Here is a 72,089-nt window from a genome sequence, read left to right on the forward strand (position 1 = left end):
GGAATCCCGGCCTAGGACCGGATCAGAATGTGGAATCCCGGCCTAGGACCGGATCAGAATGTGGAATCCCGGCCTAGGTCCGGATCAGAATGTGGAACCCCAGCCGAGGACCGGATCAGAATGTGTATCCCCGGCCTAAACCGGATCAGAATGTGGAACCCCGGCCTAAAACCGGATCAGAATGTGGAATCCCGGCCTAGGACCGGATCAGAATGGGAACCCCGGCCTAGGACCGGATCAGAATGTGGAATCCCGGCCTAGGACCGGATCAGAATGTGGAACCCCGGCCTAGGACCGGATCAGAATGTGGAACCCCGGCCTAAGACCGGATCAGAATGTGGAACCCCGGCCTAGGACCGGATCAGAATGTGGAATCCCGGCCTAGGACCGGATCAGAATGTGGAATCCCGGCCTAGGACCGGATCAGAATGTGGAATCCCGGCCTAGGACCGGATCAGAATGTGGAACCCCGGCCTAGGACCGGATCAGAATGTGGAATCCCGGCCTAGGACCGGATCAGAATGTGGAACCCCGGCCTAGGACCGGATCAGAATGTGGAATCCCGGCCTAGGACCGGATCAGAATGTGGAACCCCGGCCTAGGACCGGATCAGAATGTGGAATCCCGGCCTAGGACCGGATCAGCATGTGGAACCCCGGCCTAGGACCGGATCAGAATGTGGAATCCCGGCCTAGGGCCGGATCAGAATGTGGAATCCCGGCCTTGGACCGGATGAGAATGTGGAATCCCGGCCTAGGACCGGATCAGAATGTGGAACCCCGGCCTAGGACCGGATCAGAATGTGGAACCCCGGCCTAAAACCGGATCAGAATGTGGAACCCCGGCCTAAAACCGGATCAGAATGTGGAACCCCGGCCTAAAACCGGATCAGAATGTGGAACCCCGGCCTAAAACCGGATCAGAATGTGGAACCCCGGCCTAAAACCGGATCAGAATGTGGAACCCCGGCCTAAAACCGGATCAGAATGTGGAACCCCGGCCTAAAACCGGATCAGAATTTTGAACCCCGGCCTAGGACCGGATCAGAATGTGGAACCCCGGCCTAGGACCGGATCAGAATGTGGAACCCCCGGCCTAGGACCGGATCAGAATGTGGAACCCGGCCTAGGACCGGATCAGAATGTGGAACCCCGGCCTAACACCGGATCAGAATGTGGAACCCCGGCCTAAGACCGGTTCAGAATTTTGAACCCCGGCCTAGGACCGGATCAGAATGTGAAACCCCGGCCTAGGACCGGATCAGAATGTGGAACCCCGGCCTAGGACCGGATCAGAATGTGGAACCCGGCCTAGGACCGGATCAGAATGTGGAACCCCGGCCTAGGACCGGATCAGAATGTGGAACCCCGGCCTAAAACCGGATCAGAATGTGGAACCCCGGCCTAAAACCGGATCAGAATGTGGAACCCCGGCCTAGGACCGGATCAGAATGTGGAACCCCGGCCTAAAACCGGATCAGAATGTGGAACCCCGGCCTAAAACCGGATCAGAATGTGGAACCCCGGCCTAAAACCGGATCAGAATGTGGAATCCCGGCCTAGGACCGGATCAGAATGTGGAATCCCGGCCTAGGACCGGATCAGAATGTGGAATCCCGGCCTAGGACCGGATCAGAATGTGGAACCCCGGCCTAAAACCGGATCAGAATGTGGAATCCCGGCCTAGGACCGGATCAGAATGTGGAACCCCGGCCTAAAACCGGATCAGAATGTGGAACCCCGGCCTAAAACCGGATCAGAATTTTGAACCCCGGCCTAGGACCGGATCAGAATGTGGAACCCCGGCCTAGGACCGGATCAGAATGTGGAACCCCGGCCTAGGACCGGATCAGAATGTGGAATCCCGGCCTAGGACCGGATCAGAATGTGGAACCCCGGCCTAAAACCGGATCAGAATGTGGAACCCCGGCCTAGGACCGGATCAGAATGTGGAACCCCGGCCTAAAACCGGATCAGAATGTGGAACCCCGGCCTAAAACCGGATCAGAATGTGGAACCCCGGCCTAAAACCGGATCAGAATGTGGAACCCCGGCCTAAGACCGGATCAGAATGTCGAACCCCGGCCTAAAACCGGATCAGAATGTGGAATCCCGGCCTAGGACCGGATCAGAATGTGGAACCCCGCCTAAAACCGGATCAGAATGTGGGACCCCGGCCTAAAACCGGATCAGAATGTGGAACCCCAGCCTAGGACCGGATCAGAATGTGGAACCCCGGCCTAGGACCTGATCAGAATGTGGAACCCCGGCCTAGGACCGGATCAGAATGTGGAACCCCGGCCTAGGACCGGATCAGAATGTGGAATCCCGGCCTAGGACCGGATCAGAATGTGGAACCCGGCCTAGGACCGGATCAGAATGTGGAACTCCGGCCTAAAACCGGGATCAGAATGTGGAACCCGGCCTAGGACCGGATCAGAATGTGGAACCCCGGCTAGGACCGGATCAGAATGTGGAATCCCGGCCTGGACCGGATCAGAATGTGGAACCCCGGCCTAGGACCGGATCAGAATGTGGAACCCCGCCTAGGACCGGATCAGAATTTGGAACCCCGCCTAGGACCGGATCAGAATGTCTGGCCTAGGACCGGATCAGAATGTGGAACCCCGGCCTAGGACCGGATCAGAATGTGGAACCCGGCCTAAGACCGGATCAGAATGTGGAACCCCGGCCTAAAACCGGATCAGAATGTGGAACCCCGGCCTAAATGATCACAATGTGGAACCCCGGCCTAGGACCGGATCAGAATGTGGGACCCCGGCCTAAAACCGGATCAGAATGTGGAACCCCGGCCTAAAACCGGATCAGAATGTGGAACCCCGGCCTAAAACCGGATCAGAATGTGGAATCCCGGCCTAAAACCGGATCAGAATGTGGAATCCCGGCCTAGGACCGGATCAGAATGTGGAATCCCGGCCTAGGACCGGATCAGAATGCTGGAACCCCCCTAAAACCGGATCAGAATGTGGAACCCCGGCCTAGGACCGGATCAGAATGTGGAATCCCGGCCTAGGACCGGATCAGAATGTGGAACCCCGGCCTAAAACCGGATCAGAATGTGGAACCCCGGCCTAAAACCGGATCAGAAAACCCGGCCTAGGACCGGATCAGAATGTGGAACCCCGGCCTAGGACCGGATCAGAATGTGGAACCCCGGCCTAGGACCGGATCAGAATGTGGAATCCCGGCCTAGGACCGGATCAGAATGTGGAACCCCGGCCTAAAACCGGATCAGAATGTGGAACCCCGGCCTAGGACCGGATCAGAATGTGGAACCCCGGCCTAAAACCGGATCAGAATGTGGAACCCCGGCCTAAAACCGGATCAGAATGTGGAACCCCGGCCTAAAACCGGATCAGAATGTGGAACCCCGGCCTAAGACCGGATCAGAATGTGGAACCCCGGCCTAAAACCGGATCAGAATGTGGAATCCCGGCCTAGGACCGGATCAGAATGTGGAACCCCGGCCTAAAACCGGATCAGAATGTGGAACCCCGGCCTAAAACCGGATCAGAATGTGGAACCCCAGCCTAGGACCGGATCAGAATGTGGAACCCCAGCCTAGGACCTGATCAGAATGTGGAACCCCGGCCTAGGACCGGATCAGAATGTGGAACCCCAGCCTAGGACCGGATCAGAATGTGGAATCCCGGCCTAGGACCGGATCAGAATGTGGAACCCCGGCCTAGGACCGGATCAGAATGTGGAACCCCGGCCTAAAACGGGATCAGAATGTGGAACCCCGGCCTAGGACCGGATCAGAATGTGGAACCCCGGCTTAGGACCGGATCAGAATGTGGAATCCCGGCCTAGGACCGGATCAGAATGTGGAACCCCGGCCTAGGACCGGATCAGAATGGGAACCCCGGCCTAGGACCGGATCAGAATTTGGAACCCCGGCCTAGGACCGGATCAGAACTGAACCCCGGCCTAAAACCGGATCAGAATGTGGAATCCCGGCCTAGGACCGGATCAGAATGTGGAACCCCGGCCTAAAACCGGATCAGAATGTGGAACCCCAGCCTAAAACCGGATCAGAATGTGGAACCCCAGCCTAGGACCGGATCAGAATGTGGAACCCCAGCCTAGGACCTGATCAGAATGTGGAACCCCGGCCTAGGGCCGGATCAGAATGTGGAACCCCAGCCTAGGACCGGATCAGAATGTGGAATCCCGGCCTAGGACCGGATCAGAATGTGGAACCCCGGCCTAGGACCGGATCAGAATGTGGAACCCCGGCCTAAAACCGGATCAGAATGTGGAACCCCGGCCTAGGACCGGATCAGAATGTGGAACCCCGGCCTAGGACCGGATCAGAATGTGGAACCCCGGCCTAGGACCGGATCAGAATGTGGAACCCCGCCTAGGACCGGATCAGAATGTGGAACCCCGGCCTAGGACCGGATCAGAATGTGGAACCCCGACCTAGGACCGGATCAGAATGTTTTAAAAGTGCCATCATATCTAATAGTCAGGTTCAGTTTCAGGAAAAGCCTTGTTAAGGCTGATGGTAAGAGGAGGATTTGTAGCTGCTTCTGTTGGGGGGATTTACATCATTCTGGAAACCATCTATATGCTCCTCCCACTGACATAGTAAACAAACTATATGCTCCTCCCACTGACATAGTAAACAAACAATATGCTCCTCCCACTGACATAGTAAACAAACTGTATGCTCCTCCCACTGACATAGTAAACAAACTATATACTCCTCCCACTGACATAGAAAACAAACTATATGCTCCTCCCACTGACATAGAAAACAAACTATATGCTCCTCCCACTGACATAGAAAACAAACTATATGCTCCTCCCACTGACATAGAAAACAAACTATATGCTCCTCCCACTGACATAGAAAACAAACTATATGCTCCTCCCACTGACATAGAAAACAAACTATATGCTCCTCCCACTGACATAGAAAACAAACTACATGCTCCTCTCTCTCTCTCTCTCTCTCTCTCTCTCTCTCTCTCTCTCTCTCTCTCTCTCTCTCTCTCTCTCTCTCTCTCTCTCGCTAGCTAGCAGAGGGAAAAGCGTCGAGAGTTTATGTTCATCTTGGTGACCCCTATGAGTCTCAGCGGGGTGGAGAGTCCGAACCCGGGTGTGACGGGGGAGTCAAAGAGCAGGTCACTCAACTCATCTCTCTCCTCCAGCCCGTAGGTGGCATCGTTGAGCATGCGGCGGTGCTGGTGACACGTCTGCTCGATCTTCACTTTGTTGATGTCGCTATGGAGACGCATCAGCTGATGGGCCAACTGCTGGTCCTGGAGAGGCATTTCATTCTGGAGGGGGGTAGAGATTTAGGGATTGATTCAAAACTGACCGTAGAGGATCTGCATTGTAATGCTAATGACATTTAACGTTCATTTCCGATTGAGCCGACAGATGCAAAAGTTTACGGTCTCTGTGAACGTAGAAACATTACCTTGAAAAGGTGTGATCGGATTGAATAGTTTGTTTCTAATGTTGACAGTAGATGTTAATGCCAGTGTGTTGGTAATATGGTCACCGCAACAGCCCTAGGTATAGTCTGGCCTTAACAACAGAGGGTGTAGTCTGGCCTTAACCACAGAGGGTGTAGTCTGGCCTTAACAACAGAGGGTGTAGTCTGGCCTTAACAATAGAGGGTGTAGTCTGGCCTTAACCACAGAGGGTGTAGTCTGGCCTTAACAACAGAGGGTGTAGTCTGGCCTTAACAACAGAGGGTGTAGTCTGGCCTTAACAACAGAGGGTGTAGTCTGGCCTTAACAACAGAGGGTGTAGTCTGGCCTTAACAATAAAGGGTGTAGTCTGGCCTTAACAACAGAGGGTGTAGTCTGGCCTTAACAACAGAGGGTGTAGTCTGGCCTTAACAACAGGGGGTGTAGTCTGGCCTTAACAACAGGGGTGTAGTCTGGCCTTAACAACAGAGGGTGTATTCTGGCCTTAACCACAGAGGGTGTAGTCTGGCCTTAACAACAGAGGGTGTAGTCTGGCCTTAACAACAGAGGGTGTAGTCTGGCCTTAACAACAGAGGGTGTAGTCTGGCCTTAACAACAGAGGGTGTAGTCTGGTCTTAACAACAGAGGGTGTAGTCTGGTCTTAACAACAGAGGGTGTAGTCTGGCCTTAACAACAGAGGGTGTAGTCTGGCCTTAACCACAGAGGGTGTAGACTGGCCTTAACAACAGAGGGTGTAGTCTGGCCTTAACCACAGAGGGTGTAGTCTGGCCTTAACAACAGAGGGTGTAGTCTGGCCTTAACCACAGAGGGTGTAGTCTGGCCTTAACAACAGAGGGTGTAGTCTGGCCTTAACAATAGAGGGTGTAGTCTGGCCTTGACCACCAAGGGTGTAGTCTGGCCTTAACAACAGAGGGTGTAGTCTGGCCTTAACAATAGAGGGTGTAGTCTGGCCTTAACAACAGAGGGTGTAGTCTGGCCTTAACAATAGAGGGTGTAGTCTGGCCTTAACAATAGAGGGTGTAGTCTGGCCTTAACAATAGAGGGTGTAGTCTGGCCTTAACAATAGAGGGTGTAGTCTGGCCTTAACAACAGGGTGTAGTCTGGCCTTAACAACAGAGGGTGTAGACTGGCCTTAACAACAGAGGGTGTAGTCTGGCCTTAACAATAGAGGGTGTAGTCTGGCCTTAACCACAGAGGGTGTAGACTGGCCTTAACAACAGAGGGTGTAGTCTGGCCTTAACCACAGAGGGTGTAGACTGGCCTTAACAACAGAGGGTGTAGTCTGGCCTTAACAATAGAGGGTGTAGTCTGGCCTTAACAATGAGAGGGTGTAGTCTGGCCTTAACAACAGAGGGTGTAGTCTGGCCTTAACAACAGAGGGTGTAGACTGGCCTTAACAACATAGGGTGTAGTCTGGCCTTGACCACCAAGGGTGTAGTCTGGCCTTAACAACATAGGGTGTAGTCTGGCCTTAACAACAGAGGGTGTAGTCTGGCCTTAATAACAGAGGGTGTAGTCTGGCCTTGACCACCAAGGGTGTAGTCTGGTCTTAACAACAGAGGGTGTAGTCTGGTCTTAACAACAGAGGGTGTAGTCTGGTCTTAACAACAGAGGGTGTAGTCTGGTCATAACAGAGAAGTCTGGTCTTAACATTGAGGGTGTAGTCTGGCCTTAACAACAGAGGAGTGTAGTCTGGTCTTAACAATAGAGGGTGTAGTCTGGTCTTAACAACAGAGGGTGTAGACTGGTCTTGACAGGAAGGGTGTAGTCTGGCCTTGACCACCAAGGAAGCCCTTCCCAACAGAGGGTGTAGACTGGTCTTAACAGAGAGGGTGTAGTCTGGCCTTGACCACCAAGGGTGTAGTCTGGCCTTGACCACCAAGGGTGTAGTCTGGTCTTAACAGGAAGGGTGTAGTCTGGCCTTGACCACCAAGGGTGTAGACTGGCCTTAACAACAGAGGGGAAGCCCCTCTGGCCTTGACCACCAAGGGTGTAGTCTGGTCTTAACAGGAGAGGGTGTCCCTCTGGCCTTGACAACAGGAAGCCCCTCTCCCGGCATTGACAGGAAGGGTCTCCCTGGCCTTGACAGGAGAGGGTGTAGTCTGGCCTTGACCAGGAAGCCCTGTCCCTGGTCTTAACAGGAGAGGGTGTCTCTGGCCTTGACAACAGAGGGTGTAGTCTGGCCTTGACCACCAAGGACAGACTGGCCCTAACAACAGAGGGTGTAGTCTGGCCTTGACCACCAAGGGTGTAGTCCCTCTTAACATTGACAGGAAGACCATCTGCCTAACATTGATGCGAACAAACTCTAATAGGGTCACCAAACACTTTCCCAAATTCCCAACTTTTCCAGAAATCCTGGTTGGAGGATTCTGGATTTCATGCTGCTTATTACATCCTGATATTGATCTTGATATTGATCTTGATATTGATCTTGGGTATTCTACAATCAGGATTTCTGGAAAACCTTGGAATTTTGGGAAAGTGTGACTCGATTTTTAAACTCTCATTGACAGGAAGCCCTCTCCCTAGCATTGACAGGAAGCCCCTCTCCCTAGCATTGACAGGAAGCCCCTCTCCCTAGCATTGACAGGAAGCCCCTCTCCCTAGCATTGACAGGAAGCTCCTCTCCCTAGCATTGACAGGAAGCCTCTCTCCCTAGCATTGACAGGAAGCCCCTCTCCCTAGCATTGACAGGAAGCCCCTCTCCCTAGCATTGACAGGAAGCCCTCTCCCTAGCATTGACAGGAAGCCCCTCTCCCTAGCATTGACAGGAAGCCCTCTCCCTAGCATTGACAGGAAACCCCTCTCCCTAGCATTGACAGGAAGCCCTCTCCCTAGCATTGACAGGAAGCCCCTCTCCCTAGCATTGACAGGAAACCCCTCTCCCTAGCATTGACAGGAAGCCCTCTCCCTAGCATTGACAGGAAGCCCCTCTCCCTAGCATTGACAGGAAGCCCCTCTCCCTAGCATTGACAGGAAGCCTCTCTCCCTAGCATTGACAGGAACCCCTTCTCCCTAGCATTGACAGGAAGCCCCTCTCCCTAACATTGACAGGAAGCCCCTCTCCCTCGCATTGACAGGAAGCCCCTCTCCCTAGCATTGACAGGAAGCCCCTCTCACTTGAATTCAGTTGTATTGGAGATACAGCACTGAACCAAGAAACAGTCACCAATACTTCTGTTGCTCTCACCAGTTCTTTCCTGAGCCACCCCACAGCCTCATCGATGTTCTTAAGTCTCCTCGGCACTCCAGAGGGCAGGCTGTGCTGCCAGGTCAAACCTGAGGTCAGGAGGCTCTCTCTGGGCTCCCCCGGTTCTCGTTTGGCCTTCTCCTGCTCCTCTTGTTGCTCTGCGTGGAGCTCCTGCTGTAGCTGTGGTTCAGCCAGACATTTGGTGCTCTCACTGTCTGACCTGCCCTCACTCTGGGGCACTACCCGTTGCTCTTCTGGCTCCACTAAGTCCCTGGTGCTCTGCTGTGGTACAATCAGGGTTTTGGTGCTATGGGCCTCTAAACAGGCCTTCCACTCGAGGTAGGACAGCCTCCGTGTTTCCAGCCTCAGCTTCTGCGCCAGGGCCTTGAGGTTCATCATATGGTCTTCTGAAGCCGAACCCACCTTCTCCTCATCCTCCTCCTCCACCTGGTCAATCAATCAAACAAATTATTAAGCCTGTTTTTAATTCAGAAAATGGTGCTTTACAGTAACCCGGCCTAGACCCCAAAGCAGAAGCACATGTCGGAGAAACTAGCCTCGCGAGCCACACTAATGTCGTATGAAGCTCGCAAGATCAGCGTGGCTCGCGAGACTACTGGGGGAAAAACTCCCTAGAAGATCAGTGTGGCTCGCGAGGCTACTGGGGAAAAACTCCCTAGAAGATCAGTGTGGCTCGCGAGGCTATTGGGGAAAAACTCCCTAGAAGATCAGCGTGGCTCGCTATTGAGGCTATTGGGGAAAAACTCCCTAGAAGATCAGATCGTGGCTCGCGAGGCTACTGGGGAAAAACTCCCTAGAAGATCAGTGTGGCTCGCGAGGCTACTGGGGAAAAACTCCCTAGAAGATCAGTGTGGCTCGCGAGGCTATTGGGGAAAAACTCCCTAGAAGATCAGTGTGGCTCGCGAGGCTACTGGGGAAAAACTCCCTAGAAGATCAGTGTGGCTCGCGAGGCTATTGGGGAAAAACTCCCTAGAAGATCAGTGTGGCTCGCGAGGCTACTGGGGAAAAACTCCCTAGAAGATCAGTGTGGCTCGCGAGGCTATTGGGGAAAAACTCCCTAGAAGATCAGTGTGGCTCGCGAGGCTACTGGGGAAAAACTCCCTAGAAGATCAGTGTGGCTCGCGAGGCTACTGGGGAAAAACTCCCTAGAAGATCAGTGTGGCTCGCGAGGCTATTGGGGAAAAACTCCCTAGAAGATCAGTGTGGCTCGCGAGGCTACTGGGTAAAAACTCCCTAGAAGATCAGCGTGGCTCGCGAGGCTATTGGGGAAAAACTCCCTAGAAGATCAGTGTGGCTCGCGAGGCTATTGGGGAAAAACTCCCTAGAAGATCAGTGTGGCTCGCGAGGCTACTGGGGAAAAACTCCCTAGAAGATCAGCGTGGCTCGCGAGGCTACTGGGGAAAAACTCCCTAGAAGATCAGTGTGGCTCGCAAGGCTACTGGGTAAAAACTCCCTAGAAGATCAGTGTGGCTCGTGAGGCTATTGGGGAAAAACTCCCTAGAAGATCAGTGTGGCTCGCGAGGCTACTGGGGAAAAACTCCCTAGAAGATCAGTGTGGCTCGCGAGGCTATTGGGGAAAAACTCCTAGAAGATCAGTGTGGCTCGCGAGGCTACTGGGGAAAAACTCCCTAGAAGATCAGTGTGGGGAAAAACTCCCTAGAAGATCAGTGTGGCTCGCGAGGCTATTGGGGAAAAACTCCCTAGAAGATCAGTGTGGCTCGCGAGGCTACTGGGGAAAAACTCCCTAGAAGATCAGTGTGGCTCGTGAGGCTATTGGGGAAAAACTCCCTAGAAGATCAGTGTGGCTCCCTAGAAGATCAGAGGCTACTGGGGAAAAACTCCCTAGAAGATCAGTGTGGCTCGCGAGGCTACTGGGGAAAAACTCCCTAGAAGATCAGTGTGGCTCGCGAGGCTACTGGGGAAAAACTCCCTAGAAGATCAGTGTGGCTCGCGAGGCTACTGGGGAAAAACTCCCTAGAAGATCAGTGTGGCTCGCGAGGCTACTGGGGAAAAACTCCCTAGAAGATCAGTGTGGCTCGCGAGGCTACTGGGGAAAAACTCCCTAGAAGATCAGTGTGGCTCGCGAGGCTAAGTAAAAACTCCCTAAAAGATCAGTGTGGCTCGGTAGGCTAAGTAAAAACTCCCTAAAAGGAAGAAACCTAGAGAGAAACGAGGCACAGATGGGAAGCCCATTCTCTTTTGGCAGTATACCGGGTGTGGTCATGAGGGACAGATTGTTTCTCACCTGGTCTGTCTCCTCCACCTGATCCCAGGCACTATACACCTTGATCCTAGGGGTGGAGCCTGCTTCCATGACAACCCCGGGAATAAGAACCACACCTGGCTACCAGAATCAAACTAGTGGTCGTAGTCAAGAGAAGTTGGTCGCAGTATGATGTACTCTTCACCGGGGCCTCCGTCGCTCTGACTTGTGTTTGTGAGTGGGTGGTTGTAGATCTTGTGAGAATAGATTAGAACAATTCTTTGTTCTACCTGTGTTCTAGATTGTTGTAGCTCTACACTGTGAAATGGTGGTTGTGGCCCTTTGTGTGGTGGTTTAATTCAATGTAATAGACCATTCTCTGTGGGTGTGATGCGTCACCATTCTGACTGGCTCTGATGGTTTCTCTATGAGGACAGCACAAAGACAGAGGTAATCCAGATTAGGATTTAAGTCATTTTGAAAAAAGCCTCCTTCATTTAGAGCTCCCGCTTCAAAGCTTCCTCTGTGTATCCTTGGTGTTTCCAGTCTGGGATGAGGATGAGACGTCCTCTTGTGTCTACGAATCAAAGACACGAACAGAGAAAACAATGATGTCAAATATAATGGGGCCCCCTACACTTGCTGAGTAAAGCAGATTGAAGCTTCTCTGGTCTGAGCAAATCAGAAATGACTTGACTAAAATGATTCAGCTCAGCCTTAGTTCCCACTGTCTGTTGATGTGGGAGTTTTATACAGGCTCTGTGTCCCAAATTGAGCCCTACTATTCCCTAGTCATACGTGGTGCACTGTGAAGGGAACAGGGAACCGTTTGGAATGCAGCCGTACAGTATACAGGGAACCGTTTGGAATGCAGCCGTACAGTATATAGGTAACAGGGAACTGTTTGGAATGCAGCCGTACAGTATATAGGTAACAGGGAACCGTTTGGAATGCAGCCGTACAGTATACAGGTACTGTCTGACATTAAACCTGCCCTTGGTTTCATTTCTATCAGGTCATTGATCACTGACCTGCCTTTCACACATAATGTACATCTACATTCAAATCCATAGTAACTAAGACAGTTGTCATAATGGATCATATAATTCATTTTTTATCCTCATGTTGTGTAGTAAATATTTCAGTTCATATTTTCATAGTTTTTTCCTGGGAAGCACATTGTGCTGTGTTCCATGTCTGAAATGTTCTGTATAAATAAAGTTTGATTTGATTAGAATGCAGGGGTTCTCAAGTCATCTTTTCAATGGCTTCACAATGAACTCATTCATAATGAATTAACATGATGAATCCATTCTGATTCACGATGAATCCATTCTGATTCATGTTGAATCCATCCATTCTGATTCATGTTGAATCCATCCATTCTGATTCATGTTGAATCCATTCTGATTCATGTTGAATCCATTCTGATTCATGTTGAATCCATTCTGATTCATGTTGAATCCATTCTGATTCATGTTGAATCCATCCATTCTGATTCATGTTGAATCCATCCATTCTGATTCATGTTGAATCCATCCATTCTGATTCATGTTGAATCCATCCATTCTGATTCATGTTGAATCCATCCATTCTGATTCATGTTGAAACCATTCTGATTCATGTTGAATCCATTCTGATTCATGTTGAATCCATTCTGATTCATGTTGAATCCATCCATTCTGATTCATGTTGAATCCATCCATTCTGATTCATGTTGAATCCATCCATTCTGATTCATGTTGAATCCATTCTGATTCATGTTGAATCCATTCTGATTCATGTTGAATCCATTCTGATTCATGTTGAATCCATTCTGATTCATGTTGAATCCATTCTGATTCATGTTGAATCCATTCTGATTCATGTTGAATCCATTCTGATTCATGTTGAATCCATCCATTCTGATTCATGTTGAATCCATTCTGATTCATGTTGAATCAAATCATCCAACAAGATGGAGGTCCCCATGAGGAAATGTTTTTGTTGTACATCAATCTACCGATTCATGTTGAATCCATTTGGGAACCATTCTTCATGTTGAATGATTCATGTTGAATCCATCCATTCTGATTCATGTTTCAAACCAATCAGAAACATGTTGAATATTCAACAATTGGTGATTCATGTTGAATCCATCTGAGACGGTTGATTCATGCCCCAACCTAATTCATGTTGAATCCAACCTCATTCATGTTGAATCCATTCTGATTCATGTTGAAACCATTCTGATTCATGTTGAACCATTACTGAACAAAATATAAAACCATCCATTCTGATTCATGTTTTAATCCATCATTTTACTGATTCATTTCATTATGTTGAATTGGTCAATGTAAATAAATGCATTCTGATTCATATTGAATCCATCCATTCTGATTCATGTTGAATCCATCCATTCTGATTCATGTTGAATCCATCCAGTCTGATTCATGTTGAATCCAGTCAGTTCTGATTCATGATGAAACCATCCATGGTCTGATTCATGAGAACCATCAGTATCTGGTGTTCAGAGAACCAGTCAGTTCATGTTGAATCCAGTCAGATTCATGTTGGATCCTGAACCAGTCAGTATCTGGTGTTGAAAACAGGTGTATTTGTTGATCTGGAACAAGTCAAATCTGGTTGATCAAGATGGACCCCGTCAAATGTATTTGTTGTATAACAAATAGAACCAGTACCGATATGGTTTGGTTTGGGAACCTTCTTCACAGCTGTTGGTTGTTGCCGTGCATTACAGATAAATAAAGCACAACCCAGCATGCCTTTCAAAACCAATCAGAAACAAGTATTCAACAATGTGGTAGAAATGTCATCCTGGTGTTGATCGTCAGTCAGTATCTACTCTGAGAACCAGTCATACATGCCCCAGACCTCAATCTCTCTTGACTCAGAACCCAGTCAGTATCTGGTGTGGACAGAACCAGTCAATCATCTGGTGTTGATCAGAGAACCAGTCAGTAGTCCTGCCAAACAGAGAACCAGTCAGTATCTGGTGTTGTCTTACCAGTCAGTATCTGAACAAAATTTGCCTCTTGCAGCAAACTCATCTTCACATGTAACAATTTTTGTTGGAATATTTTACTGAGTTCATGGCTGTCAGAAGTTGCTGGATATTGGCAACTGTAACATAAATGCATTAGTCCCGGAATCCCAAACATGCTCAATGGGTGACATGTCTGGTTATGCAGGTCATGGAAGAACGTGGGACATTTTCAGCTTCCAGGAATTGGGGCCAGTCATTATCTGGTGATGATCAGAGAACCAGGGCCTCAGTATCTTGTCACAGTTGTCATTAAAACCAGATAAAATGCATCTGGTAGTTGATCCCATAGAACCAGTCAGTATCTGTTCAGTGTTGACTCAGAGAACCAGTAACAGTATTTGGTGTTTGGTGATTCAGTTCAGAAACATGACATCAGTGTATCTGGTGATTCAGTCAGTTCAGAAACAGGCATTTGGTGTTTGATCAGTTCAGTAACCATTTAGTATCTGGTGTGGATCAGAGAACCATGACATGTATCTGTTGTGGATCAGAGAACATGACATTCTGGTGTTGATCAGAGTACCAGTCATATCTGGTGTTTGGATTCAGTTCAGTAACCCAGTCATTATCTGGTTGTTGATTCAGAGAACCAGTCATTTGTGTTTGGTGGTTCAGAGAACCAGTGACATTTAGTGTTGATTCAGTTCAGTAACCATTTAGTGTTTGGTGTGGAGTCAGGTAACATGGCATTTAGTGTCTGGTGATTCAGTTCAGAGAAACATGGCATTTAGTGTTTGGTGATTCAGTTCCAGTAACATGACATTTAGTGTTTGGTGATTCAGTTCAGTAACATCTCATTCAGTAACATAGAGTTGATTCAGTTCAGTAACATGACATTTAGTGTTTGGAATGATTGTCTCAGTAACATGACATTTAGTGTTTGTGATTAGTTGCTGACATTTAGTGGGAACAGGAACACGCATTTAGTGTTTGTCAATCCGTAATCCCAAACATTTAATGGGTGACATGTCTGTGTTTGGGTATTCAGTTCATGGAAGAACATTTAGTGTTTGGACATTTTCAGTTCCATGACATTTAGTGTTTGGTGATTCAGTTATCAGAAACATGATTTAGGTTTGATGATTCAGTTCAGTAAATGACATTTAGTGTTTTGATTCAGTTCAGTAAAACATGACATTTAGTGTTTAAAATTCAGTTCAGTTGATAAACATGACATTTAGTGTTTGGTGATTCAGTTCAGTAACATGACATTTAGTGTTTGGTGATTCAGTTCAGTAACCCCATGACATTTAGTGTTTGGGATTCAGTCAGGTAACTGTTCAGTGGGTGGTGACTCAGTCCAGTCCAGTAACATGACATTTAGTGTTTGGTGATTCAGTTCAGTAACATGACATTTAGTGTTTGGTGATTCAGTTCAGTTCAGTAACATGACATGTAGTGTTTGGTGATTCAGTTCAGTAACATGACATTTAGTGTTTGGTGATTCAGTTCAGTAACATGACATTTAGTGTTTGGTGATTCAGTTCAGTAACATGACATGTAGTGTTTGGTGATTCAGTTCAGTAACATGACATTTAGTGTTTGGTGATTCAGTTCAGTAACATGGCATTTAGTGTTTGGTGATTCAGTTCAGTAACATGACATTTAGTGTTTGGTGATTCAGTTCAGTAACATGACATTTAGTGTTTGGTGATTCAGTAACATGACATTTCGTGTTTGGTGATTCAGTTCAGTAACATGACATTTAGTGTTTGGTGATTCAGTTCAGTTCAGAAACATGGCATTTAGTGTTTGGTGATTCAGTTCAGTAACATGGCATTTAGTGTTTGGTGATTCAGTTCAGTAACATGACATTTAGTGTTTGGTGATTCAGTTCAGAAACATGGCATTTAGTGTTTGGTGATTCAGTTCAGTAACATGGCATTTAGTGTTTGGTGATTCAGTTCAGTAACATGACATTTAGTGTTTGGTGATTCAGTTCAGTTCAGAAACATGACATTTAGTGTTTGGTGATTCAGTTCAGTTCAGAAACATGACATTTAGTGTTTGGTGATTCAGTTCAGTAAAATGGCATTTAGTGTTTGGTGATTCATTTCAGATCTGACTCTTTTGTAGACAAAAAAACTTTTTCTTAATTAGGATACTGCTGAACTGTTAATTTTCACTCTTGTAGTCATGACTACCTGCTGCATGGAATGTCTCGACTGAGACTGTTGTTCTCTCTCTCTCTCACACACACACACACACACACACACAGAGAGAGAGAGAGATCACTATTGATCATACAGAAGGCTATAGAGATATTATATTGATCAACAAGGAACTGTGATAAAATAATGTGCGCTAAATAAATACGAAACCATGCGTGCACTGTGCCCTCTATTTATTTGCATTAGGCTGTATCCTCTTTTGCAATAACATTGCAGTAAGATCGAAGCCCGTTCTGAATATGTAAACTGTATCTACAAAGCGTTTACCCGTCATTAGAGCTACCGTGAGAAAAGGCCAGACATTAGGCTACGCATGCAGTCCGAGTTAATATTTCAACCGCGTCGAAATTCTCATGGCAGTTTCTGGCATTTCATTTTCCGGGGAGAAACCCTTTATAAAATGTTTTTTTTTTTTTAGATTAGCCCTACAGCACTGTGCTGCGTTACGCAGTAGTATATTATGACGTTTGAATGACTGAATGACTTCAGAGATTGAAGATGATACATTTATTGAAATGCGCAATGTGATATTCCAATTCACTGGATAAACCAATAATGTTACATGTTGCGCTGTTCTATCGCCGTATAGCTTTTTCTACGGCTAAAATACATCATGCTCAAGTATTTTTCTCTTATGTAGGCCTGAATGTAATAGAATGTAAAGCAGTGTCGGAATCCCCTATTACCAAACTAAATCAGACGCATACATGGCGCACATTTACCTGGATCGTTCTCGTAACCTATTGCGCGATCGGATTAAATCCAGTCCATCGCTGATTAAAGGCAATTCATTGAAGAGCGGCTTGCGTACACCCGCTATCAGTGATATAAGTAACAGTTATTTCAGTCCAAATTCAGTCCACTTGTTTAAATGTAGGGGATAGTGATGGCTCGTTCACGAGCGAACGGCTCTTTTTGAATGAATATTTTTGTTCAACGTCGGGAACCGAATCTCATCGGTGAAAGAGCCGTTCATTTGTCTCGCTTATTTGCATACTGCTACTGCTTTTTAAGCTCAAAACAACGTTTTTCTGCAGATAAATTACAAAATAATTATGTAAAGAGAGTGAATCCTCACTGTAGAAGCAACACATAGCGGGAGAGCGTGTCAATCTGGTGCACGCTGATTTTTCAGTGCGTAAAAAAACATTTTGCTGGCCATCTGGCATAATGGTAGTGTAACTTTTGGTCTTTATATTGGAGATTTGCAATTTTGCTATGGTTGGTCCATTTTTGAGCATTTTGAACATAGAACTGTTTGGGAGCCAAATGAGCCGGCTACTTTACGTGAACCGAGTCAATTGAGCCGACTCACCAAAAATACTCGGAATGCCCATCACTCGTTGGGGAGCATAGGGGCAAAAACAGTTGAGTCAGGAGACCGAGGTTGCCAGGAGACGCCTCGGGAATGCCAGTCAAGTCTCGGCCTGCTGGTCTCCCAAATGGCGCCATATTCCCTTTATAGTGCGCTGCTTTTGACCAGGACCCATAGGACCAGGGCGCCATTGAGACCGTTAGCCCCGTGCCCCCCGGCTGCGATGGGCCAACGCGGAAGCAACTGTGACAGAAGCAAAAGATTTAGATTATGTTGTTTGATTTAATTCAACAACAGAAACCCTACTGTTTTTACAAAGGGGGACACATACAAATAGGGTGAAAGACACTTTGAACAACTATGTAAAACAAAAAAGTAAGTTACAGAAATGTTTCCTTAAATAAAGTTTTTTTTTTGTATATATATATATATGTTATTATAGTATATGTTAATATATTTAAATTATAATAGATGTATGTTATTGTAGTATATGCTATCATAGTTACGTTATTATAGTATATAAGTTAATATAGTATATGTTATTATAGTATAAGTTACTATAGTATATATGTTATTATAGTATAAGTTACTATAGTATATATGTTATTATAGTATATATGTTATTATAGTATAAGTTACTATAGTATATATGTTATTATAGTATATATGTTATTATAGTATAAGTTACTATAGTATATATGTTATTATAGTATATACATTATTATGGTATATAGGTTACTACAGTATATATGTTATTATGGTATATAAGTTACTAAAGTATATACGTTACTATAGTATATACGTTATTATAGTATATAGCGTGATACCATCAACAAGACCGTTAGATGTACTGAGAGATAAAGGTGGAACAGCTGCTTCTGCTTCCTCTTCTGGCAGCTTCTGGAACTGTTTGGAGGCTTGGACCCAATGATAATAAACTCATCATTACTAGGATCCTCCTTTGAACACGTGTATTGTGGCATAAATAGGTAGAGGGAAGTCTGATTAGATTGCTCTCATATCCCAACAACAGCAAACATGGGATAACTTTAATGAGGATATTGAGCCCTGACTATAGGCTACCCCCCCCTTTTAGTTAGGCTAGTGTAGATGAAACTAATGTATTAAATATGTTATTTAGTGTCTGTAACCACTGGCTACCTGCCGCCCTACACTCTAACCACTAGGCTACCTGCCGCCCCTACACTCTAACCACGAGGCTACCTGCCGCCCCTACACTCTAACCACTAGGCTACCTGCCGCCCCTACACTCTAACCACGAGGCTACCTGCCGCCCCTACACTCTAACCACGAGGCTACCTGCCGCCCCTACACTCTAACCACTAGGCTACCTGCCGCCCCTACACTCTAACCACGAGGCTACCTGCCGCCCCTACACTCTAACCACTAGGCTACCTGCCGCCCCTACACTCTAACCACGAGGCTACCTGCCGCCCCTACACTCTAACCACTAGGCTACCTGCCGCCCCTACACTCTAACCACTAGGCTACCTGCCGCCCTACACTCTAACCACGAGGCTACCTGCCGCCCCTACACTCTAACCACTAGGCTACCTGCCGCCCTACACTCTAACCACGAGGCTACCTGCCGCCCCTACACTCTAACCACTAGGCTACCTGCCGCCCCTACACTCTAACCACGCGGCTACCTGCCGCCCTACACTCTAACCACGCGGCTACCTGCCGCCCCCTACACTCTAACCACTAGGCTACCTGCCGCCCTACACTCTAACCACGAGGCTACCTGCCGCCCCTACACTCTAACCACTAGGCTACCTGCCGCCCTACACTCTAACCACTAGGCTACCTGCCGCCCCTACACTCTAACCACGAGGCTACCTGCCGCCCCTACACTCTAACCACTAGGCTACCTGCCGCCCCTACACTCTAACCACGAGGCTACCTGCCGTCCCTACACTCTAACCACTAGGCTACCTGCCGCCCCTACACTCTAACCACTAGGCTACCTGCCGCCCTACACTCTAACCACGAGGCTACCCTGCCGCCCCTACACTCTAACCACTAGGCTACCTGCCGCCTCTACACTCTAACCACTAGGCTACCTGCCGCCCCTACACTCTAACCACGAGGCTACCTGGCCCTACCTCTAACCACTAGGCTACGCCCCTACACTCTAACCACTAGGCTACCTGCCGCCCCTACACTCTAACCACTAGGCTACCTGCCGCCCCTACACTCTAACCACTAGGCTACCTGCCGCCCCTCCACTCTAACCACTAGGCTACCTGCCGCCTCTACTCTAACCACTAGGCTACCTGCCACCTCTACACTCTAACCACTAGGCTACCTGCCGCCTCTACACTCTAACCACTAGGCTACCTGCCGCCCCTACACTCTAACCACTAGGCTACCTGCCGCCCCTCCACTCTAACCACTAGGCTACCTGCCGCCCCTCCACTCTAACCACTAGGCTACCTGCCGCCCCTCCACTCTAACCACTAGGCTACCTGCCGCCTCTACACTCTAACCACTAGGCTACCTGCCGCCCTACACTCTAACCACTAGGCTACCTGCCGCCCTACACTCTAACCACTAGGCTACCTGCCGCCCCTACACTCTAACCACTAGGCTACCTGCCGCCCCTACACTCTAACCACTAGGCTACCTGCCGCCCTCCACTCTAACCACTAGGCTACCTGCCGTCCCTACACTCTAACCACTAGGCTACCTGCCGCCCCTCACTCTAACCACTAGGCTACCTGCCTCCTCTACACTCTAACCACGAGGCTACCCTGCCGCCCTACACTCTAACCACTAGGCTACCTGCCGCCTCTACACTCTAACCACTAGGCTACCTGCCGCCCCTACACTCTAACCACTAGGCTACCTGCCGCCCCTACACTCTAACCACTGGCTACCTGCCGCCCCTACACTCTAACCACTAGGCTACCTGCCGCCCCTACACTCTAACCACTAGGCTACCCTGCCGCCCCTCCACTCTAACCACTAGGCTACCTGCCGCCCCTACACTCTAACCACTAGGCTACCTGCCGCCCTACACTCTAACCACTAGGCTACCTGCCGCCCTCCACTCTAACCACTAGGCTACCTGCCGCCCCTACACTCTAACCACTAGGCTACCTGCCGCCCCTACACTCTAACCACTAGGCTACCTGCCGCCCCTACCCTCTAACCACGAGGCTACCTGCCGCCCCTACACTCTAACCACTAGGCTACCTGCCGCCCCTACACTCTAACCACTAGGCTACCTGCCGCCCTACACTCTAACCACTAGGCTACCTGCCGCCCTACACTCTAACCACTAGGCTACCTGCCGCCCCTACACTCTAACCACGAGGCTACCTGCCGCCCCTACACTCTAACCACTAGGCTACCTGCCGCCCTACACTCTAACCACGAGGCTACCTGCCGCCCCTACACTCTAACCACTAGGCTACCTGCCGCCCCTCACTCTAACCACTAGGCTACCTGCCGCCCCTACACTCGAACCACTAGGCTACCTGCCGCCCCTACACTCTAACCACTAGGCTACCTGCCGCCCCTACACTCTAACCACTAGGCTACCTGCCGCCCCTACACTCTAACCACTAGGCTACCTGCCGCCCCTACACTCTAACCACTAGGCTACCTGCCGCCCCTACACTCTAACCACTAGGCTACCTGCCGCCCCTACACTCTAACCACTAGGCTACCTGCCGCCCCTACACTCTAACCACGAGGCTACCTGCCGCCCTACACCAACCACTAGGCTACCTGCCGCCCTACACTCTAACCACGAGGCTACCTGCCGCCCCTACACTCTAACCACGAGGCTACCTGCCGCCCCTACACTCTAACCACTAGGCTACCTGCCGCCCCTACACTCTAACCACTAGGCTACCTGCCGCCCCTACACTCTAACCACTGAGGCTACCTGCCGCCCCTACACTCTAACCACTAGGCTACCTGCCGCCCCTACACTCTAACCACTAGGCTACCCTGCCGCCTCTACACTCTAACCACTAGGCTACCTGCCGCCCCTCCACTCTAACCACTAGGCTACCTGCCGCCCTACACTCTAACCACTAGGCTACCTGCCGCCCCTACACTCTAACCACTAGGCTACCCTGCCGCCTCTACACTCTAACCACTAGGCTACCTGCCGCCCTACACTCTAACCACTAGGCTACCTGCCGCCCTACACTCTAACCACTAGGCTACCTGCCGCCCCTACACTCTAACCACTAGGCTACCTGCCGCCCCTACACTCTAACCACTAGGCTACCTGCCGCCCCTACACTCTAACCACTAGGCTACCTGCCGCCCCTACACTCTAACCACGAGGCTACCTGCCACGCTACCTGCCGCCTACACTCTAACCACTAGGCTACCTGCCGCCCCTACACTCTAACCACTAGGCTACCTGCCGCCCTACACTCTAACCACGAGGCTACCTGCCGCCCTACACTCTAACCACTAGGCTACCTGCCGCCCTACACTCTAACCACGAGGCTACCTGCCGTCCCTACACTCTAACCACTAGGCTACCTGCCGCCCCTACACTCTAACCACTAGGCTACCTACCTCCTCTACACTCTAACCACTAGGCTACCCTGCCGCCTCTACACTCTAACCACTAGGCTACCTGCCGCCTCTACACTCTAACCACTAGGCTACCTGCCGCCCCTACACTCTAACCACTAGGCTACCTGCCGCCCCTACACTCTAACCACTAGGCTACCTGCCGCCCCTACACTCTAACCACTAGGCTACCTGCCGCCCTACACTCTAACCACTAGGCTACCTGCCGCCCCTCCACTCTAACCACTAGGCTACCTGCCACCTCTACACTCTAACCACTAGGCTACCTGCCACCCCTACACTCTAACCACTAGGCTACCTGCCGCCTCTACACTCTAACCACTAGGCTACCTGCCACCCCTACACTCTAACCACTAGGCTACCTGCCGCCCCTACACTCTAACCACACCCCTACACTCTAACCACTAGGCTACCTGCCGCCCCTACACTCTAACCACTGGCTACCTGCCGTCCCTACACTCTAACCACTAGGCTACCTGCCGCCCCTACACTCTAACCACTAGGCTACCTGCCTCCTCTACACTCTAACCACTAGGCTACCCTGCCGCCTCTACACTCTAACCACTAGGCTACCTGCCGCCTCTCCACTCTAACCACTAGGCTACCTGCCGCCCTACACTCTAACCACTAGGCTACCTGCCGCCCCTCCACTCTAACCACTAGGCTACCTGCCGCCCTACACTCTAACCACTAGGCTACCTGCCGCCCTACACTCTAACCACTAGGCTACCTGCCGCCCCTCCACTCTAACCACTAGGCTACCTGCCACCCCTACACTCTAACCACTAGGCTACCTGCCACCCCTACACTCTAACCACTAGTCTACCTGCCGCCCCTCCACTCTAACCACTAGGCTACCTGCCGCCCTCCACTCTAACCACTAGGCTACCTGCCGTCCCTCCACTCTAACCACTAGGCTACCTGCCGCCCCTCCACTCTGACCACTAGGCTACCCTGCCGCCTCTACACTCTAACCACTAGGCTACCTGCCGCCCTCCATTCTAACCACTAGGCTACCCTGCCGCCTCTACACTCTAACCACTAGGCTACCCTGCCGCCTCTACACTCTAACCACTAGGCTACCTGCCGTCCCTCCACTCTAACCACTAAGCTACCTGCCGTCCCTACACTCTAACCACTAGGCTACCTGCCACCTCTACACTCTAACCACTAGGCTACCCTGCCGTCCCTACACTCTAACCACTAGGCTACCCTGCCGCCTCTACACTCTAACCACTAGGCTACCTGCCGTCCCTCCACTCTAACCACTAAGCTACCTGCAGTCCTACACTCTAACCACTAGGCTACCTGCCACCTCTACACTCTAACCACTAGGCTACCCTGCCGCCTCTACACTCTAACCACTAGGCTATCTGCCGCCCCTACAGTCTAACCACTAGGCTACCCTGCCGCCACACTCTAACCACTAGGCTACCCTGCCGCCCTCCACTCTAACCACTAGGCTACCTGCAGCCTCTACACTCTAACCACTAGGTTACCTGCCGCCTCTTTCTAACCACTAGGCTACCTGCCCCCTCCACTCAACAGGCTACCTGCCGCCCTAACTCTAACCACTAGGCTACCCTGCCGCCTCTACACAACCACTAGGCTACCTGCCGTCCCTACACTCTAACCACTAGGCTACCCTGCCGTTAACTCTAACCACTAGGCTACCTGCCGTCCCTCCACTCTAACCACTAAGCTACCTGCCGTCCCTACACTCTAACCACTAGGCTACCTGCCACCTCTACACTCTAACCACTAGGCTACCTGCCGCCCCTACACTCTGACCACTAGGCTACCCTGCCGCCTCTGCACTCTAACCACTAGGCTACCCTGCCGCCACACTCTAACCACTAGGCTACCTGCCGTCCCTCCACTCTAACCACTAGGCTACCTGCCGTCCCTACACTCTAACCACTAGGCTACCTGCCACCTCTACACTCTAACCACTAGGCTACCTGCCGTCCCTCCACTCTAACCACTAGGCTACCTGCCGCCCCTCCACTCTAACCACTAGGCTACCTGCCGCCCCTACAGTCTAACCACTAGGCTACCTGCCGCCTCTACACTCTAACCACTTATCGTCCCTACACTCTAACCACTAGGCTACCCTGCCGCCTCTACACTCTAACCACTAGGCTACCTGCCGTCCCTCCACTCTAACCACTAAGCTACCTGCCGTCCCTACACTCTAACCACTAGGCTACCTGCCACCTCTACACTCTAACCACTAGGCTACCCTGTTCTACACTCTAACCACTAGGCTATCTGCCGCCCCTACAGTTAACCACTAGGCTACCCTGCCGCCTCTACACTCTAACCACTAGGCTACCCTACTCTAACCACTAGGCTACCCTGAGCCTCTACACTCTAACCACTAGGCTACCTGCCATTACACTTAACCAATAGGCTACCCTGCCGCCTCTAGACTCTAACCACTAGGCTAGTTACCATTAGAGTCTAACCACTAGGCTACCTGCCGTCCCTACACTCTAACCACTAGGCTTACCCTGCTGCAGAGCCACTACATTAACCACTAAGCTACCTTACAGTTAACCACTAGGCTACCTGCCGCCTTAGAGTCTAACCACTAGGCTACCTTAGCCGCCCCTCCACTTAACCACTAGGCTACCTTAGAGTTAACCACTAGGCTACCCTGCCGCCTCTTGCACTCTAACCACTAGGCTACCTGCCGTCCCTAGTTAACCACTAGGCTTACCATTAGAGTAACCACTAGGTTACCTGCCGTTCCACTCTAACCACTAGAGTTACCTGCCGTCCCTACAGTTAACCACTTAGCTACCTGCCACCTTACACTCTAACCACTAGGCTAGTCCACTCTAACCACTAGGCTACCCTGCCGCCTCTACCAACCACTAGGCTACCTGCCGTCCCTCCAGTTAACCACTAGGCTACCTGTTAACCATTAGGCTACCTGCCGCCCCTCCAGAGTCTAACCACTAGGCTACCTGCCAGAGTTACCATTAGAGTTATCTAACCACTAGAGCTACCTGCCACCTAGAGTTAACCATTAGGTTACCCTTACCGCCTCTTAGAGTTAACCATTAGGTTACCATTAGCCGTCCCTCCAGTTAACCACTAGGCTACCTGCCGTCCCTACACTTAACCACTAGGCTACCTTAGAGTTACTAACCACTTAGGCTACCTTAGAGTCCCTCCACTCTAACCACTTAGGTTACCTGCTGCCCTGTTTTTATAGGGATGGCCAATACCAGGTAACAGTTCTGGCATTTTACTATAAGACATGAAGGTCTGTCAATCTGGAACATTTCAAGAACCAGTTCCTTCAGTGTTACCATTAGAGCTGTGATGAGACTGTCTTTCATTAGGTTACCACCACAGAAAGGAAGACCCAGAGTTACCTCTGCTGCATTAGGTAAGTTCCATTAGAGTTACCATTAGAGTTACCATTAGAGTTACCATTAGAGTTACCATTAGAGTTACCAGCCTCAGAAATTACAGCCCAAATAAATCCTTCACAATGTTCAAGTAACAGACACATCTCAACATCAACTGTTCAGAGGAGACTGTGTGAATCAGACCTTCATGGTCAAATTGCTGCAAAGAAACCACTACTAAAGGACACCAATAATAAGAAGAGACTTGCTTGGGCCAAGAAACACGACGGATAGACATTAGACCGGTTGAAATATGTCCTTTGGTCTGATGAGTCCAAATTTGAGATTTTTGGTTCCAAACGCTTTGTCTTTGTGAGACGCAGAGAAGGTGAACGAATGATCTACCTATCTGTGGTTCCCACCATGAAACATGGAGGAGGAGATGTGATGGTGTGGGGGTGCTTTGCTGGTGACACTGGGATTTGTTTAGAATTCAAGGCACACTTAACCAGCAAGGCTACCACAGCATTCTGCTGCGATACGCCATCCCATCTGGTTTGCTCTTAGTTGGACAATCATTTGTTTTTGAAGAGGACAATGACACACCTCCTGGCACACCTCCTGGCTGTGTAAGGGCTACTTGAGCAAGATGGGAGTGATGCATCGGAATACCTGAATACCTGGCTTCAACAATCACCCGACCTCAACATAATTGAGTTGTTTGAGATGATTTGGACTGCAGATTGAAGGAAAAGCAGCCAACAGGTGCTCAGCATATGTGGGAACTCCATCAAGACTGTTGGAAAAGCATTCCAGGTGAAGCTGGTTGAGAGAATGCCAAGAGTGTGCAACGCTGTCATCAAGACAAAGGGTGGTTACTGTGAAGAATCTCAAATATAAAATATATTTTGATTTGTTTAACACTTTTTTTTGGTTACTACATGATTCCATATGTGTTATTTCATAGTTTTTATATCTTCACTATTATTCTATAATGTAGAATAGTACAAATAAATAAAAACCCTTGAATGAGTAGGTGTGTTCAAACTGTTGACTTTAATTGTATATATACCAGGATTTTGGAAATTCTCCTGCGACCCCATTTTTATCAGGTGACCCCACATGAGGTCACGAACCCTAGTTTGGGAACTGCAGGTCTAATAGAACAAAGAAGGTTTTCTTTAATGGAACCTTCTCTAATGTTAAACATGTACGGTGTGGTGTACCGCAGGGCAGCTCTCTTGGCCCTCTACTCTTTTCTATTTTTACCAATGACCTGCCACTGACATTAAAACAAAATCTGTGTGTCCATGTATGCTCATGATTCAACCATACACGCATCAGCAACCACAGCTAATGAAGTCACTGAAACCTGTAATAAACAGTTGCAATCCATTTAGAATTGGTGACCAGTAAGAAACTGGTCCTGAACATCTCTAAATCTAACAGCATTGTATTTGTTACAAACAATTTCCTAAGTTTTAGACTTCAGCTGAATCTGGTAATGAAGGATGTGGTGGTTGTGCAAGTTGAGGAGACTAAATTGGCATTACCTTAGATTGTAAACATATAGATTCAATGGTTGTATAAATGGGCTGTCTGTGATAAAGAGATGCTTGGCTTTGTCCCGCAGGCTCTAGTTTCATCTCATCTTGATTATTTTGTCATGGCTCATGTCAACACCCTTTTTAAATATTTTGTCAGGCATGTCTTTTTTTTTACGTGTCGGATCGCAGTAAGACTATGCTGTCGCCATAATCTAAATCTAGACCCCCCTGTGTCCAAGAACGCCAAGGTAACCTGTCTAAATGCCTCGTAGCACTCACATCTGTAGCCATGAAAACCCTAGACCCACTCCAATTTCCATACCACCCCAACAGATCCACAGATGACGCAATCTCTATTGCACTCCACATTGGCCTTTTCCCCACCTGGACAAAAGGAACACCTATGTGAGAATGCTGTTCATTAACTACAGCACAGTTCATGCCCTCCAAGTTCATCACAAAGCGAAGGAGCTCCCTCTGCAACTGGATCCTGGACTTCCTGACGAGTCGCCCCCAGGTAGTGAGGGTAATCAACGACACATCCGCCACACTGACCCTCAACAACCTGCACTCCCTGTTCACCCACGACTGCGTGGCCAAGCACAACTCCAACACCATCATTAAGTTTGCTGATGACACAACAGTGGTAGGCCTGATCACCGACAACGATGAGATGCAGTGTGGTGTCAGGACAACAGCCTCTCCCTCAACGTGAGCAAGACAAAGGAGGTGATTGTGGACTGAAAGGCCGAGAGCTTCAAGTTCCTTGGTGTTCACATCACTAAGGATCTAGCATGGTTCACACACACCAACACAGTTGTGAAGAGGACAGCTCTTTCGCCTCGGGAGCCTGAGGGCCCTCCGATTCTCAGAAAGTGATACAGCTGCACCATCGAGAACCTCCAGACTTCATCACCGCCTGGTACGGCAACTGCTTGGCATCCAGCCACCCAAGTCATAGACTGTTCTCTCTGATACCGCAGGGCACGTGGCATACGACGCACCAAACAAACCAACAGGACCCTGAACAGCTTCTACCCCCAAGCCATAAGACTGCTAAATAGTTCAATAGTTAATCAAATAGCCACCCAGTATTTCTGCGTTAACCCTTTCTGCACTCTTTATACTCGTCACATACGCTGCTGCTACTGTTTACTATGTGTCATTTTATTCCTAGTCATATGTACATATCTACCTCAAAGCGTAAGTAAGCATTTCACTGTTAGTCTACACCAAACTACCTCGTACTGCTGCACATCCACTCAGTACTGACACCGTGTGTATAGCCAAGTTATTACCTCAGTACTGGTACCATGTGTACATAGCCTAGTTATTACCTCAGTACTGGTACCATGTGTACATAGTCTAGTTATTACCTCAGTACTGGTACCATGTGTACATAGTCTAGTTATTACCTCAGTACTGGTACCATGTGTACATAGTCTAGTTATTACCTCAGTACTGGTACCATGTGTACATAGCCTAGTTATTACCTCAGTACTGGTACCATGTGTACATAGTCTAGTTATTACCTCAGTACTGGTACCATGTGTATATAGTCTAGTTATTACCTCAGTACTGGTACCATGTGTACATAGTCTAGTTATTACCTCAGTACTGGTACCATGTGTTATTACCTCAGTACTGGTACCACATAGTCTAGTTATTACCTCAGTACTGGTACCATGTGTAAATAGCCTAGTTATTACCTCAGTACTGGTACCATGTGTACATAGTCTAGTTATTACCTCAGTACTGGTACCATGTGTACATAGCCTAGTTATTACCTCAGTACTGGTACCATGTGTACATAGCCTAGTTATTACCTCAGTACTGGTACCATGTGTACATAGTCTAGTTATTACCTCAGTACTGGTACCATGTGTACATAGTCTAGTTATTACCTCAGTACTGGTACCATGTGTACATAGTACTAGTTATTACCATTTAGCTGACTTTTATCAGTACTGGTACCATGTGTACATAGCCTAGTTATTACCATGTGTACATAGTCTAGTTATTACCTCAGTACTGGTACCATGTGTACATAGCTAGTTATTACCTCAGTACTGGTACCATGTGTACATAGTCTAGTTATTACCTCAGTACTGGTACCATGTGAACATAGCCTAGTTATTACCTCAGTACTGGTACCATGTGTACATAGCCTAGTTATTACCTCAGTACTGGTACCATGTGTACATAGACTAGTTATTACCTCAGTACTGGTACCATGTGTATATAGCCTAGTTATTACCTCAGTACTGGTACCATGTGTACATAGCTTAGTTATTACCTCAGTACTGGTACCATGTGTACATAGCCTAGTTATTACCTCAGTACTGGTACCATGTGTACATAGACAAGTTATTACCTCAGTACTGGTACCATGTGTATATAGCCTAGTTATTACCTCAGTACTGGTACCATGTGTACATAGCCTAGTTATTACCTCAGTACTGGTACCATGTGTACATAGCCTAGTTATTACCTCAGTACTGGTACCATGTGTACATAGTCTAGTTATTACCTCAGTACTGGTACCATGTGTACATAGCCTAGTTATTACCTCAGTACTGGTACCATGTGTACATAGTCTAGTTATTACCTCAGTACTGGTACCATGTGTACATAGCCTAGTTATTACCTCAGTACTGGTACCATGTGTATATAGTCTAGTTATTACCTCAGTACTGGTACCATGTGTACATAGCCTAGTTATTACCTCAGTACTGGTACCATGTGAACATAACCTAGTTATTACCTCAGTACTGGTACCATGTGTACATAGTCATGTTATTACCTCAGTACTGGTACCATGTGTACATAGCCTAGTTATTACCTCAGTACTGGTACCATGTGTACATAGCCTAGTTATTACCTCAGTACTGGTACCATGTGAACATAGTCTAGTTATTACCTCAGTACTGGTACCATGTGAACATAGCCTAGTTATTACCTCAGTACTGGTACCATGTGAACATAGCCTAGTTATTACCTCAGTACTGGTACCATGTGTACATAGTCTAGTTATTACCTCAGTACTGGTACCATGTGAACATAGCCTAGTTATTACCTCAGTACTGGTACCATGTGTACATGGTCTAGTTATTACCTCAGTACTGGTACCATGTGAACATAGTCTAGTTATTACCTCAGTACTGGTACCATGTGTATATAGTCTAGTTATTACCTCAGTACTGGTACCATGTGTATATAGTCTAGTTATTACCTCAGTACTGGTACCATGTGTACATGGTCTAGTTATTACCTCAGTACTGGTACCATGTGTACATAGTCTAGTTATTACCTCAGTACTGGTACCATGTGTATATAGTCTAGTTATTACCTCAGTACTGGTACCATGTGTACATAGTCTAGTTATTACCTCAGTACTGGTACCATGTGTATATAGTCTAGTTATTACCTCAGTACTGGTACCATGTGTATATAGCCTAGTTATTACCTCAGTACTGGTACCATGTGTACATAGTCTAGTTATTACCTCAGTACTGGTACCATGTGTATATAGCCTAGTTATTACCTCAGTACTGGTACCATGTGTATATAGCCTAGTTATTACCTCAGTACTGGTACCATGTGTACATAGCCTAGTTATTACCTCAGTACTGGTACCATGTGTATATAGTCTAGTTATTACCTCAGTACTGGTACCATGTGTATATAGCCTATTTATTACCTCAGTACTGGTACCATGTGTACATAGTCTAGTTATTACCTCAGTACTGGCACCATGTGTATAGTCTAGTTATTACCTCAGTACTGGTACCATGTGAACATAGCCTAGTTATTACCTCAGTACTGGTACCATGTGTACATAGCCTAGTTATTACCTCAGTACTGGTACCATGTGTACATAGCCTAGTTATTACCTCAGTACTGGTACCATGTGTACATAGCCTAGTTATTACCTCAGTACTGGTACCATGTGAACATAGCCTAGTTATTACCTCAGTACTGGTACCATGTGAACATAGCCTAGTTATTACCTCAGTACTGGTACCATGTGAACATAGCCTAGTTATTACCTCAGTACTGGTACCATGTGTACATGGTCTAGTTATTACCTCAGTACTGGTACCATGTGAACATAGCCTAGTTATTACCTCAGTACTGGTACCATGTGTACATGGTCTAGTTATTACCTCAGTACTGGTACCATGTGAACATAGTCTAGTTATTACCTCAGTACTGGTACCATGTGTATATAGTCTAGTTATTACCTCAGTACTGGTACCATGTGAACATAGTCTAGTTATTACCTCAGTACTGGTACCATGTGTACATGGTCTAGTTATTACCTCAGTACTGGTACCATGTGTACATAGCCTAGTTATTACCTCAGTACTGGTACCATGTGTACATAGTCTAGTTATTACCTCAGTACTGGTACCATGTGTACATAGTCTAGTTATTACCTCAGTACTGGTACCATGTGTATATAGTCTAGTTATTACCTCAGTACTGGTACCATGTGTACATAGCCTAGTTATTACCTCAGTACTGGTACCATGTGTACATAGCCAAGTTATTACCTCAGTACTGGTACCATGTGAACATAGCCTAGTTATTACCTCAGTACTGGTACCATGTGTACATAGCCTAGTTATTACCTCAGTACTGGTACCATGTGTACATAGCCTAGTTATTACCTCAGTACTGGTACCATGTGTACATAGCCTAGTTATTACCTCAGTACTGGTACCATGTGAACATAGCCTAGTTATTACCTCAGTACTGGTACCATGTGAACATAGCCTAGTTATTAGTTATTACCTCAGTACTGGTACCATGTGAACATAGCCTAGTTATTACCTCAGTACTGGTACCATGTGTACATGGTCTAGTTATTACCTCAGTACTGGTACCATGTGAACATAGCCTAGTTATTACCTCAGTACTGGTACCATGTGTACATGGTCTAGTTATTACCTCAGTACTGGTACCATGTGAACATAGTCTAGTTATTACCTCAGTACTGGTACCATGTGTATATAGTCTAGTTATTACCTCAGTACTGGTACCATGTGTATATAGTCTAGTTATTACCTCAGTACTGGTACCATGTGTACATAGTCTAGTTATTACCTCAGTACTGGTACCATGTGTACATAGTCTAGTTATTACCTCAGTACTGGTACCATGTGTATATAGTCTAGTTATTACCTCAGTACTGGTACCATGTGTACATAGTCTAGTTATTACCTCAGTACTGGTACCATGTGTACATGTGTTATTATAGTCTAGTTATTACCTCAGTACTGGTACCATGTGTACATAGCCTAGTTATTACCTCAGTACTGGTACCATGTGTACATAGCCAAGTTATTACCTCAGTACTGGTACCATGTGAACATAGCCTAGTTATTACCTCAGTACTGGTACCATGTGTACATAGCCTAGTTATTACCTCAGTACTGGTACCATGTGTATATAGCCTATTTATTACCTCAGTACTGGTACCATGTGTACATAGTCTAGTTATTACCTCAGTACTGGCACCATGTGTACATAGTCTAGTTATTACCTCAGTACTGGCACCATTATTATTGAGCATTGATGTGAATGAATCACACTGCTGATCTATCATTTAACTGTTATTATTGATAACTACATTGAAGCACACTTCCCACTATGGTGACCAGTGGACAGCCTGTGAAAAACGGTGCTCTTGCAACAGCTGCATAGTGTGGATCCCAGCCTATAGAATAACAGCTGCATAGTGTGGATCCCAGCCTATAGAATAACAGCTGCATAGTGTGGATCCCAGCCTATAGAATAACAGCTGCATAGTGTTGATCCCAGCCTATAGAATAACAGCTGCATAGTGTGGATCCCAGCCTGGTACCATAGAAGTAATTACAGCTGGTACATAGTGTGGATCCCAGCCTATAGAATAACAGCTGCATAGTGTGGATCCCAGCTGGTACTATAGAATAACAGCTGGTACCATAGTGTGGATCCCAGCCTATGGAATAACAGCTGCATAGTGTGGATCCCAGCCTATAGAATAACAGCTGCATAGTGTGGATCCCAGCCTATAGAATAACAGCTGCATAGTGTGGATCCCAGCCTATAGAATAACAGCTGCATAGTGTGGATCCCAGCCTATAGAATAACAGCTGCATAGTGTGGATCCCAGCCTATAGAATAACAGCTGCATAGTGTGGATCCCAGCCTATAGAATAACAGCTGCATAGTGTGGATCCCAGCCTATAGAATAACAGCTGCATAGTGTGGATCCCAGCCTATGGAATAACAGCTGCATAGTGTGGATCCCAGCCTATAGAATAACAGCTGCATAGTGTGGATCCCAGCCTATAGAATAACAGCTGCATAGTGTGGATCCCAGCCTATAGAATAACAGCTGCATAGTGTGGATCCCAGCCTATAGAATAACAGCTGCATAGTGTGGATCCCAGCCTATAGAATAACAGCTGCATAGTGTGGATCCCAGCCTATAGAATAACAGCTGCATAGTGTGCCTATAGAATAACCCAGCCTATAGAATAACAGCTGCATAGTGTGGATCCCAGCCTATAGAATAACAGCTGCATAGTGTGGATCCCAGCCTATAGAATAACAGCTGCATAGTGTGGATCCCAGCCTATAGAATAACAGCTGCATAGTGTGGATCCCAGCCTATAGAATAACAGCTGCCTAGTGTGGATCCCAGCCTATAGAATAACAGCTGCATAGTGTGGATCCCAGCCTATAGAATAACAGCTGCATAGTGTGGATCCCAGCCTATAGAATAACAGCTGCATAGTGTTGATCCCAGCCTATAGAATAACAGCTGCATAGTGTGGATCCCAGCCTATAGAATAACAGCTGCATAGTGTGGATCCCAGCCTATAGAATAACAGCTGCATAGTGTGGATCCCAGCCTATAGAATAACAGCTGCATAGTGTGGATCCCAGCCTATAGAATAACAGCTGCATAGTGTGGATCCCAGCCTATAGAATAACAGCTGCATAGTGTGGATCCCAGCCTATGGAATACAAGTTTGAGGGAGTCCCCTCCCTTCTCAACTCCTCCGTGGTGCTGTGCTCCACATATGAAAAACAATCTAATTTAAGAAGACCACGAGCGGGGCTTTTATTGCTCAATCTATTCCGTGCTAATTCACTTTCTTCCCCATAGGCTCAATCTCACGCTGTTGATTGACTTAAATAGCTGCAAATGATCAAGATACCAAAGTCTTGAGAGGCGAGGTCGGTACAGGGGCATAAAAGCAGGGACCGAGAGACTGAAAAAACAGCTTCTATCTCAAGGCCCTCAGGCCATCAGACTGTTAAACAGCCATCACTAACACAGAGAGGCTGATGCCAACATACAGTGGGGAAAAACAGGATTGTTTTCCTTCTCATTTTGTCTGTCATAGTTGAAGTGTACCTATGATGAAAATTACAGGCCTCTCTCATCTTTTTAAGTGGGAGAACTTGCACAATTGGTGGCTTACTAAATACTTTTTTGCCCCACTGTAGTTCGTCTGCCAAAGTCAAACTCCTTGTATGCTCATGTTAACTGACTGGAGTTGGGTTCTGATTCTGAGGTGGTCCCTGATAAATGTACTATCACAAAGGGGGTTAGGGTTAGGGGTTAGGGGTTAGGGATAGGGTTAGGGTTGGTGTTAGGGTTAGGGTTTAGGGTTAGGGTTGGTGTTAGGGTTAGGGTTACAAAACGTTTGAGAACCTCCGTTATTGGGAATAGGGTGCCATTTTGGAACGCAGACCTGATGAACCCATCCACACACACACACACACACACACACACACACACACACACACACACACACACACACACACACACACACACACACACACACACACACACACACACACACACACACACACACACACACACACACACACACACACACGGGAACGTTAACCCTTTACAGCAGTGGGCACCAACCTTATCTAAGTCAAGATCACTTTCTGAGTCCAAATGCAAGCCGAGATCTACCGCTCTGATTTTTTTTTGTATTAACATGACTTAAACAAATGTAAGCCTATGCAACATTAACCAATTAAAAACAGTTATGTAGTAATGAGGTTTGTGCAGTAAGCTATAGGCCCAATACATTATGGCTTTGCTTGAATTTACATGTCAATGCATTGTTGTGATGGACATTTTTTTAAAATGATTATATTTCAACATTTGAGGTTGGCTATACGATCACACCGGTAATAGATCCATTGTTGTGTTACTTCTGAGGCACAGCTGATTTAAATAATTTGTTTTAGGGAGAGAGCAGCAGACTGAGGGTCCGTCTCAGTGGAGGGAGAGAGCAGCAGACTGAGGGTCAGTCTCAGCGGAGGGAGAGAGCAGCAGACTGAGGGTCAGTCTCAGCAGAGGGAGAGAGCAGCAGACTGAGGGTCCGTCTCAGTGGAGGGAGAGAGCAGCAGACTGAGGGTCAGTCTCAGCGGAGGGAGAGAGCAGCAGACTGAGGGTCCGTCTCAGTGGAGGGAGAGAGCAGCAGACTGAGGGTCAGTCTCAGCGGAGGGAGAGCAGACAGCAGACTGAGGGTCAGTCTCAGCAGAGGAGAGGGAGACTGAGGGTCAGTCTCAGCAGAGGGAGAGAGCAGCAGACTGAGGGTCAGTCTCAGCAGAGGGAGAGAGCAGCAGACTGAGGGTCAGTCTCAGCGGAGGGAGAGAGCAGCAGACTGAGGGTCAGTCTCAGCAGAGGGAGAGAACAGCAGACTGAGGGTCAGTCTCAGCAGAGGAGAGAGCAGCAGACTGGGGGTCCGTCTCAGCAGAGGAGAGCAGCAGACTGAGGGTCAGTCTCAGCAGAGGGAGAGAGCAGCAGACTGAGGGTCCGTCTCAGCAGAGGGAGAGAGCAGCAGACTGAGGGTCAGTCTCAGCAGAGGGAGAGAGCAGCAGACTGAGGGTCAGTCTCAGCAGGGAGGGAGAGAGCAGCAGACTGAGGGTCAGTCTCAGCAGAGGGAGAGAGCAGCAGACTGAGGGTCAGACTCAATCTCAGCAGAGGGAGAGAGCAGCAGACTGAGGGTCAGTCTCAGCAGAGGGAGAGAGCAGCAGACTGAGGGTCAGTCTCAGAGGGAGAGGCAGCAGAGAGCAGCAGCAGACAGCAGACTGAGGGTCAGTCTCAGCAGAGGGAGAGAGCAGCAGACTGAGGGTCAGTCTCAGCAGAGGGAGAGGGACTGAGGGTCAGTCTCAGCAGAGGGAGAGAGCAGACTGAGGGTCAGTCTCAGTAGAGGGAGAGAGCAGCAGACTGAGGGTCAGTCTCAGTAGAGGGAGAGAGCAGCAGACTGAGGGTCAGTCTCAGGGGGAGAGACCAGCAGACTGAGGGTCTGTCTCAGCAGAGGGAGAGAGCAGCAGACTGAGGGTCAATCTCAGCAGAGGGAGCAGAGCAGTCAGAGAGGGAGAGAGCTGAGGGGGGTCAGTCTCAGCGGAGGGCAGCAGACTGAGGGGTCAGCTCAGAGGGAGGGCAGCAGACTGAGGGTCAGTCTCAGCAGAGGGAGAGAGCAGCAGACTGAGGGTCTGTCAGCAGACTGAGGGTCAGTCTCAGAGAGGGAGAGAGCAGCAGCAGACTGAGGGTCAGTCTCAGCAGAGGGAGAGAGCAGCAGACTGAGGGTCAGTCTCAGCAGAGGGAGAGAGCAGCAGACTGAGGGTCAGTCTCAGCAGAGGGAGAGAGCAGCAGACTGAGGGTCAGTCTCAGCGGAGGGAGAGAGCAGCAGACTGAGGGTCAGTCTCAGCAGAGGGAGAGACCAGCAGACTGAGGGTCTGTCTCAGCAGAGGGAGAGAGCAGCAGACTGAGGGTCAGTCTCAGCAGAGGGAGAGAGCAGCAGACTGAGGGTCAGTCTCAGCAGAGGGAGAGAGCAGCAGACTGAGGGTCCGTCTCTCAACATCCCTCCTCTCTCCCTTTCCTCCACTGACACTGACCCAAAAGGGCCACCGTCTTCCAGCTGTTGGCGAAACTCGAGTCGCACTAGTTCTGCCTCGTACACAAATTCATGTTGTTATTCCTATGAACAGAGAAAGTGAAATATTCCTTGATATTAAAAGAGACCCAAGCGGCTAATAATAACAACAACGCCTGTAGATCCACGTTCCTCCTCATTCATTACAGCTGCAGTGCTTGTTGTGGCGCTGAGTGGAAATAGGAAGAACGGCCATTTAATGGGTTATAAAAGTGTTGAATACAAAGGGTTGACAGTCTCTGGGGCGGCAGGGTAGCCTAATGGTTAGAGTGTTGACAGTCTCTCTCTAGTGGGGCGGCAGGGTAGCCTAATGGTTAGAGTGTTGACAGTCTCTGGGGCGGCAGGGTAGCCTAATGGTTAGAGTGTTGACAGTCTCTCTCTAGTGGGGCGGCAGGGTAGCCTAATGGTTAGAGTGTTGACAGTCTCTCTCTAGTGGGGCGGCAGGGTAGCCTAATGGTTAGAGTGTTGACAGTCTCTCTCTAGTGGGGCGGCAGGGTAGCCTAATGGTTAGAGTGTTGACAGTCTCTCTCTAGTGGGGCGGCAGGGTAGCCTAATGGTTAGAGTGTTGACAGTCTCTGGGGCGGCAGGGTAGCCTAATGGTTAGAGTGTTGACAGTCTCTCTAGTGGGGCGGCAGGGTAGCCTAATGGTTAGAGTGTTGACAGTCTCTCTCTAGTGGGGCGGCAGGGTAGCCTAATGGTTAGAGTGTTGACAGTCTCTCTCTAGTGGGGCGGCAGGGTAGCCTAATGGTTAGAGTGTTGACAGTCTCTCTCTAGTGGGGCGGCAGGGTAGCCTAATGGTTAGAGTGTTGACAGTCTCTCTCTAGTGGGGCGGCAGGGTAGCCTAATGGTTAGAGTGTTGACAGTCTCTCTCTAGTGGGGCGGCAGGGTAGCCTAATGGTTAGAGTGTTGACAGTCTCTCTCTAGTGGGGCGGCAGGGTAGCCTAATGGTTAGAGTGTTGACAGTCTCTCTCTCGTGGGGCGGCAGGGTAGCCTAATGGTTAGAGTGTTGACAGTCTCTCTCTCGTGGGGCGGCAGGGTAGCCTAATGGTTAGAGTGTTGGACTAGTAACCGGAAGGTTGCGAGTTCAAACCCCCGAGCTGACAAGGTACAAATCTGTCGTTCTGCCCCTGAACAGGCAGTTAACCCACTAGGCCGTCATTGAAAATAAGAATGTGTTCTTAACTGACCTGCCTAATTAAATAAAGGTTAAATAAAAAATAATGGTTTTAAATTATTTGAAATCTCTCAGTAAGTATCAAGTTTGCCGTAGCTTTCTTCTTCCTGCTTCGTTACTACAGACTCGGTCATCTGAGCCATCTGATTGGCCAGCGGGAGCATAGTGCACTTGATTTCCTCACCAGGCCCAGCAGGAGCATAGTGCACTTGATTTCCTCACCAGGCCAGCGGTAGAATTAAAGTGCGCTTGATTTCCTCACCAGGCCCACCGGGAGCATAGTGCGCTTGATTTCCTCACCAGGCCCAGCGGGAGTGCATATTTCCTCACCAGGCCAGCGGTAGAGTTATAATGCACCTCACCAGGCCCAGCGGGAAGCATTGATTTCCTCACCAGGCCAGCGGTAGAGTTATAGTGCGCTTGATTTCCTCACCAGGCCCAGCGGGAGCATAGTGCACTTGATTTCCTCACCAGGCCAGCGGTAGAGTTATAGTGCGCTTGATTTCCTCACCAGGCCCAGCGGGAGCATAGTGCACTTGATTTCCTCACCAGGCCAGCGGTAGAGTTATAGTGCGCTTGATTTCCTCACCAGGCCCAGCGGGAGCATAGTGCACTTGATTTCCTCACCAGGCCCAGCGGGAGCATAGTGCACTTGATTTCCTCACCAGGCCAGCGGTAGAGTTATAGTGCGCTTGATTTCCTCACCAGGCCCAGCGGGAGCATAGTGCACTTGATTTCCTCACCAGGCCAGCGGTAGAGTTATAGTGCGCTTGATTTCCTCACCAGGCCCAGCGGGAAGACAGAGACCGTCAGACACATGAAATGGCAACAGTTTGCCCGCCCGGCGCGCAGGGCCGCTGCCTGCACCACCAACAGCCCGAGACTAATATTAAAAACATAGGAACACAGGGCTTTATCGTTGGCTCTTTTATACAGAAATGTTTGGAGATCGATTGGTGACCACTGCTTTAGAGGTGGTTCTGTAGCTCAGTTGGTAGAGCATGGCACTTGTAACGCCAGGGTAGTGGGTTCGATTCCCAGGATCACCCATACGTAGAATGTACGCACACATGACTGTAAGTCGCTTTGGATAAAAGCGTCTGCTAAATGGCATATATTATTATATATTATATTATAGGTTAAGACTGAGGAGGGGGGTTCTACTAAGCGAACATATGCAATTGTTTTAAGTTGGTCATACCTATGTATAACAAAATATTTATTTAAAATGATGAAACATTACATTTGGCCTTACTGCTATTAGCCCAGAATTGACTTGTAAATATTGAAGCGCTTTGAATATCAGATTCACACATGGAACATCAGATAGTGTCTGTCGTATACCAGAGATATAAGAAAGATCAGGAAACGATTTTATTTTTGACACATATTTAACCCCTTGGGTGTCCTAGAGCAACACAACATACATAAACATGTTTGTGAGAGACTCACCTTCCCACAGAGGGGTCATATTAGCATGTAGCCTACAGAGGTTTTTGTGAGAAGACCCGATTTTCAGGATGTCTCCTGATCTGACAAACACCGCTATTAGCTCGGCTCAACCAGATATATCTCTAGCATGAACAGACACATTTTTTTTTATGGTGATTTTTGTACTATGCTAATTCGATTTCCGCAGGGCGGGTTAAGAGATAATTAAAAGAGTCTAAACTGTAAGTTTGAAACCTAACTGCCAAACAGGTCTGTACCCATTGGCCCTTTCAGGCTAGTCCCAAATGGCGCCCTATTCCCTATATAGTGTACTACTATAGACCAGAGCCCTATTCCCTATATAGTGCACTACTATAGGCCAGAGCCCTATTCCCTACATAGTGCACTACTTTGGCCAGGGCCCTATTCCCTACATAGTGCACTACTATAGACCAGAGCCCTATTCCCTATATTGTACACTACTATAGACCAGAGCCCTATTCCCTATATAGTGCACTACTATAGACCAGAGCCCTATTCCCTATATAGTGCACTACTATAGACCAGGGCCCTATTCCCTATATAGTACACTACTATAGACCAGAGCCCTATTCCATATATAGTGCACTACTGTTGACCAGAGCCCTATTCCCTATATAGTGCACTACTTTAGACCAGGGCCCTATTCCCTATATAGGACACTACTATAGACCAGAGCCCTATTCCCTATATAGTGGTACTACTATAGACCAGAGCCCTATTCCCTATATAGTGCACTACTTTGGCCAGAGCCCTATTCCCTATATAGTGCACTACTTTGTCCAGAGCCCTATTCCCTATATAGTGCACTACTATAGACCAGAGCCCTATTCCCTATATAGTGGTACTACTATAGACCAGAGCCCTATTCCCTATATAGTGCACTACTATAGACCAGAGCCCTATTCCCTATATAGTGCACTACTTTGGCCAGAGCCCTATTCCCTATATAGTGCACTACTTTGGCCAGAGCCCTATTCCCTATATAGTGCACTACTTTAGACCAGGGCCCTATTCCCTATATAGGACACTACTATAGACCAGAGCCCTATTCCCTATATAGTGCACTACTATAGACCAGAGCCCTATTCCCTATATAGTGCACTACTATAGACCAGGGCCCTATTCCCTATATAGTACACTACTATAGACCAGAGCCCTATTCCCTATATAGTGCACTACTGTTGACCAGAGCCCTATTCCCTATATAGTGCACTACTTTAGACCAGGGCCCTATTCCCTATATAGGACACTACTATAGACCAGAGCCCTATTCCCTATATAGTGGTACTACTATAGACCAGAGCCCTATTCCCTATATAGTGCACTACTATAGACCAGAGCCCTATTCCCTATATAGTGGTACTACTATAGACCAGAGCCCTATTCCCTATATAGTGCACTACTATAGACCAGGGCCCTATTCCCTATATAGTACACTACTATAGACCAGAGCCCTATTCCATATATAGTGCACTACTGTTGACCAGAGCCCTATTCCCTATATAGTGCACTACTTTAGACCAGGGCCCTATTCCCTATATAGGACACTACTATAGACCAGAGCCCTATTCCCTATATAGTGCACTACTATAGACCAGAGCCCTATTCCCTATATAGTGCACTACTATAGACCAGAGCCCTATTCCCTATATAGTGCACTACTTTGACCAGAGCCCTATTCCCTATATAGTACACTACTATAGACCAGGGCCCTATTCCCTATATAGGGCACTACTTTAGACCAGAGCCCTATTCCCTATATAGTGCACTACTATAGACCAGATCCCTATTCCCTATATAGTGCACTAGTATAGACCAGATCCCTATTCCCTATATAGTGCACTACTATAGACCAGAGCCCTATTCCCTATATAGTGTACTACTATAGACCAGAGCCCTATTCCCTATATAGTGCACTACTATAGACCAGAGCCCTATTCCCTATATAGTGCACTACTTTGGCCAGAGCCCTATTCCCTATATAGTGCACTACTATAGACCAGATCCCTATTCCCTATATAGTGCACTACTAAAGACCAGAGCCCTATTCCCTATATAGTGTACTACTATAGACCAGAGCCCTATTCCCTATATAGTGCACTACTATAGACCAGAGCCCTATTCCCTATATAGTGCACTACTTTGGCCAGGGCCCTATTCCCTATATAGTGCACTACTATAGACCAGAGCCCTATTCCCTATATAGTACACTACTATAGACCAGAGCCCTATTCCCTATATAGGACACTACTATAGACCAGAGCCCTATTCCCTATATAGTGCACTACTATAGACCAGAGCCCTATTCCCTATATAGTGCACTACTTTAGACCAGAGCTCGATGGGCTGGTTAAAAGTAGTGCACTAAATATGGAAAAAAGGTGCCATTTGATGCACACTTCAAAATAAAAGTAATAGCTGTACACTCAAGCTACACTACATGACCAAAAGTATGTGGACACCTGCTTGTCCAACATCTCATTCCAAAATCATGGGTATTAATATGGACTTGGTCCCCCCTTTCCTGCTATAACAGCCTCCACTCTTCTGGGAAGGATTTCCACTAGATGCTGGAACATTGCTGGTATAACAGCCTCCACTCTTCTGGGAAGGCTTTCCACTAGATGTTGGAACATTGCTGCTATAACAGCCTCCACTCTTCTGGGAAGGCTTTCCACTAGATGTTGGAACATTGCTGCTATAACAGCCTCTACTCTTCTGGGAAGGCTTTCCACTAGATGTAGGAACATTGCTGCTATAACAGCCTCCACTCTTCTGGGAAGACTTTCCACTAGATGTTGGAACATTGCTGCTATAACAGCCTCCACTCTTCTGGGAAGGCTTTCCACTAGATGTTGGAACATTGATGCTATAACAGCCTCTACTCTTCTGGGAAGGCTTTCCACTAGATGTAGGAACATTGCTGCTATAACAGCCTCCACTCTTCTGGGAAGGCTTTCCACTAGATGTAGGAACATTGCTGCTATAACAGCCTCCACTCTTCTGGGAAGGCTTTCCACTAGATGTTGGAACATTGCTGCAGGGACTTGCTTCCATTCAACCACAAGAGCATTAGTGAGGTCAGGGACTGATGTTGGATGATTAGGCCTGGCTCAAAGTCGGCATTCCAATTCATCCCAAAGGTGTTCGATGGGGTTGAGGTCAGGGCTCTGTGCAGGCCAGTCAAGTTCTTCCACACAAATCTCGACAAACCATTTCTGTATAGATCTATCTTTGTGCACGGGGGCACTGTCATGCTGAAACAGGAAAGGGCCTTCCCCAAACTGTTGCCACAACATTGGAAGCACAGAATCATCTAGAATGTCATTGTATGTTGTGGCGTTAAGATTTCCCTTCACTGGAACTAAGAGGCCCGAACCATGGAAAACATCCCCAGACCATTATTCCTCCTCCACCAAACATTACAGTTGTCTGTATGCATTGGGGCAGGTAGCGTTTTCCTGGCATCTGCTAAACCCAGATTCATCCGTCACGCTGCCAGATGGTGAAACGTGATTAGTTTCCACTGCTCCAGAGTCCAATGGCGGCGAGCTTTACACCACTCCAGCCGACACTTGGCATTGCGCATAGTGATATTAGGCTTGTATGCGGCTGCTCAGCCATGGAAACCCATTTCCTAAAGGTCCCGACTGACAGTTATTGTGCTGACTTTGCTTCCAGAGGCAATTTGGAACTCGGTAGTGAGTTTTGCAACAGACGGTTTGTATGCGCTACACACTTCAGCAACTCGGCGGACCCGTTCTGTGAGCTTGTGTGGCCTACCACTTCACGGCTGAGACGTTGTTGCTCCTAGACGTTTCCACCTCACATTATCAGCACTTACAGTTGACCGGGACAGCTCTAGCAGGGCAGAAATTTCACGAACTGACTTGTTGGAAAGGTGTCATCCTATGACGGTGCCACGTTGAAAGTCACTGTGCTCTTCAGTAAGATCATTCCTACTGACAATGTTTGTCTATGGAGATTGCATGGCTGTGTGCTCGATTTTATACATCTGTCAGCAACAGGTGTGGCTGAAACAGTGAAATCCACTAATTTGAAGGGGTGTCCACATACTTTTGTATATACAATGTATCTCTGATGCAACAATTCAATAACCAACGTTAATAAAGCTGTCAACATCACAGCTGCTTCATCTGTGCATCATTCAACGTTAAAGCGGTCTTCATTAGGGCACCATTTTGAGGCGGAGCCTAAGTCTGTCTGAAAATGCTGCTGTTCTTCCTTGACTTTACAGACTCCCCTGAGCAACATACACACATGGTATTGACACACACACACTGAGAGACATTGATCTATCACATAAAACAGTCCATAACCAGGCTGAGATTGATCTGATAGCAGAACAAATAAGACTTAGTGCTTTTAAAACCCTGTGAAAACCCAACCACCGGGTCCCACCCTTAGTATAGTGATTAACAGCCTCAACGGCCAATCCAAGTGTCACTTCCTCCTTCGTTGACTAATCAGACCGCGAGTTCCTACTCAACAGACAAATATAATATTTTTTGTTAAATAAAAAAGTGATTTGATCAAAGTTTGAGTTCCTCGATGTCGTCGTCGAAGGAAGCAACGGCTCGTACGGTCGGCCTGCTCTCGGTCACGTGGAGGGAGGAAAGGAAGGGTCCAAGGGGGCCTGTTGGGGCCCTGGGCTCAAAGGGGAAAAAGCCCTCTCTGCAGTCGCGGGGCCCGGTGAGGGTGGAAGTGGGAGGGTTAAGGAGGACGTCTGGGGGGCTGTCGGAGATCGGGGAGGGGCTGGATGGGGGGCCAAAGAGCTGCTGCAATAAAGTAGACTTCCTCTCCTTTCCCGGGCCTGGTCCTAGTCCTCCTCTCTCCTCTCTCTCTGACCGCCCCAGCAGAGCGTCCAGAGCCGAGGGCGGCGGTGGGGTTGGGAAGCCTGTACCCCCTCGTGGGGCCGGCCGTCCAAAGGACGGGGCGTAGCTACCGAAAGCCAGGTCCTCGCTTGAGTTCTGAGCCCTCATCCCTCTCCTCCCAGTCCCCACTCCTGGACCCAAACCGCTCTCTGCCCCGCCTCGCCCTGACTTGCCCCCCTCCTTGCCCCCCGATCCCCCACGCAGACCGCCCATCTCCTCCGGCTCAGTGTAGCTGAAGATGGAAGGGTTCTGGTTCCGTGGGTCGGAGAGCCGTGGAGGAGAACGTGCAGTGGAACCTGAGCTAGACTCCAGGGGTTCTGGGTCAACCTCGTAGAACAGCCCAGCGTTCTGGGGTGGCTCATTCTGCTTGTCAATTTCCCTCAGCTTTGCCAATAGTTGCTCCTTCCTGCGACGCTCTGCCTCCGCCACTTCCTGTCTGGCTAGCGCCTCTTGGTTCCGCCTCGCAACCTCTTCCTGGACTTGGCCACGCCTCTTCCTGTTCTCTTCCTCCTTATGGATCAGCCTCTTACTCTCCTCCTCCTCTTTCTCCCAGCCTGTGTAGAGAGAGAGACAGAAAGAGAGAAATATGGTTCAGGATATGGTTATACGCGTGGTGGTGCTGGTCAGAGTACGTTCAGGATATGGTTATACGTGGTGCTGGTCAGAGTACGTTCAGGATATGGTTATACGTGGTGCTGGTCAGAGTACGTTCAGGATATGGTTATACGTGGTGCTGGTCAGAGTACGTTCAGGATATGGTTATACGTGATGCTGGTCAGAGTACGTTCAGGATATGGTTATACGTGGTGCTGGTCAGAGTACGTTCAGGATATGGTTATGGTGGTGGTGGTGGTGCTGGTCAGAGTACGTTCAGGATATGGTTATACGTGGTGCTGGTCAGAGTACGTTCAGGATATGGTTATGGTGGTGGTGCTGGTCAGAGTACGTTCAGGATATGGGTGGTGGTGGTGCTGGTCAGAGTACGTTCAGGATATGGTTATACGTGGTGCTGGTCAGAGTACGTTCAGGATATGGTTATACGTGGTGCTGGTCAGAGTACGTTCAGGATATGGTTATACGTGGTGCTGGTCAGAGTACGTTCAGGATAGGGTTATACGTGGTGCTGGTCAGAGTACGTTCAGGATATGGTTATACGTGGTGCTGGTCAGAGTACGTTCAGGATATGGTTATACGTGGTGCTGGTCAGAGTACGTTCAGGATATGGTTATACGTGGTGCTGGTCAGAGTACGTTCAGGATATGGTTATACGTGGTGCTGGTCAGAGTACGTTCAGGATATGGTTATACGTGGTGCTGGTCAGAGTACGTTCAGGATATGGTTATACGTGGTGCTGGTCAGAGTACGTTCAGGATATGGTTATACGTGGTGCTGGTCAGAGTACGTTCAGGATATGGTTATACGTGGTGGTGCTGTGGTTGTAATTCTCTCACCATCTCTCAGTCTCTTGGTCTTTTCCTCAAGTGTGTCCAACTCCAGGTCAATCCTCTGCTTCTCCCTCTCTCCCTCCTTCTGTACCCTCTCTCGCTCCCCTCTCTCCTTTCTCTCCTCAGTCTCCTTCGGCCTTCGCTCTGCTATGTCAACCTCCTGTCCAGAGAAGGAGAGAGAGCGAGACAAAGGGAGAGGGGGAGAGAGGACATCCATACAGACATCTTGGTTATTCCATCAACAAGCTGTTCAAAACCAGTGGGAATGGTTACATTTTTTACCTTTTCAATTATATATTATAGGAGGTAGCAGCCTATCAGATGGAGGCATGGCTTATTGGAGGAGTGGCTTATTGGAGGCGTGGCTTATTGGAGGCGTGGCTTATTGGAGGCGTGGCTTATTGGGGGCGTGGTTTATTGGAGGAGTGGCTTATTGGGGGCGTGACTTATTGGAGGCGTGGCTTATTGGAGGCGTGGCTTATTGGAGGAGTGGCTTATTGGAGGAGTGGCTTATTGGAGGAGTGGCTTATTGGGGGCGTGGCTTATTGGAGGAGTGACTTGTTGGAGGCATGGCTTATTGGAGGAGTGGCTTATTGGAGGAGTGGCTTATTGGAGGAGTGGCTTATTGGGGGCGTGGTTTATTGGAGGAGTGACTTATTGGAGGCGTGGCTTATTGGAGGAGTGGCTTATTGGAGGCGTGGCTTATTGGAGGCGTGGCTTATTGGAGGAGTGGCTTATTGGAGGCGTGGCTTATTGGAGGAGTGGCTTATTGGAGGAGTGGCTTATTGGAGGTGTGGCTTATTGGAGGAGTGGCTTATTGGAGGAGTGCTATAGTCTACCACCATCTGAATGGTTATGGGTCTGTATGGTTATGGGTCTGAATTAATAACTGTTATAGTCTACCACCATCTGAATGGTTATGGGTCTGAATTAATAACTGCTATAGTCTACCACCATCTGAATGGTTATGGGTCTGAATGGTTATGGGTCTGAATGGGTCTGAATTAATAACTGATATAGTCTACCACCATCTGAATGGTTATGGGTCTGAATTAATAACTGCTATAGTCTACCACCATCTGAATGGTTATGGGTCTGAATGGTTATGGGTCTGAATTAATAACTGCTATAGTCTACCACCATCTAAATGGTTATGGGTCTGAATTAATAACTGCTATAGTCTACCACCATCTGAATGGTTATGGGTCTGAATGGTTATGGGTCTGAATTAATAACTGCTATAGTCTACCACCATCTGAATGGTTATGGGTCTGAATTAATAACTGCTATAGGAATTATGGGTCTGAATTAATAACTGTTATAGCCTACCACCATCTGAATGGTTATGGGTCTGAATTAATAACTGTTATAGTCTACCACCATCTGAATGGTTATGGGTCTGAATTTATGGGTCTGAATGGTTATGGGTCTGAATGGTTATGGGTCTGAACTAATAACTGCTATAGTCTACCACCATCTGAATGGTTATGGGTCTGAATTAATAACTGCTATAGTCTACCACCATCTGAATGGTTATGGGTCTGAATTAATAACTGCTATAGTCTACCACCATCTGAATGGTTATGGGTCTGAATGGTTATGGGTCTGAATTAATAACTGCTATAGTCTACCACCATCTGAATGGTTATGGGTCTGAATTAATAACTGCTATAGTCTACCACCATCTGAATGGTTATGGGTCTGAATGGTTATGGGTCTGAATTAATAACTGGTCTACCACCATCTGAATGGTTATGGGTCTGAATTAATAACTGCTATAGTCTACCACCATCTGAATGGTTATTGATCTGAATGGTTATGGGCTGAATTAATAACTGCTATAGTCTACCACCATCTGAATGGTTATTGATCTGAATGGTTATGGGCCTGAATTAATAACTGCTATAGTCTACCACCATCTGAATGGTTATTGATCTGAATGGTTATGGGTCTGAATTAATAACTGCTATAGTCTACCACCATCTGAATGGTTATGGGTCTGAATTAATAACTGCTATAGTCTACCACCATCTGAATGGTTATTGGTCTGAATTAATAACTGCTATAGTCTACCACCATCTGAATGGTTATTGATCTGAATGGTTATGGGTCTGAATTAATAACTGATATAGTCTACCACCATCTGAATGGTTATTGGTCTGAATGGTTATGGGTCTGAATTAATAACTGCTATAGTCTACCACCATCTGAATGGTTATGGGTCTGAATGGTAAATTAATAACTGCTATAGTCTACCACCATCTGAATGGTTATGGGTCTGAATGGTTATTCTGATGGGTCTGAATTAATAACTGCTATAGTCTACCACCATCTGAATGGTTATGGGTCTGAATTAATAACTGCTATAGTCTACCACCATCTGAATGGTTATGGGTCTGAATTAATAACTGCTATAGTCTACCACCATCTGAATGGTTATTGATCTGAATGGTTATGGGCCTGAATTAATAACTGCTATAGTCTACCACCATCTGAATGGTTATTGGTCTGAATTAATAACTGCTATAGTCTACCACCATCTGAATGGTTATTGATCTGAATGGTTATGGGCCTGAATTAATAACTGCTATAGTCTACCACCATCTGAATGGTTATTGATCTGAATGGTTATGGGTCTGAATTAATAACGCTATAGTCTACTGCGATTGCGCGTTCGCTCTTCTTTCAAACTATTGACTGCTGTTTTTTAACATTCACCAAACAACAGCTTTGCTTCCCTCTTCGATTAGTCTAAAAGATTCTGCATGGCCCCCTCAGATCCTCATAAAGTTCTACAGCTGCATCATTGAGAGCATCTTGACTGGCTGCCTAAAAATGATCAAAAGACTCTTGCCACCAAGACAAACTGTTCTCTCTGCTACCGTCTCTCTGCTACCCTGAACAGCTTCTACCCCCAAGCCATAAGACTGATCAATAGTTCAATAGTTAATCAAATAGCCACCCAGTCTTTCTGCGTTAACCCTTTCTGCACTCTTTATACTCGTCACATACGCTGCTGCTACTGTTTACTATCTGTCATTTTATTCCTAGTTATATGTACATATCTACCTCAAACTACCTCGTACTGCTGCACATCCACTCAGTACTGGTACCCCGTGTATATAGCCAAGTTATTATCTCGTACTGCTGCACATCGACTCAGTACTGACACCGTGTGTATAGCCAAGTTATTACCTCAGTACTGGTACCATGTGTACATAGCCTAGTTATTACCTCAGTACTGGTACCATTTCACTGTTAGTCTACACCTGTTGTTTACACCTGTTGTTTACCATGTTGTTTAGTCTGTTGTTTACCTCAGTTGTTTACATCTGTTGTTTACATCTGTTGTTTACATCTGTTGTTTACGCATGTTGTTTACATCTGTTGTTTACGCATGTTGTTTACATCTGTTGTTTACATCTGTTGTTTACATCTGTTGTTTACACCTGTTGTTTACGCATGTTGTTTACCATGTTGTTTACATCTGTTGTTTACGCATGTTGTTTACCATGTTGTTTATATCTGTTGTTTACACCTGTTGTTTACGCATGTTGTTTACGCATGTTGATTACATCTGTTGTTTACGCATGTTGTTTACGCATGTTGTTTACATCTGTACTGTTTACCATGTTGTTTAGCCTAGTTGTTTACATCTGTTGTTTATGCATGTTGTTTACATCTGTTGTTTAGCATGTTGTTTACATCTGTTGTTTATGCATGTTGTTTACATCTGTTGTTTATGCATGTTGATTACATCTGTTGTTTACATCTGTTGTTTATGCATGTTGTTTACATCTGTTGTTTACGCATGTTGTTTACGCATGTTGTTTACATCTGTTGTTTATGCATGTTGTTTACATCTGTTGTTTATGCATGTTGATTACATCTGTTGTTTACATCTGTTGTTTATGCATGTTGATTACATCTGTTGTTTACATCTGTTGTTTACGCATGTTGTTTACGCATGTTGTTTACATCTGTTGTTTACGCATGTTGTTTACGCATGTTGTTTACGCATGTTGTTTACATCTGTTGTTTATGCATGTTGTTTACATCTGTTGTTTACATCTGTTGTTTACGCATGTTGTTTACGCATGTTGTTTACATCTGTTGTTTACGCATGTTGTTTACGCATGTTGTTTACATCTGTTGTTTATGCATGTTGTTTACATCTGTTGTTTATGCATGTTGATTACATCTGTTGTTTACATCTGTTGTTTATGCATGTTGTTTACATCTGTTGTTTACATCTGTTGTTTACGCATGTTGTTTACGCATGTTGTTTACATCTGTTGTTTACGCATGTTGTTTACGCATGTTGTTTACGCATGTTGTTTACATCTGTTGTTTACATCTGTTGTTTACGCATGTTGTTTACATCTGTTGTTTACATCTGTTGTTTACGCATGTTGTTTACATCTGTTGTTTATGCATGTTGTTTATGCATGTTGTTTACATCTGTTGTTTACGCATGTTGTTTACGCATGTTGTTTACATCTGTTGTTTACGCATGTTGTTTACGCATGTTGTTTACGCATGTTGTTTACATCTGTTGTTTACATCTGTTGTTTACGCATGTTGTTTACGCATGTTGTTTACATCTGTTGTTTACGCATGTTGTTTACGCATGTTGTTTATGCATGTTGTTTACATCTGTTGTTTACATCTGTTGTTTACGCATGTTGTTTACGCATGTTGTTTACATCTGTTGTTTATGCATGTTGTTTACATCTGTTGTTTACGCATGTTGTTTACGCATGTTGTTTACGCATGTTGTTTACATCTGTTGTTTACATCTGTTGTTTACATCTGTTGTTTACGCATGTTGTTTACGCATGTTGTTTACATCTGTTGTTTACGCATGTTGTTTACATCTGTTGTTTACGCATGTTGTTTACGCATGTTGTTTACGCATGTTGTTTATGCATGTTGTTTACATCTGTTGTTTACGCATGTTGTTTACGCATGTTGTTTACATCTGTTGTTTACGCATGTTGTTTACGCATGTTGTTTACATCTGTTGTTTACGCATGTTGTTTACGCATGTTGTTTATGCATGTTGTTTATGCATGTTGTTTATGCATGTTGTTTACATCTGTTGTTTACGCATGTTGTTTACGCATGTTGTTTACGCATGTTGATTACACCTGTTGTTTACACCTGTTGTTTACACATGTTGTTTACGCATGTTGTTTACATCTGTTGTTTATGCATGTTGTTTATGCATGTTGTTTATGCATGTTGTTTATGCATGTTGTTTACATGTTGTTTATGCATGTTGTTTATGCATGTTGTTTATGCATGTTGTTTACGCATGTTGTTTACGCATGTTGTTTATGCATGTTGTTTATGCATGTTGTTTATGCATGTTGTTTATGCATGTTGTTTACGCATGTTGTTTATGCATGTTGTTTATGCATGTTGTTTATGCATGTTGTTTATGCATGTTGTTTATGCATGTTGTTTATGCATGTTGTTTACATCTGTTGTTTACGCATGTTGTTTACGCATGTTGTTTACATCTGTTGTTTACGCATGTTGTTTACGCATGTTGTTTACATCTGTTGTTTACGCATGTTGTTTATGCATGTTGTTTACGCATGTTGTTTACGCATGTTGTTTACGCATGTTGTTTACATCTGTTGTTTACGCATGTTGTTTACGCATGTTGTTTACATCTGTTGTTTACGCATGTTGTTTACGCATGTTGTTTACGCATGTTGTTTACGCATGTTGTTTATGCATGTTGTTTATGCATGATGTTTACGCATGTTGTTTACGCATGTTGTTTACATCTGTTGTTTACGCATGTTGTTTACGCATGTTGTTTATGCATGTTGTTTACGCATGTTGTTTACGCCTGTTGTTTACATCTGTTGTTTACGCATGTTGTTTACATCTGTTGTTTACATCTGTTGTTTACGCATGTTGTTTACGCATGTTGTTTACATCTGTTGTTTACATCTGTTGTTTACGCCTGTTGTTTACGCATGTTGTTTACACATGTTGTTTACATCTGTTGTTTACGCATGTTGTTTACATCTGTTGTTTACGCATGTTGTTTACGCATGTTGTTTACACCTGTTGTTTACATCTGTTGTTTACGCATGTTGTTTACATGTTGTTTACGCATGTTGTTTACGCATGTTGTTTACATCCTGTTGTTTACGCATGTTGTTTACGCATGTTGTTTACGCATGTTGTTTACATCTGTTGTTTACATCTGTTGTTTACGCATGTTGTTTACGCATGTTGTTTACGCATGTTGTTTACGCATGTTGTTTACACATGTTGTTTACGCATGTTGTTTACGCATGTTGTTTACATCTGTTGTTTACATCTGTTGTTTACATCTGTTGTTTACGCATGTTGTTTACGCATGTTGTTTACGCCTGTTGTTTACACCTGTTGTTTACATCTGTTGTTTACGCATGTTGTTTACATCTGTTGTTTACATCTGTTGTTTACGCCTGTTGTTTACGCATGTTGTTTACGCATGTTGTTTACACCTGTTGTTTACACCTGTTGTTTACATCTGTTGTTTACGCATGTTGTTTACGCATGTTGTTTACATCTGTTGTTTACGCATGTTGTTTACATCTGTTGTTTATGCCTGTTGTTTACGCATGTTGTTTACGCATGTTGTTTACACCTGTTGTTTACACCTGTTGTTTACATCTGTTGTTTACGCATGTTGTTTACGCATGTTGTTTACGCATGTTGTTTACATCTGTTGTTTACGCATGTTGTTTACGCATGTTGTTTACATCTGTTGTTTACTCATGTTGTTTACGCATGTTGTTTACGCATGTTGTTTATGCATGTTGTTTACGCATGTTGTTTACGCATGTTGTTTACGCATGTTGTTTACATCTGTTGTTTACGCATGTTGTTTACGCATGTTGTTTACGCATGTTGTTTACATCTGTTGTTTACATCTGTTGTTTACGCATGTTGTTTACGCATGTTGTTTACGCATGTTGTTTACATCTGTTGTTTACGCATGTTGTTTACGCATGTTGTTTACACCTGTTGTTTACGTTGTTTATGCATGTTGTTTACATCTGTTGTTTACATCTGTTGTTTACATCTGTTGTTTACATCTGTTGTTTACGCATGTTGTTTACGCATGTTGTTTACATCTGTTGTTTACACCTGTTGTTTACACCTGTTGTTTACGCATGTTGTTTACGCATGTTGTTTACATCTGTTGTTTACACATGTTGTTTACACCTGTTGTTTACGCATGTTGTTTACATCTGTTGTTTACACATGTTGTTTACATGTTGTTTACACATGTTGTTTACACCTGTTGTTTACGCATGTTGTTTACGCATGTTGTTTACGCATGTTGTTTACATCTGTTGTTTACGCATGTTGTTTATGCATGTTGTTTACACCTGTTGTTTACGCATGTTGTTTATGCATGTTGTTTACATCTGTTGTTTACATCTGTTGTTTACATCTGTTGTTCACATCTGTTGTTTACGCATGTTGTTTACGCATGTTGTTTACATCTGTTGTTTATGCATGTTGTTTACGCATGTTGTTTACATCTGTTGTTTACGCATGTTGTTTACGCATGTTGTTTACATCTGTTGTTTACATCTGTTGTTTATGCATGTTGATTACATCTGTTGTTTACATCTGTTGTTTACGCATGTTGTTTACGCATGTTGTTTACATCTGTTGTTTACGCATGTTGTTTACGCATGTTGTTTACGCATGTTGTTTACATCTGTTGTTTACATCTGTTGTTTACGCATGTTGTTTACATCTGTTGTTTACATCTGTTGTTTACGCATGTTGTTTACATCTGTTGTTTATGCATGTTGTTTATGCATGTTGTTTACATCTGTTGTTTACGCATGTTGTTTACGCATGTTGATTACATCTGTTGTTTACGCATGTTGTTTACGCATGTTGTTTACGCATGTTGTTTACATCTGTTGTTTACATCTGTTGTTTACGCATGTTGTTTACGCATGTTGATTACATCTGTTGTTTACGCATGTTGTTTACGCATGTTGTTTATGCATGTTGTTTACATCTGTTGTTTACATCTGTTGTTTACGCATGTTGTTTACATCTGTTGTTTATGCATGTTGTTTACATCTGTTGTTTACGCATGTTGTTTACGCATGTTGTTTATGCATGTTGTTTACATCTGTTGTTTACATCTGTTGTTTACATCTGTTGTTTACGCATGTTGTTTACGCATGTTGTTTACATCTGTTGTTTATGCATGTTGTTTACATCTGTTGTTTACGCATGTTGTTTACGCATGTTGTTTACGCATGTTGTTTATGCATGTTGTTTACATCTGTTGTTTACGCATGTTGTTTACGCATGTTGTTTACATCTGTTGTTTACGCATGTTGTTTACGCATGTTGATTACATCTGTTGTTTACGCATGTTGTTTACGCATGTTGTTTATGCATGTTGTTTATGCATGTTGTTTATGCATGTTGTTTATGCATGTTGTTTATGCATGTTGTTTACATCTGTTGTTTACGCATGTTGTTTACGCATGTTGTTTACGCATGTTGATTACACTGTTGTTTACACCTGTTGTTTACACATGTTGTTTACGCATGTTGTTTACATCTGTTGTTTATGCATGTTGTTTATGCATGTTGTTTATGCATGTTGTTTATGCATGTTGTTTATGCATGTTGTTTATGCATGTTGTTTATGCATGTTGTTTATGCATGTTGTTTATGCATGTTGTTTACGCATGTTGTTTACGCATGTTGTTTATGCATGTTGTTTATGCATGTTGTTTATGCATGTTGTTTATGCATGTTGTTTATGCATGTTGTTTACGCATGTTGTTTATGCATGTTGTTTATGCATGTTGTTTATGCATGTTGTTTATGCATGTTGTTTATGCATGTTGTTTACATCTGTTGTTTACGCATGTTGTTTACGCATGTTGTTTACATCTGTTGTTTACGCATGTTGTTTACGCATGTTGTTTACATCTGTTGTTTACGCATGTTGTTTATGCATGTTGTTTACGCATGTTGTTTACGCATGTTGTTTACGCATGTTGTTTACATCTGTTGTTTACGCATGTTGTTTACGCATGTTGTTTACATCTGTTGTTTACGCATGTTGTTTACGCATGTTGTTTACGCATGTTGTTTACGCATGTTGTTTATGCATGTTGTTTATGCATGATGTTTACATCTGTTGTTTACGCATGTTGTTTACATCTGTTGTTTACGCATGTTGTTTACGCATGTTGTTTATGCATGTTGTTTACGCATGTTGTTTACGCCTGTTGTTTACATCTGTTGTTTACGCATGTTGTTTACATCTGTTGTTTACATCTGTTGTTTACGCATGTTGTTTACGCATGTTGTTTACATCTGTTGTTTACATCTGTTGTTTACGCCTGTTGTTTACGCATGTTGTTTACACATGTTGTTTACATCTGTTGTTTACGCATGTTGTTTACATCTGTTGTTTACGCATGTTGTTTACGCATGTTGTTTACACCTGTTGTTTACATGATCTGTTGTTTACGCATGTTGTTTACACATGTTGTTTACGCATGTTGTTTACGCATGTTGTTTACGCATGTTGTTTACGCATGTTGTTTACACCTGTTGTTTACGCATGTTGTTTACGCATGTTGTTTACGCATGTTGTTTACGCATGTTGTTTACATCTGTTGTTTACATCTGTTGTTTACGCATGTTGTTTACGCATGTTGTTTACGCATGTTGTTTACGCATGTTGTTTACACCTGTTGTTTACGCATGTTGTTTACGCATGTTGTTTACGCATGTTGTTTACACCTGTTGTTTACATCTGTTGTTTACATCTGTTGTTTACGCATGTTGTTTACATCTGTTGTTTACATCTGTTGTTTACATCTGTTGTTTACATCTGTTGTTTACATCTGTTGTTTACGCATGTTGTTTACGCATGTTGTTTACGCCTGTTGTTTACACCTGTTGTTTACATCTGTTGTTTACGCATGTTGTTTACGCATGTTGTTTACACCTGTTGTTTACGCATGTTGTTTACGCATGTTGTTTACACCTGTTGTTTACACCTGTTGTTTACATCTGTTGTTTACATCTGTTGTTTACGCATGTTGTTTATGCATGTTGTTTACGCATGTTGTTTACGCATGTTGTTTACGCATGTTGTTTACGCATGTTGATTACACCTGTTGTTTACACCTGTTGTTTACACATGTTGTTTACGCATGTTGTTTACATCTGTTGTTTATGCATGTTGTTTATGCATGTTGTTTATGCATGTTGTTTATGCATGTTGTTTATGCATGTTGTTTATGCATGTTGTTTATGCATGTTGTTTATGCATGTTGTTTATGCATGTTGTTTATGCATGTTGTTTACGCATGTTGTTTATGCATGTTGTTTATGCATGTTGTTTATGCATGTTGTTTATGCATGTTGTTTACGCATGTTGTTTATGCATGTTGTTTATGCATGTTGTTTATGCATGTTGTTTATGCATGTTGTTTATGCATGTTGTTTATGCATGTTGTTTACATCTGTTGTTTACGCATGTTGTTTACGCATGTTGTTTACATCTGTTGTTTACGCATGTTGTTTACGCATGTTGTTTACATCTGTTGTTTACGCATGTTGTTTATGCATGTTGTTTACGCATGTTGTTTACGCATGTTGTTTACGCATGTTGTTTACATCTGTTGTTTACGCATGTTGTTTACGCATGTTGTTTACATCTGTTGTTTACACATGTTGTTTACGCATGTTGTTTACGCATGTTGTTTACGCATGTTGTTTATGCATGTTGTTTATGCATGATGTTTACGCATGTTGTTTACGCATGTTGTTTACATCTGTTGTTTACGCATGTTGTTTACGCATGTTGTTTATGCATGTTGTTTACGCATGTTGTTTACGCCTGTTGTTTACATCTGTTGTTTACGCATGTTGTTTACATCTGTTGTTTACATCTGTTGTTTACGCATGTTGTTTACGCATGTTGTTTACATCTGTTGTTTACATCTGTTGTTTACGCCTGTTGTTTACGCATGTTGTTTACACATGTTGTTTACATCTGTTGTTTACGCATGTTGTTTACATCTGTTGTTTACGCATGTTGTTTACGCATGTTGTTTACACCTGTTGTTTACATCTGTTGTTTACGCATGTTGTTTACACATGTTGTTTACATCTGTTGTTTACGCATGTTGTTTACGCATGTTGTTTACGCATGTTGTTTACACTGTTGTTTACGCATGTTGTTTACGCATGTTGTTTACGCATGTTGTTTACATCTGTTGTTTACATCTGTTGTTTACGCATGTTGTTTACGCATGTTGTTTACGCATGTTGTTTACGCATGTTGTTTACACCTGTTGTTTACGCATGTTGTTTACGCATGTTGTTTACATCTGTTGTTTACATCTGTTGTTTACATCTGTTGTTTACGCATGTTGTTTACGCATGTTGTTTACGCCTGTTGTTTACACCTGTTGTTTACATCTGTTGTTTACGCATGTTGTTTACATCTGTTGTTTACATCTGTTGTTTACGCCTGTTGTTTACGCATGTTGTTTACGCATGTTGTTTACACCTGTTGTTTACACCTGTTGTTTACATCTGTTGTTTACGCATGTTGTTTACGCATGTTGTTTACATCTGTTGTTTACGCATGTTGTTTACATCTGTTGTTTATGCCTGTTGTTTACGCATGTTGTTTACGCATGTTGTTTACACCTGTTGTTTACACCTGTTGTTTACATCTGTTGTTTACGCATGTTGTTTACGCATGTTGTTTACGCATGTTGTTTACATCTGTTGTTTACGCATGTTGTTTACGCATGTTGTTTACATCTGTTGTTTACTCATGTTGTTTACGCATGTTGTTTACGCATGTTGTTTATGCATGTTGTTTACGCATGTTGTTTACGCATGTTGTTTACGCATGTTGTTTACATCTGTTGTTTACGCATGTTGTTTACGCATGTTGTTTACGCATGTTGTTTACATCTGTTGTTTACATCTGTTGTTTACGCATGTTGTTTACGCATGTTGTTTACGCATGTTGTTTACATCTGTTGTTTACGCATGTTGTTTACGCATGTTGTTTACACCTGTTGTTTACGCATGTTGTTTATGCATGTTGTTTACATCTGTTGTTTACATCTGTTGTTTACATCTGTTGTTTACATCTGTTGTTTACGCATGTTGTTTACGCATGTTGTTTACATCTGTTGTTTACACCTGTTGTTTACACCTGTTGTTTACGCATGTTGTTTACGCATGTTGTTTACATCTGTTGTTTACACATGTTGTTTACACCTGTTGTTTACGCATGTTGTTTACATCTGTTGTTTACACATGTTGTTTACACATGTTGTTTACACATGTTGTTTACACCTGTTGTTTACGCATGTTGTTTACGCATGTTGTTTACGCATGTTGTTTACATCTGTTGTTTACGCATGTTGTTTATGCATGTTGTTTACACCTGTTGTTTACGCATGTTGTTTATGCATGTTGTTTACATCTGTTGTTTACATCTGTTGTTTACATCTGTTGTTCACATCTGTTGTTTACGCATGTTGTTTACGCATGTTGTTTACATCTGTTGTTTATGCATGTTGTTTACGCATGTTGTTTACATCTGTTGTTTACGCATGTTGTTTACGCATGTTGTTTACATCTGTTGTTTACATCTGTTGTTTATGCATGTTGATTACATCTGTTGTTTACATCTGTTGTTTACGCATGTTGTTTACGCATGTTGTTTACATCTGTTGTTTACGCATGTTGTTTACGCATGTTGTTTACGCATGTTGTTTACATCTGTTGTTTACATCTGTTGTTTACGCATGTTGTTTACATCTGTTGTTTACATCTGTTGTTTACGCATGTTGTTTACATCTGTTGTTTATGCATGTTGTTTATGCATGTTGTTTACATCTGTTGTTTACGCATGTTGTTTACGCATGTTGATTACATCTGTTGTTTACGCATGTTGTTTACGCATGTTGTTTACGCATGTTGTTTACATCTGTTGTTTACATCTGTTGTTTACGCATGTTGTTTACGCATGTTGATTACATCTGTTGTTTACGCATGTTGTTTACGCATGTTGTTTATGCATGTTGTTTACATCTGTTGTTTACATCTGTTGTTTACGCATGTTGTTTACATCTGTTGTTTATGCATGTTGTTTACATCTGTTGTTTACGCATGTTGTTTACGCATGTTGTTTATGCATGTTGTTTACATCTGTTGTTTACATCTGTTGTTTACATCTGTTGTTTACGCATGTTGTTTACGCATGTTGTTTACATCTGTTGTTTATGCATGTTGTTTACATCTGTTGTTTACGCATGTTGTTTACGCATGTTGTTTACGCATGTTGTTTATGCATGTTGTTTACATCTGTTGTTTACGCATGTTGTTTACGCATGTTGTTTACATCTGTTGTTTACGCATGTTGTTTACGCATGTTGATTACATCTGTTGTTTACGCATGTTGTTTACGCATGTTGTTTATGCATGTTGTTTATGCATGTTGTTTATGCATGTTGTTTATGCATGTTGTTTATGCATGTTGTTTACATCTGTTGTTTACGCATGTTGTTTACGCATGTTGTTTACGCATGTTGATTACACCTGTTGTTTACACCTGTTGTTTACACATGTTGTTTACGCATGTTGTTTACATCTGTTGTTTATGCATGTTGTTTATGCATGTTGTTTATGCATGTTGTTTATGCATGTTGTTTATGCATGTTGTTTATGCATGTTGTTTATGCATGTTGTTTATGCATGTTGTTTATGCATGTTGTTTACGCATGTTGTTTACGCATGTTGTTTATGCATGTTGTTTATGCATGTTGTTTATGCATGTTGTTTATGCATGTTGTTTATGCATGTTGTTTACGCATGTTGTTTATGCATGTTGTTTATGCATGTTGTTTATGCATGTTGTTTATGCATGTTGTTTATGCATGTTGTTTACATCTGTTGTTTACGCATGTTGTTTACGCATGTTGTTTACATCTGTTGTTTACGCATGTTGTTTACGCATGTTGTTTACATCTGTTGTTTACGCATGTTGTTTATGCATGTTGTTTACGCATGTTGTTTACGCATGTTGTTTACGCATGTTGTTTACATCTGTTGTTTACGCATGTTGTTTACGCATGTTGTTTACATCTGTTGTTTACGCATGTTGTTTACGCATGTTGTTTACGCATGTTGTTTACGCATGTTGTTTATGCATGTTGTTTATGCATGATGTTTACGCATGTTGTTTACGCATGTTGTTTACATCTGTTGTTTACGCATGTTGTTTACGCATGTTGTTTATGCATGTTGTTTACGCATGTTGTTTACGCCTGTTGTTTACATCTGTTGTTTACGCATGTTGTTTACATCTGTTGTTTACATCTGTTGTTTACGCATGTTGTTTACGCATGTTGTTTACATCTGTTGTTTACATCTGTTGTTTACGCCTGTTGTTTACGCATGTTGTTTACACATGTTGTTTACATCTGTTGTTTACGCATGTTGTTTACATCTGTTGTTTACGCATGTTGTTTACGCATGTTGTTTACACCTGTTGTTTACATCTGTTGTTTACGCATGTTGTTTACACATGTTGTTTACGCATGTTGTTTACGCATGTTGTTTACGCATGTTGTTTACGCATGTTGTTTACACTGTTGTTTACGCATGTTGTTTACGCATGTTGTTTACGCATGTTGTTTACGCATGTTGTTTACATCTGTTGTTTACATCTGTTGTTTACGCATGTTGTTTACGCATGTTGTTTACGCATGTTGTTTACGCATGTTGTTTACACCTGTTGTTTACGCATGTTGTTTACGCATGTTGTTTACGCATGTTGTTTACACCTGTTGTTTACATCTGTTGTTTACATCTGTTGTTTACGCATGTTGTTTACATCTGTTGTTTACATCTGTTGTTTACATCTGTTGTTTACATCTGTTGTTTACATCTGTTGTTTACGCATGTTGTTTACGCATGTTGTTTACGCCTGTTGTTTACACCTGTTGTTTACATCTGTTGTTTACGCATGTTGTTTACGCATGTTGTTTACACCTGTTGTTTACGCATGTTGTTTACGCATGTTGTTTACACCTGTTGTTTACACCTGTTGTTTACATCTGTTGTTTACATCTGTTGTTTACGCATGTTGTTTACGCATGTTGTTTATGCATGTTGTTTACGCATGTTGTTTACGCATGTTGTTTACGCATGTTGTTTACGCATGTTGATTACACCTGTTGTTTACACCTGTTGTTTACACATGTTGTTTACGCATGTTGTTTACATCTGTTGTTTATGCATGTTGTTTATGCATGTTGTTTATGCATGTTGTTTATGCATGTTGTTTATGCATGTTGTTTATGCATGTTGTTTATGCATGTTGTTTATGCATGTTGTTTACGCATGTTGTTTATGCATGTTGTTTATGCATGTTGTTTATGCATGTTGTTTATGCATGTTGTTTACGCATGTTGTTTATGCATGTTGTTTATGCATGTTGTTTATGCATGTTGTTTATGCATGTTGTTTATGCATGTTGTTTATGCATGTTGTTTACATCTGTTGTTTACGCATGTTGTTTACGCATGTTGTTTACATCTGTTGTTTACGCATGTTGTTTACGCATGTTGTTTACATCTGTTGTTTACGCATGTTGTTTATGCATGTTGTTTACGCATGTTGTTTACGCATGTTGTTTACGCATGTTGTTTACATCTGTTGTTTACGCATGTTGTTTACGCATGTTGTTTACATCTGTTGTTTACGCATGTTGTTTACGCATGTTGTTTACGCATGTTGTTTACGCATGTTGTTTATGCATGTTGTTTATGCATGATGTTTACGCATGTTGTTTACGCATGTTGTTTACATCTGTTGTTTACGCATGTTGTTTACGCATGTTGTTTATGCATGTTGTTTACGCATGTTGTTTACGCCTGTTGTTTACATCTGTTGTTTACGCATGTTGTTTACATCTGTTGTTTACATCTGTTGTTTACGCATGTTGTTTACGCATGTTGTTTACATCTGTTGTTTACATCTGTTGTTTACGCCTGTTGTTTACGCATGTTGTTTACACATGTTGTTTACATCTGTTGTTTACGCATGTTGTTTACATCTGTTGTTTACGCATGTTGTTTACGCATGTTGTTTACACCTGTTGTTTACATCTGTTGTTTACGCATGTTGTTTACACATGTTGTTTACATCTGTTGTTTACGCATGTTGTTTACGCATGTTGTTTACGCATGTTGTTTACACCTGTTGTTTACGCATGTTGTTTACGCATGTTGTTTACGCATGTTGTTTACATCTGTTGTTTACATCTGTTGTTTACGCATGTTGTTTACGCATGTTGTTTACGCATGTTGTTTACGCATGTTGTTTACACCTGTTGTTTACGCATGTTGTTTACGCATGTTGTTTACATCTGTTGTTTACATCTGTTGTTTACATCTGTTGTTTACGCATGTTGTTTACGCATGTTGTTTACGCCTGTTGTTTACACCTGTTGTTTACATCTGTTGTTTACGCATGTTGTTTACATCTGTTGTTTACATCTGTTGTTTACGCCTGTTGTTTACGCATGTTGTTTACGCATGTTGTTTACACCTGTTGTTTACACCTGTTGTTTACATCTGTTGTTTACGCATGTTGTTTACGCATGTTGTTTACATCTGTTGTTTACGCATGTTGTTTACATCTGTTGTTTATGCCTGTTGTTTACGCATGTTGTTTACGCATGTTGTTTACACCTGTTGTTTACACCTGTTGTTTACATCTGTTGTTTACGCATGTTGTTTACGCATGTTGTTTACGCATGTTGTTTACATCTGTTGTTTACGCATGTTGTTTACGCATGTTGTTTACATCTGTTGTTTACTCATGTTGTTTACGCATGTTGTTTACGCATGTTGTTTATGCATGTTGTTTACGCATGTTGTTTACGCATGTTGTTTACGCATGTTGTTTACATCTGTTGTTTACGCATGTTGTTTACGCATGTTGTTTACGCATGTTGTTTACATCTGTTGTTTACATCTGTTGTTTACGCATGTTGTTTACGCATGTTGTTTACGCATGTTGTTTACATCTGTTGTTTACGCATGTTGTTTACGCATGTTGTTTACACCTGTTGTTTACGCATGTTGTTTATGCATGTTGTTTACATCTGTTGTTTACATCTGTTGTTTACATCTGTTGTTTACATCTGTTGTTTACGCATGTTGTTTACGCATGTTGTTTACATCTGTTGTTTACACCTGTTGTTTACACCTGTTGTTTACGCATGTTGTTTACGCATGTTGTTTACATCTGTTGTTTACACATGTTGTTTACACCTGTTGTTTACGCATGTTGTTTACATCTGTTGTTTACACATGTTGTTTACACATGTTGTTTACACATGTTGTTTACACCTGTTGTTTACGCATGTTGTTTACGCATGTTGTTTACGCATGTTGTTTACATCTGTTGTTTACGCATGTTGTTTATGCATGTTGTTTACACCTGTTGTTTACGCATGTTGTTTATGCATGTTGTTTACATCTGTTGTTTACATCTGTTGTTTACATCTGTTGTTCACATCTGTTGTTTACGCATGTTGTTTACGCATGTTGTTTACATCTGTTGTTTATGCATGTTGTTTACGCATGTTGTTTACATCTGTTGTTTACGCATGTTGTTTACGCATGTTGTTTACATCTGTTGTTTACATCTGTTGTTTATGCATGTTGATTACATCTGTTGTTTACATCTGTTGTTTACGCATGTTGTTTACGCATGTTGTTTACATCTGTTGTTTACGCATGTTGTTTACGCATGTTGTTTACGCATGTTGTTTACATCTGTTGTTTACATCTGTTGTTTACGCATGTTGTTTACATCTGTTGTTTACATCTGTTGTTTACGCATGTTGTTTACATCTGTTGTTTATGCATGTTGTTTATGCATGTTGTTTACATCTGTTGTTTACGCATGTTGTTTACGCATGTTGATTACATCTGTTGTTTACGCATGTTGTTTACGCATGTTGTTTACGCATGTTGTTTACATCTGTTGTTTACATCTGTTGTTTACGCATGTTGTTTACGCATGTTGATTACATCTGTTGTTTACGCATGTTGTTTACGCATGTTGTTTATGCATGTTGTTTACATCTGTTGTTTACATCTGTTGTTTACGCATGTTGTTTACATCTGTTGTTTATGCATGTTGTTTACATCTGTTGTTTACGCATGTTGTTTACGCATGTTGTTTATGCATGTTGTTTACATCTGTTGTTTACATCTGTTGTTTACATCTGTTGTTTACGCATGTTGTTTACGCATGTTGTTTACATCTGTTGTTTATGCATGTTGTTTACATCTGTTGTTTACGCATGTTGTTTACGCATGTTGTTTACGCATGTTGTTTATGCATGTTGTTTACATCTGTTGTTTACGCATGTTGTTTACGCATGTTGTTTATCTGTTGTTTACGCATGTTGTTTACGCATGTTGATTACATCTGTTGTTTACGCATGTTGTTTACGCATGTTGTTTATGCATGTTGTTTATGCATGTTGTTTATGCATGTTGTTTATGCATGTTGTTTATGCATGTTGTTTACATCTGTTGTTTACGCATGTTGTTTACGCATGTTGTTTACGCATGTTGATTACACCTGTTGTTTACACCTGTTGTTTACACATGTTGTTTACGCATGTTGTTTACATCTGTTGTTTATGCATGTTGTTTATGCATGTTGTTTATGCATGTTGTTTATGCATGTTGTTTATGCATGTTGTTTATGCATGTTGTTTATGCATGTTGTTTATGCATGTTGTTTATGCATGTTGTTTACGCATGTTGTTTACGCATGTTGTTTATGCATGTTGTTTATGCATGTTGTTTATGCATGTTGTTTATGCATGTTGTTTATGCATGTTGTTTACGCATGTTGTTTATGCATGTTGTTTATGCATGTTGTTTATGCATGTTGTTTATGCATGTTGTTTATGCATGTTGTTTACATCTGTTGTTTACGCATGTTGTTTACGCATGTTGTTTACATCTGTTGTTTACGCATGTTGTTTACGCATGTTGTTTACATCTGTTGTTTACGCATGTTGTTTATGCATGTTGTTTACGCATGTTGTTTACGCATGTTGTTTACGCATGTTGTTTACATCTGTTGTTTACGCATGTTGTTTACGCATGTTGTTTACATCTGTTGTTTACGCATGTTGTTTACGCATGTTGTTTACGCATGTTGTTTACGCATGTTGTTTATGCATGTTGTTTATGCATGATGTTTACGCATGTTGTTTACGCATGTTGTTTACATCTGTTGTTTACGCATGTTGTTTACGCATGTTGTTTATGCATGTTGTTTACGCATGTTGTTTACGCCTGTTGTTTACATCTGTTGTTTACGCATGTTGTTTACATCTGTTGTTTACATCTGTTGTTTACGCATGTTGTTTACGCATGTTGTTTACATCTGTTGTTTACATCTGTTGTTTACGCCTGTTGTTTACGCATGTTGTTTACACATGTTGTTTACATCTGTTGTTTACGCATGTTGTTTACATCTGTTGTTTACGCATGTTGTTTACGCATGTTGTTTACACCTGTTGTTTACATCTGTTGTTTACGCATGTTGTTTACACATGTTGTTTACGCATGTTGTTTACGCATGTTGTTTACGCATGTTGTTTACGCATGTTGTTTACACCTGTTGTTTACGCATGTTGTTTACGCATGTTGTTTACGCATGTTGTTTACGCATGTTGTTTACATCTGTTGTTTACATCTGTTGTTTACGCATGTTGTTTACGCATGTTGTTTACGCATGTTGTTTACGCATGTTGTTTACACCTGTTGTTTACGCATGTTGTTTACGCATGTTGTTTACGCATGTTGTTTACACCTGTTGTTTACATCTGTTGTTTACATCTGTTGTTTACGCATGTTGTTTACATCTGTTGTTTACATCTGTTGTTTACATCTGTTGTTTACATCTGTTGTTTACATCTGTTGTTTACGCATGTTGTTTACGCATGTTGTTTACGCCTGTTGTTTACACCTGTTGTTTACATCTGTTGTTTACGCATGTTGTTTACGCATGTTGTTTACACCTGTTGTTTACGCATGTTGTTTACGCATGTTGTTTACACCTGTTGTTTACACCTGTTGTTTACATCTGTTGTTTACATCTGTTGTTTACGCATGTTGTTTACGCATGTTGTTTATGCATGTTGTTTACGCATGTTGTTTACGCATGTTGTTTATGCATGTTGTTTACATCTGTTGTTTACGCATGTTGTTTACATCTGTTGTTTACGCATGTTGTTTATGCATGTTGTTTACGCATGTTGTTTACATCTGTTGTTTACGCATGTTGTTTATGCATGTTGTTTACGCATGTTGTTTACATCTGTTGTTTACGCATGTTGTTTACATCTGTTGTTTACATCTGTTGTTTACGCCTGTTGTTTACGCATGTTGTTTACGCATGTTGTTTACACCTGTTGTTTACACCTGTTCTTTACATCTGTTGTTTACGCATGTTGTTTACGCATGTTGTTTACATCTGTTGTTTACGCATGTTGTTTACATCTGTTGTTTATGCCTGTTGTTTACGCATGTTGTTTACGCATGTTGTTTACACCTGTTGTTTACACCTGTTGTTTACATCTGTTGTTTACGCATGTTGTTTACGCATGTTGTTTACGCATGTTGTTTACATCTGTTGTTTACGCATGTTGTTTACGCATGTTGTTTACATCTGTTGTTTACGCATGTTGTTTACGCATGTTGTTTACGCATGTTGTTTATGCATGTTGTTTACGCATGTTGTTTACGCATGTTGTTTACGCATGTTGTTTACGCATGTTGTTTATGCATGTTGTTTACATCTGTTGTTTACGCATGTTGTTTACATCTGTTGTTTACGCATGTTGTTTATGCATGTTGTTTACGCATGTTGTTTACGCATGTTGTTTACACCTGTTGTTTACGCATGTTGTTTACGCATGTTGTTTACGCATGTTGTTTACGCATGTTGTTTACATCTGTTGTTTACACCTGTTGTTTACGCATGTTGTTTACACATGTTGTTTACACATGTTGTTTACGCATGTTGTTTACGCATGTTGTTTACACATGTTGTTTACACATGTTGTTTACGCATGTTGTTTATGCATGTTGTTTACGCATGTTGTTTACGCATGTTGTTTACGCATGTTGTTTACACCTGTTGTTTACGCATGTTGTTTACGCATGTTGTTTACGTATGTTGTTTACGCATGTTGTTTACATCTGTTGTTTACGCATGTTGTTTACGCATGCTGTTTACGCATGTTGTTTACATCTGTTGTTTACATCTGTTGTTTACGCATGTTGTTTACGCATGTTGTTTACGCATGTTGTTTACATCTGTTGTTTACGCATGTTGTTTACGCATGTTGTTTACACCTGTTGTTTACGCATGTTGTTTATGCATGTTGTTTACATCTGTTGTTTACATCTGTTGTTTACATCTGTTGTTTACATCTGTTGTTTACATCTGTTGTTTACGCATGTTGTTTACATCTGTTGTTTACACCTGTTGTTTACACCTGTTGTTTACGCATGTTGTTTACGCATGTTGTTTACATCTGTTGTTTACACATGTTGTTTACATCTGTTGTTTACACCTGTTGTTTACGCATGTTGTTTACATCTGTTGTTTACACATGTTGTTTACACATGTTGTTTACACATGTTGTTTACACCTGTTGTTTACGCATGTTGTTTACGCATGTTGTTTACGCATGTTGTTTACATCTGTTGTTTACGCATGTTGTTTATGCATGTTGTTTACACCTGTTGTTTACGCATGTTGTTTATGCATGTTGTTTACATCTGTTGTTTACATCTGTTGTTTACATCTGTTGTTTACATCTGTTGTTTACGCATGTTGTTTACATCTGTTGTTTATGCATGTTGTTTACGCATGTTGTTTACATCTGTTGTTTACGCATGTTGTTTACGCATGTTGTTTACATCTGTTGTTTATGCATGTTGTTTACGCATGTTGTTTACATCTGTTGTTTACGCATGTTGTTTACGCATGTTGTTTACGCATGTTGTTTACATCTGTTGTTTACGCATGTTGTTTACATCTGTTGTTTACATCTGTTGTTTACATCTGTTGTTTACATCTGTTGTTTACGCATGTTGTTTACATCTGTTGTTTACGCATGTTGTTTACGCATGTTGTTTACGCATGTTGTTTACACCTGTTGTTTACGCATGTTGTTTACGCATGTTGTTTACGCATGTTGTTTACGCATGTTGTTTACATCTGTTGTTTATGCATGTTGTTTACATCTGTTGTTTACGCATGTTGTTTACGCATGTTGTTTACGCATGTTGTTTACATCTGTTGTTTACATCTGTTGTTTACGCATGTTGTTTACACCTGTTGTTTACACCTGTTGTTTACGCATGTTGTTTACACATGTTGTTTACGCATGTTGTTTACGCATGTTGTTTACATCTGTTGTTTACACCTGTTGTTTACGCATGTTGTTTACGCATGTTGTTTATGCATGTTGTTTACATCTGTTGTTTACGCATGTTGTTTACGCATGTTGTTTACGCATGTTGTTTACGCATGTTGTTTACATCTGTTGTTTACGCATGTTGTTTACACCTGTTGTTTACATCTGTTGTTTACGCATGTTGTTTACGCATGTTGTTTACATCTGTTGTTTAAGCATGTTGTTTACGCATGTTGTTTACATCTGTTGTTTACGCATGTTGTTTACATCTGTTGTTTACGCATGTTGTTTACATCTGTTGTTTACGCATGTTGTTTACGCATGTTGTTTACGCATGTTGTTTACGCATGATGTTTACATCTGTTGTTTACGCATGTTGTTTACGCATGTTGTTTACACCTGTTGTTTACATCTGTTGTTTACGCATGTTGTTTACACCTGTTGTTTACACCTGTTGTTTACATCTGTTGTTTACGCATGTTGTTTACGCATGTTGTTTACGCATGTTGTTTACGCATGTTGTTTACATCTGTTGTTTACGCATGTTGTTTACACCTGTTGTTTACATCTGTTGTTTATGCATGTTGTTTACGCATGTTGTTTACATCTGTTGTTTATGCATGTTGTTTACGCATGTTGTTTACATCTGTTGTTTACGCATGTTGTTTACATCTGTTGTTTACGCATGTTGTTTACATCTGTTGTTTACGCATGTTGTTTACATCTGTTGTTTACACATGTTGTTTACGCATGTTGTTTACGCATGTTGTTTACATCTGTTGTTTACGCATGTTGTTTACATCTGTTGTTTACATCTGTTGTTTACGCATGTTGTTTACATCTGTTGTTTACGCATGTTGTTTACGCATGTTGTTTACGCATGTTGTTTACACCTGTTGTTTACGCATGTTGTTTACACCTGTTGTTTACACCTGTTGTTTACATCTGTTGTTTACGCATGTTGTTTACGCATGTTGTTTACGCATGTTGTTTACGCATGTTGTTTACATCTGTTGTTTACGCATGTTGTTTACACCTGTTGTTTACATCTGTTGTTTACGCATGTTGTTTACGCATGTTGTTTACATCTGTTGTTTATGCATGTTGTTTACGCATGTTGTTTACATCTGTTGTTTACGCATGTTGTTTACATCTGTTGTTTACGCATGTTGTTTACATCTGTTGTTTACGCATGTTGTTTACATCTGTTGTTTACACATGTTGTTTACGCATGTTGTTTACGCATGTTGTTTACGCATGTTGTTTACATCTGTTGTTTACGCATGTTGTTTACGCATGTTGTTTACGCATGTTGTTTACGCATGTTGTTTACACCTGTTGTTTACATCTGTTGTTTACACATGTTGTTTACGCATGTTGTTTACGCATGTTGTTTACGCATGTTGTTTACATCTGTTGTTTACGCATGTTGTTTACGCATGTTGTTTACATCTGTTGTTTACGCATGTTGTTTACGCATGTTGTTTACATCTGTTGTTTACGCATGTTGTTTACGCATGTTGTTTACACCTGTTGTTTACACCTGTTGTTTACATCTGTTGTTTCCGCATGTTGTTTACACCTGTTGTTTACACCTGTTGTTTACATCTGTTGTTTACGCATGTTGTTTACATCTGTTGTTTACACCTGTTGTTTACGCATGTTGTTTACGCATGTTGTTTACATCTGTTGTTTACACCTGTTGTTTACGCATGTTGTTTACGCATGTTGTTTACACCTGTTGTTTACACCTGTTGTTTACATCTGTTGTTTACGCATGTTGTTTACGCATGTTGTTTACGCATGTTGTTTACATCTGTTGTTTACGCATGTTGTTTACGCATGTTGTTTACATCTGTTGTTTACGCATGTTGTTTACGCATGTTGTTTACGCATGTTGTTTACGCATGTTGTTTACGCATGTTGTTTACGCATGTTGTTTATGCATGTTGTTTACATCTGTTGTTTACGCATGTTGTTTACACCTGTTGTTTACACCTGTTGTTTACGCATGTTGTTTACGCATGTTGTTTACGCATGTTGTTTACATCTGTTGTTTACGCATGTTGTTTATGCATGTTGTTTACATCTGTTGTTTACGCATGTTGTTTACGCATGTTGTTTACGCATGTTGTTTACATCTGTTGTTTACATCTGTTGTTTACACCTGTTGTTTACACCTGTTGTTTACATCTGTTGTTTACGCATGTTGTTTACGCATGTTGTTTACGCATGTTGTTTACGCATGTTGTTTACATCTGTTGTTTACGCATGTTGTTTACGCATGTTGTTTACATCTGTTGTTTACACCTGTTGTTTACACCTGTTGTTTACGCATGTTGTTTACGCATGTTGTTTACGCATGTTGTTTACGCATGTTGTTTACATCTGTTGTTTACGCATGTTGTTTACATCTGTTGTTTACACCTGTTGTTTACGCATGTTGTTTACGCATGTTGTTTATGCATGTTGTTTACATCTGTTGTTTACATCTGTTGTTTACATCTGTTGTTTACATCTGTTGTTTACATTTGTTGTTTACGCATGTTGTTTACGCATGTTGTTTACATCTGTTGTTTACACCTGTTGTTTACACCTGTTGTTTACGCATGTTGTTTACGCATGTTGTTTACGCATGTTGTTTACATCTGTTGTTTACGCATGTTGTTTACGCATGTTGTTTACACCTGTTGTTTACGCATGTTGTTTATGCATGTTGTTTACATCTGTTGTTTACATCTGTTGTTTACGCATGTTGTTTACGCATGTTGTTTACGCATGTTGTTTACACCTGTTGTTTACACCTGTTGTTTACGCATGTTGTTTACGCATGTTGTTTACATCTGTTGTTTACACGTGTTGTTTACATCTGTTGTTTACACCTGTTGTTTACGCATGTTGTTTACATCTGTTGTTTACACATGTTGTTTACACATGTTGTTTACACCTGTTGTTTACGCATGTTGTTTACGCATGTTGTTTACGCATGTTGTTTACATCTGTTGTTTACGCATGTTGTTTACGCATGTTGTTTACACCTGTTGTTTACGCATGTTGTTTATGCATGTTGTTTACATCTGTTGTTTACATCTGTTGTTTACATCTGTTGTTTACATCTGTTGTTTACGCATGTTGTTTACGCATGTTGTTTACATCTGTTGTTTATGCATGTTGTTTACGCATGTTGTTTACATCTGTTGTTTACGCATGTTGTTTACGCATGTTGTTTACGCATGTTGTTTACATCTGTTGTTTACGCATGTTGTTTACGCATGTTGTTTACATCTGTTGTTTACATCTGTTGTTTACATCTGTTGTTTACATCTGTTGTTTACGCATGTTGTTTACGCATGTTGTTTACATCTGTTGTTTATGCATGTTGTTTACGCATGTTGTTTACATCTGTTGTTTACGCATGTTGTTTACGCATGTTGTTTATGCATGTTGTTTACACCTGTTGTTTACGCATGTTGTTTACGCATGTTGTTTACGCATGTTGTTTACGCATGTTGTTTACATCTGTTGTTTATGCATGTTGTTTACATCTGTTGTTTATGCATGTTGTTTACGCATGTTGTTTACATCTGTTGTTTACATCTGTTGTTTACATCTGTTGTTTACGCATGTTGTTTACACCTGTTGTTTACACCTG

General features: G+C 43.7%; 2 protein-coding genes and 2 long non-coding RNA genes across 5 annotated transcripts in view; all 4 read right to left on the reverse strand.

The window, feature by feature from the left end:
- Positions 1-2,194: 2,194 nt before the first annotated feature.
- Positions 2,195-17,151, reverse strand: fam167ab (family with sequence similarity 167 member Ab). Of its 2 annotated transcripts, none has more exons than XM_052471671.1 (5): positions 16,824-17,151; positions 10,927-11,461; positions 8,661-9,098; positions 4,268-5,308; positions 2,195-2,246 (listed from the first exon to the last, which is right to left on the reverse strand). In XM_052471671.1, the coding sequence occupies exons 2-4, from the start codon at positions 10,993-10,995 to the stop codon at positions 5,045-5,047; spliced, it is 771 nt and encodes a 256-aa protein (XP_052327631.1). In that variant the 5' UTR covers positions 10,996-11,461; positions 16,824-17,151; the 3' UTR covers positions 2,195-2,246; positions 4,268-5,044. The 2 variants fall into 2 exon arrangements, with proteins under 2 accessions (XP_052327631.1, XP_052327629.1); XM_052471669.1 differs by having other exon boundaries at positions 8,661-9,107; positions 16,824-17,150.
- Positions 17,152-18,600: 1,449 nt separating this feature from the next.
- On the reverse strand, positions 18,601-21,311 carry LOC127909644 (uncharacterized). The gene is made up of 4 exons (XR_008072247.1): positions 21,204-21,311; positions 20,920-21,143; positions 18,705-18,896; positions 18,601-18,672 (listed from the first exon to the last, which is right to left on the reverse strand). It is a non-coding gene; the product is annotated as an uncharacterized LOC127909644 (long non-coding RNA).
- Positions 19,233-20,305, reverse strand: LOC127909645 (uncharacterized). Its single transcript, XR_008072248.1, has 3 exons — positions 20,222-20,305; positions 19,714-19,841; positions 19,233-19,372 (listed from the first exon to the last, which is right to left on the reverse strand). It is a non-coding gene; the product is annotated as an uncharacterized LOC127909645 (long non-coding RNA).
- An 18,089-nt stretch (positions 21,312-39,400) lies between the features above and the next one.
- lca5 (lebercilin LCA5) overlaps positions 39,401-72,089 on the reverse strand; it is a 47,177-nt gene continuing 14,488 nt past the window's right edge. Inside the window, 2 exon segments of the mRNA XM_052468987.1 lie at positions 39,401-44,970; positions 45,868-46,021. Coding sequence (XP_052324947.1) covers positions 44,075-44,970; positions 45,868-46,021 — 1,050 coding nt within the window. The 3' untranslated portion in view covers positions 39,401-44,074.

Source organism: Oncorhynchus keta, chromosome 19, assembly GCF_023373465.1.
Source record: "Oncorhynchus keta strain PuntledgeMale-10-30-2019 chromosome 19, Oket_V2, whole genome shotgun sequence".
NCBI classification, from domain to species: Eukaryota; Metazoa; Chordata; class Actinopteri; order Salmoniformes; family Salmonidae; genus Oncorhynchus; species Oncorhynchus keta.

Bases quoted from the DNA above. Each gene is read 5' to 3' on its own strand.
- fam167ab (XM_052471669.1), bottom strand. From the start codon at position 10,995: ATGGAAGCAGGCTCCACCCCTAGGATCAAGGTGTATAGTGCCTGGGAT. The intron at 9,108-10,926 runs GTGAGAAACAAT...TTGATTGACCAG, and splicing joins AGGTGGAGGAGACAGACCAG to GTGGAGGAGGAGGATGAGGA. The intron at 5,309-8,660 runs GTGAGAGCAACA...ACCCCCCTCCAG, and splicing joins GGTGGCTCAGGAAAGAACTG to AATGAAATGCCTCTCCAGGA.